Source organism: Myiozetetes cayanensis, unplaced genomic scaffold (assembly GCF_022539395.1).
Source record: "Myiozetetes cayanensis isolate MyiCay16 unplaced genomic scaffold, myiCay2020 scf21, whole genome shotgun sequence".
Lineage (NCBI taxonomy): Eukaryota > Metazoa > Chordata > Aves > Passeriformes > Tyrannidae > Myiozetetes > Myiozetetes cayanensis.
The window spans coordinates 2,753,492-2,822,965 of NW_026087423.1; the positions used below are offsets into that span (position 1 = coordinate 2,753,492).

General features: G+C 51.7%; 1 protein-coding gene and 1 long non-coding RNA gene across 5 annotated transcripts; both read left to right on the forward strand.

Moving 5' to 3' along the window:
- Positions 1–21,964: 21,964 nt before the first annotated feature.
- On the forward strand, positions 21,965–36,140 carry TBX3 (T-box transcription factor 3). 4 transcript variants are annotated; one of them, XM_050318263.1, is made up of 8 exons: positions 21,965–22,033; positions 25,201–25,645; positions 27,474–27,741; positions 29,044–29,190; positions 31,361–31,437; positions 32,733–32,890; positions 34,145–34,848; positions 35,555–36,140. In XM_050318263.1, the coding sequence occupies exons 2-8, from the start codon at positions 25,251–25,253 to the stop codon at positions 35,999–36,001; spliced, it is 2,196 nt and encodes a 731-aa protein (XP_050174220.1). In that variant the 5' UTR covers positions 21,965–22,033; positions 25,201–25,250; the 3' UTR covers positions 36,002–36,140. The 4 variants fall into 4 exon arrangements, with proteins under 4 accessions (XP_050174220.1, XP_050174221.1, XP_050174219.1 ...); XM_050318264.1 differs by lacking the exon at positions 21,965–22,033 and adding an exon at positions 23,690–23,708; XM_050318262.1 differs by lacking the exon at positions 21,965–22,033 and adding an exon at positions 23,806–24,598.
- A 4,669-nt stretch (positions 36,141–40,809) lies between these two features.
- LOC126641652 (uncharacterized) lies at positions 40,810–44,122 on the forward strand. The gene is made up of 3 exons (XR_007629284.1): positions 40,810–41,018; positions 42,473–42,754; positions 43,110–44,122. It is a non-coding gene; the product is annotated as an uncharacterized LOC126641652 (long non-coding RNA).
- The last annotated feature ends 25,352 nt before the right edge of the window (positions 44,123–69,474 follow it).

Sequence of the window (69,474 nt, forward strand, 5' to 3'; positions counted from 1 at the left end):
GGCAGGAGAACGACAACATGGAATTGCTACTTTAAAAAGCCAGTCAGAGATAAGCTTTGCTGCTTTTCCTTCGTTGGTTATACAAGCCCTACTTAGGGAAAAAAATAAAAACAACATTGGAGACAGACTTGAAACAACTGCTCTCTGCTGGAAGAGCGTGTGTGTGAGATATGGAGTAGATTACAGCCCGACATGGCACGTAAAAACACTCTTTCCTTTTAACACCTTTATTGCGAGTTTTAAAGGGCAATCAAAATAAGTTCTTGGCTGTTTGCTTCTATGCTATAAAAGGACACTCATACCTGTGAAATCTTATGACCTACAAATAGTGAAAATGGTGTAATTTTTTGCGTCACTGACCTTTTGAGTGAGGCCACATGAATAAAACGAAAGCCAAGTGCTGGAGATGCGTTTGTACAACAGGAGGATGGTGGGGACAGTGCTGGTTTCCACCAGAGTGAGTGGGGGGGGGAAAAAAAGGCATTGTGAGCATTTGCTTAAGGAAAATTAATCCTGTCCCGAGGTAGCACTGTTTCTCTGAAGTCAGTGGAATGATGCCAGCGTGCGTTGGGCCTCGGAGAAATGCACAATCCCGCTTGGAGGAAGGCACCTGTGCGTGGTCTTAGATCCTTCCCTGCCTCTCAGATCTCCATCCCAAGGTTTTCTTTACTGCTTTTTCTCTGGGAGGTCTGGATAGGTGGATTTACATCTGAGAGCTTAGAAAGGATGGGTATTTAGAAAAAAAAGAAATGTCCCCAATAACCTTAACTCCAGGCAGGAGGGAAGGGGAGTGAGATTTCCCTCCCTGCAACCTCTGCTCCCTTTGGTATTATTTTTATTTCTGCTGCTTGTTGTTTTGTTGGTTTTTTGGGGTTTGGGGTTTTTTTTCTTTTTTTCCCGAGTCAAACTCAATGAAAGTCTGAGAATGAAGTCAAACAAGTGAATTTTGTGGCCTTGCCTACACAAGGTCATGAGATTTTGCAAGAGCCCAGGGCCTGGAATGCCCTGAGCTCTCAACGGCAGCGCCGCGCTTTGACTCCTCGGTCACGCTGTGGCTGGGGAAGGTGGTTTTCTGTAAGCAGGGCTCCTACAGGTACCTGGCCTGTATGTGGTGTTTGGAAAAAGGTGCTGGAGCAGTGGTAGCACTGGTTCAGCCGGGTGGAGTCTGACTCCATCCCTCTGTCTGGAAACGAAGCAAATGCCTCTGCCCCCACTATCAGCTCTGTGCATCATATGATTCATGCTCGAGGAGTCCCAGAATTACAGCTGTAAGGCACGTTGTGTTTGGGCTCACTAAAATCATTCTGTCATAAAAAGGGTGGCGTTGTGGGCGCACTGGGGAGGGAAAAAAAAAATACAGAAGGAGTCACAAAGGCAAGGCAGGCAACCAGCCATCTTGTGCAATCAATATTCCTGCAACTGTTTCCTTACACAGAGTCCAATTCTCTTAAAATGCCAAGCACCTTGCTCAGGGCAGCTGCCTTGCTCTTCCCTGGGGGCACAGGGAGGGCACGGACCCACTGTGAGCCACATCCAGCCTTTCCCTGCTCTCAGCATGCCTAAAATGTATCAATTTTCATTTGTTTCCAAATTATCCTGGCATGACTTGATTAAAGGCTGGTTGAAATGTACCATGCAATCTGGTTCATCTCCACTCTACTGTTCTTTTTCCTTTTTTTTTTCCTGTGGATAACGAGGGGCTGGACTCGGGGTGAAGGATCTTTTCCAAGCCTGTGTCTCAGAGCGGAGCTGCCCAGGTGGGGGGCAACGAGTACGTGGAAATCATCCCAGGTAGTTGATGTTTTCCTGTGTTTGGAAAGTGAGAAAAGGAAGAGGAATTTAACCATCATCTCTTCTACACCTGTTTTGGTCAAAGGTGCCACAGCAACCCTTTGTTTGTTCCCATGCCACACGTGGCACGTGCCGAAGTGCAGCATCTGCTCACAGCACACGGGAGAATCATTTCAGTGCCAGGCTGCTGCCAAGGAAATCCCCATCCTCACTCCTTGCACAGCACCCTTCAGCTCTGTGAGGCTCCTTGCACAAGCTGCAGGCTGAGGGGCTCCCTGAGCGCGATGGGAGCAGGTCCTGAGAGGCAGCTGGTGGCAGAACCGCTCTTCTCTCATCCCTTTCCAACTGGATTTGGGAAAAGTCCGGTTTAGGCTGATACCCAGCTGCTGCTCAGCTCTATTTCAGCTGCTGCTCTTCTGTATGATCCTCCTGTTTTTTGCAAGCACTCCCACCTAGGCTCGACTTAACTAAATAATTTCTAGTTGCCGGCGAAGCACGAGGCTTCCTTTCTCCCATGGGTGTTTCTGAGCCGATGGGTCACAGCCCATGCAAGCTCAGGAAAAAAACAGCCAGTGAAGGGGAGGGAGGAGTGAGGGGGAGGGAATCGCTGAAAACTTTATTGCAATCGAAAGCCAAAAAAATCCTGCTCCTCCGCTTTCCTGGTGCCAGGTATTCTCTGCCGGCGCACTCTCGGAATGTCTGCCCGCCGAGGGAGTGTGGGGACGGAGAGGTGTCGCTGAAACGCTTCTGGTTTTACTTTTATGGGGAATGAATGGGCATAATAACAGGGTTTTGGTGTTGTTTTGTGTTGGCTTTTTTTTTTTTTCCCCTCCCCTGAAGCGATCAAAAAAAAAAAAAAAAGAGCAATGAGTTGCTCTAGATCAGGCTCTTCTCTGCAGCTCAGGATCAGCGTTGTTAGTGTGCTTCTGTTTATTATTCTACCAGGTCTAATTGCTATTAGTCATAAAGCCATACTACAGTTAACCACTCTCCAAATTCATCCTGGGGACACCTCTCCTAAATTATTTCCATGCTGGTCATTTGCCATTTATTTCCTTCTCCTCTGTTTTCTGTCTCAACAAGTTTTTAATCTATGACAGCACTTTATCTCCCAACCCCATGATTATAAAATTTCCTTCAGAGACTCTACTGAAGGGCTTTATCAAAAGCCCTTTGAACCTCTCCATAAATTAGAATCTCTGTTCTCCTTTTCCTACTATTTTGTTAACTCTTTCAGGGGTTCAGTGGGATAAGGAAGGTTTAATTCACCTTTACTAGGACCGGATTCCCATCTCTTCTCCTTTACTCAAGGCAAATTTAAATCACTGTTTTGGCGTTATTTTCTCTTTTTATCAGCCCTCTCTCTCCTTGCCCAACACATCCAGATCCCTGCTTGGGGCCACATGTTGGTGCTCTCCTAACTGGAGTATGGCCTTGACTGAGCTCCCATATCCCCTCTACTCAGCCTGGCACTAATGATTGATAATGTGGAGCAGATCCTGCTGATGCTCAGTGAGGAACAGTGCTCATTTACTCCAGCCCACGTGTGGCACCCTCGTTTTTCTGCCGGCAACAGACACTTTATTCTCACAAGTATTTGGCATTCTCAGATAATCTTCTCTTGATATTTCTCCATTTGCTGCTCTTTGGCTGTGGCCTGGCCTCTCATTTTGATAGGAGGTGGCCCTTGCTCCCTGCTGTTATGAGCAGATCAAAGGGGTAGGTAGGAGCAACTTTGTCTGAAGGACAGAGTGTCAGACTGGCACTCTGGAGCCTTGGATTATTTTTCCCTGCCTCTATTCTTGACCAGATAAGTAACCCAGGGTGAGTCAGTTCAATTCTCCTTAACCCTCCCATTTTCCCTCCCACACTCTTTCTGTCTCTGCAGCTTAGCTTTTAATATATCTAGTGCAGGAAATTGTCTCTCGCTGTGTGTTTGCACAGTGCCTGTTGCAATGAGATCCTGCAGGAAAAATCATAAGTCAACTTGGAAATCTTTTACTTGAATATCTGAACCTCCTTTCCCTCTTTGATGGATTCTTTCCTGTAACTTATTCTCTGGCTGCATGTGGGTAATACACAATTATTCCTTTTTCTTCGGACAGTTGCTAGGAAAAGGAGATTTAAGTGGCTTTGCCCTTCCCCTCAATTCCCTTTCCCTGGTACCTTTTAACTACAAATGGTGGTTTCGGTCAAAGTTGACTAAAAGTTTCATAAAAGTTTTGTGAAAATAGACAGCAGTGGGATAGAGGAGGAGACCATTACTGATCCCCACTAAAGCAGTGGGTATTAGAGCAGACACTCACTTCTGGGTAGAGGCCTGGGAATCTGCACTAGGAGCAGCTGCTTAGTGCCCAGAGCAGGTGATAAAGCATCACTGGTGTCCTTGTGTTAGTGGACACTGGATAAACTGCTCGACAGAGAGTCCCCACCCCTTGTGCACAACCCTGGGGGACAAAGGAGGGATGAGTTCTTACCTGAGCCTCAGTGTGCCTTAATTAAAATGGGAAATCAACCACGGGTCCTGATTCAGATCTGGTGCTCGTGGCCCTACGTGCTGCTTGTGACAGAGGTGTCTCCTGGCAAGCCCAGGCACTGAGCCTCCTGTGAGGCTGTTTGCAAATACCTCCCCTTTGCCCACACACTGAGCTCTGGGGCAGAAGAGGGGGAAGATATTGCCTGCTTTCCTATTTTCCCCTCTAGATATCTCTTCAATAAAAATACAGAAAGGTTGAGATTTGGTGGCTCATTAATAGCACACCCTGTTATCAGCTGAGTGTAACAAACCGCCAGTTTTGGATGCCCTGGTTTCTTCCGAGTGGGTGGTTTGGAAGATGATGGAGTTGGCTTTCTGGAGCGCTGCAAAATCCTTCCTCTGAATATCTGGCTGCTCAGCAGCCCTGAATACTGAAGCCTTCAGGGCATTTTTGAGCTGGGAGTGTGGAAAACGAGGAATCCTGAATGAACAGACTCGTGAAAATTAGAGGTTTCTCTCTGCTGTGCCTCAGTTTACTCATAAGTAAATTGGGCAAAGTAATCCTTGGGCTTTCGCCCCAGGGGCCCCCGAGTCAAAATTCTTCAAAGTCCTTGAAGGCATTTGAATGAAAGACTCTGGACCTGATAATTACAGAGTGCTGTGCTTGCATGAGGCTATGAGATAGGGAAACCTGTGCCAGGCAGGGTTTGGAGAAGAAAATCATCATCGCCCTGCCAAACCCTCCGAGGGGAGAAGGGAAGATTTACTGTTGTGAGCGTCAAAATCGGCTGTTGTCGTTTAAGGCCATTGCAAATGGATTTGTGGCAAGACTGTATTTGCACAAACCCGGCTACCAGGTGGAAAGAGCAGCCTGGCCAGGGTGAGGCTGGTGGTGGTGGTGGTGGTGGTGGCATTTGCATAGGAGCAGGTTAAGAGGCAGTGCCTGCCTGGCCAAAGTCAGCTCAGCCCTCCCAACTCAGCCAAGCTCTACTCATTTCCCTAAGCTGAATTTTTGGCTTCTTTCCTTGAAAAACAACATCTCAGAGAGAGAGAGAGAGAGAGAGAGAGAGAGAGGGAGAAAGGAGGTCAGCTGTGTCAGAGGATGTTTTGCCTGTCTCCCTTAGGACTCGGTTATGGATTTAACACGAGATTTCCTTAAAGCCCTGGGAAAAAAGCAGGCTTCAAATTGTAGGTCAGAGCTGTGATTCACCCCTTGGTTTCTGCTTTGCTTTGAGAGGGAGGAGAAGCAGTTTGGGTCAGTTCTGCCCTGTGCAGGGGCATGTCCAAGCTGTGCTGACTCCAAAGTGGTCGTGGGATGCAGGAAGGAAGCGGGGAGCAGGGCTCTCCTGCCCATGCCGCTGTGTCCCAGTCCTCTTGCCCTTGCTGAGGAGAGAGATGTGGCCCTCAGAGGTTGATTTTCATCCACTGTGCTCTGTCTGGTACTGCAGAGAGGCTAGAAAGGAGAATATAGGGTGTCTGCTACTGTCACTGATGTTCCTGTTTAAAGGTATAAACACGCCTCGGGTCTTCCTTTCCTTGACTACAGGAGAAGGTACAGGACCCCTCCCGGCTCATTGTGCTGACACCTCTTTTCGAGGTGCCATTCAGGAGCTTTCTGCATCAAGGGAGATGTCAGCACAAGATGATAAATGATGAGGTGCCGGCGTTATTGCTAAGGGGCCATTAAAAACGAGACACCTTTGAATTCACAGGGTAATAACAGGCACGGGGTATGGGTTATTGGTCTCTTTTTCAGCAGAGAAATGATAAATGTTCCTGTGGAAAGAAGTGCCACACCCCTTCAAACAAGTCACCCTTCCCTCTCCCATCAAAATTCCTGGGTCAAAGGAAAGGATTTAATTTCACTGCTAACACTCAGCCAGCACAAATATGTGCGAGGTGCGAAAGCCACCTGTTCTTGGTGCAAACCTGGTAGGGAGATGTGCAAAAAGTGAAGGCTTCAAGGCAATTTGGCTGTCACTCATCTTTTCAGGAACTTTGGAGGGGGTGGGGGTGTGGGTGTGTGTGTGGAGGTGAGTGTGTGTCTGTGTGTGTAAAACTAAGAAAACTCTCACTTGTGGTGAAAAGTGCAAACAACTTCTTTCACCATTTCTCTTCTTAAAAAAAAAAAAAAAAAAAGAGTTGCCTCACTGCAAAAAAAATTAAAAAAAAAATAAGGGAACTAAAAAATATTGGTCAATATTTTTTTGCCTGACTACTTGCAAGGGGATGATTGTGGCCCTTGGAAATCCCACTGCTGATGACTTGGCTCAATGTTAATCTCCAGGTCTTTTGATCTTTATACATTTAGGGCTTGACCTGAAGTCTGGAGAAATTAATGGGAAACTTTCTCTCTCTCTCAGTGGGTATTCGCTTAGGGACTGATTAATTGATTTTTAGCTTTGTTGACTGTGCCTATATCATGGACTCAAAGTACACCATGAAAGTTTAATGAAATATTAAAATAGGATATTTGTTGACAAGAGTGACCCTGTGTGTCATGCAAGAAAAACTGCACGTTCGGAAGTGTCTTCTGAATGCCCTCAACTCCCTCCAAAGCTGACGTTTCCCAACCATGTGCTCCATCTTCAGGACTCCTGTGGGTGGACAAACCATCTGACCGTGGCAGGTCTTGAGCAGGCTTAGAAAACGTCTGGGGTTTCTGAGCACACCCTTTTCCATGCCTGGAAATTATGGGAAATTAAGCCTGGGCTTAACACATCCAGTCTTCCCAGACGTGGCCATTGAATATATGCAGATTGGCTGCGTCTCCCAGAGCTGCAGCAAACCCAGCGCTTCTGGGATGCCCTGGGATGTGTCGTGTACGTTGGGTGGAAGTGGGAAGGAAATCCAGCGTGTTTGGGATCTGACAGGGCAACACGCATTCCCATCTGGGAAATCCTTGATGGGCACAAAGGGGATCTCCACCAGGAGATCACCACGTCCAGGCTTTGGTAAATGGAGGTGAGAAGTGGCCTCTCACCGAGCAAAGCCAGCTGTCAGCACTCTCCCCTTTGCAACCTCCTCCTGGAACAAACTCCAGCAGCTCCAGTGATCCCAGCACGCGGGAGGAGAAGTGTTTTTTTCTGAGAGGCAGGGTCAGGTCATTTAAAGCAATGGGGATGAGACCTTGAACTGGACTTTGTGGTTGATCTGAGATCACCAAACACACATGGTGTGCCTGAAATTCCGGACACAGTGGCTGAGTAAGTGCCTCTGTGGAGAGATGCACTAAGGTGCATCCAGGTGCATGGTCATGCACCTGGATTGATGCCTCCCTTTAAATGTCATCCCATCAACTCCAAAGTGGCTGGAAAAGAGACAATTCAAAACAGTATTGAGTTCCATCCTCTTCCCCCTGCCAATCCCAAAGAACATCTCTGTCTCTTAAAGAGCCATTTGCTCTACAGAGCAGTCATGTACAGATTCATCTGCATATTCACACTGCAGAGGAGAAAACGGAAACCAGGGGTTTTTTTTAAGTTTCCAGAGGATATTCTTGGCCTCATCACTTCCTGTAACGTCTTCATTGGCAGAATCATCCCGGTACACCTCAGCCTCCAAAAGGGAATGCAGCAGGGAGAGGCGCCCCTGCTCCTTCCAGGCTGTAAAAGGTTTAACTCCTCCCCCCATCCCCCGTTACTCCTTTGGGATATCTTCGTCCATCTTCACTGGGATGAGTTTTACCACAAACGATATTATCTCATGATTACTAAGCAGTAATGGTGTGTATCATAGGTGAAATGGTGAGTTATTAATCTTAATTATCCCAGGGAAGGCACTCTGAAGTTGCGCAGCCTATTTTTCTGGCCAGAGACTCAAAACTTAGCTATTAAGAGGAGGCAAGCTGTGAAATCTCTCTCCAGGCATCTGAAGAAGCCTCTAGAGCTTTTTAGAAGTGCCGAACCTTTAGATGTTCCCAAAGATTTTAGAGGAATCTCGAGTGCTTGCCCCTGGCTAAAACCCCATTCCAGGGCTTAGGGCTGTCGCCATGAGCAGAGGGACCTGTTTGCAAATCCCCAGGCTTGCCTCATTTGGGACAGGTTCTCTACACTTTCCTAGCCCCAGGGAGGCAAGAGTCCTCCTCTGAGGCATTCCCAGTCTTTTCTGTTGAAACTATTTGACTTTGTGTAATTGGGAAATCATCGCTGCAATGAGCCTAAGAATAGACATGGGGTGATGAGAAACCTTCTCTGGGTTGGTTTTTCTGTAAGAATATGTGGCTTTGGCTTCCTTGCCCATTGCAGGAAGAGGATTCCAGCTGGAGATCCCCAGAAGAGTGTGGCACCTTAAAAACTTCGGGTGAAAATGCTCAGAGCAGCTTAGGACCTGATGTTTCTTCTGTGCATGAGGTCCCGTGTGTGCACTCCGTGTCTGAGCACTTTGCTGACCAGGAGCTCTCTCCTGGGAATGTGGTGGGCATGTGGGATCCCTCAGGAGACCTCAGTTATGTGCTGCCATGTCATGGTGTGGCTTTTATATTTGTCTCTTTGGCTATAACTTTAGGCACCCATGCTGGAGGAGGGCATCCCAAGGTCCTGTTAGGTGGTGTTTTTGTGAGGTCGGGTGATGAGATGTTGGGCTGCGCTGCCTGCTCACAGGATGGTTTGGGCTGGGGGCTACTGAAACTCATTCCATCCCCTCCCTACAGAGTGGCTGGGACCCTCAGCAACACCCCCCCCCTTCCTATGCCCTCAGGCAGAATGGCTCAGCCAGCCCTTCATCCAGGGGTGCTGAATGCAGGGCTGAGTGGTCGTGGCTCCACCAGACGCCACACTTGAGAGCTGGCTTTGAGGAGGGCTTTCAGCAGGCACTAGGAGGTGGCAACAGGCCCTTGGGTTGGGAGATGGGGAATGCGGCCTTTGTCCTCTCCACAGATGAAGATGGCAGCCAGGTCCAACCAGATTCCAGAGGCATCTGGACAACCTCTGTCATCGAGGTGGGATGTTTAGAGGGGGGTGGAGACAGGACATAAGGGGGGTTATCTCCTCTCTGCCTTCTTGTCTGGGAGGGGACAGCTGAGAATTGGAGGAGGCTGTGGTGGGAGGCTGTAGTGTGGTGGTCACAGGCCTTGGGCACCCTGCACAACCAAGGAGGTGCCAAGGAGGGGCTCCATGGGGTCAGCTGTGACATTTGTCTTCCTGGGGCAGGGGGTGGCTCGGGCGAGCCTGTCAGTCGGGTCCATCTGTCTGTGCTTCACGTCGTGCCACAGGAAAAAAGGGGAAAGGGCGTTGGAAGCAGGAGGGGTGAGGGGTGGGGGTACAGAGAGAAGAAGCAACAAAAAAGCCGAGTGAACCTGCTGACTGCCCCAGACTATGCGGCACCACTGGTCATTTCTGCAGGCTATAGGGGTTGTCAGAGTAAGCTGTAAGGACAGGTGTAAATCTGTCCTGTCATTCCACCCTTCCAGCATCTTCTCACCTGAAGGGCTCCTATTTATTGCAGAGAGCAAGCAAATAAACCCAGCCATCGCTTTGACTCGCAAAGGGCATGAAAAGACACCCCGTGCCGCCGGTTAACCTCAGTCCTCTGCCTTTCCCCTCCCGTGCGGAGCTTTTACAGCCAACCTGAAAGTAACCCCCCCCTCCAGCTGTTTGTTAAAGCAAAGCAAATAAGGGCCATTACAGCTCAGACCAAAATCCACTTGTTTGCAGTCTGATTTTTAACTGTCATTCCAGCAGAGAGAGGGTGGGGGGGGGGGCGGCTGGAGGCTGGCCCCAGCCCAGGGCAAGAGGGGCCATTTGTCTGCCAGGAGGAGAGGGGTTTCGGCAGCTTCCAGGGCACTCTGGGGCAGGCGGGGGGGATGCTGTGGGCCTCTCTGAATCAGGGGAACATCTGCAGAACGACCCTAAAGTGTGTGTCGGGTGGGGACGTGACCTCTGGCTGCGGTTTCGCTGCTCAGCCAGGCAAGGCGGGTCCCTTCTCCCAACTGTTTCCCCTCCTTCTCTTCTTCCCTTTTGCAAATTGTGCCGGTTTGATTTTTGTCCTCAAACCTGGAGCGAGGATTCCTCTCCCTCTTTAAGAAGCCATCCGCAGCGTCGGGCTCCCCATGGTTTTCATTAAGAAGGGCATGGTGTGTTTCCCATCAAGAACAACTTTAATCTTGACTGAGTTCTGAAAGCTAAAGGTTTGCAGTTTTCTTCGGCCACCTTTGATTATTACTTCTTCTTGTTTTCCAACTCAATATTATAGATCCCCTCTCCTGGCTGAAGTCCTTAATGGCCCGGTCCATTCCCACTCCCCCAAGTACCCATTCTGTAGATGTAGCAAACTCTAATTAATTATAACTTATCTCATGACTTGTCAGCATCACATGTTTGATCCTGTTTAGAAACCATATTCCCAGGGGACGGAAAGACTCGGGAGTAGGTTGATGCTACTCAACAGTGATTTAATGGACGCATTAATGCCGAGACAGATAACTGTGTAGCCATGTTAAGTAATACATCAAGAATCTTTCCAGAGAGGCAACTTTACAGGTCACTGCAGAACTGCTAACTGATATTAACCCGCTTCGCATTGTGCTGTGCGTATGGGCGCTGGGAGTTCACACACTTTCTTTTGTTTGTGGTTTTTTTCGAGCAGCCTCTTCCCATTCCCCCCTGGAAGCGATGGAGATATTAGACGCCTAATGACAATGTTTCACACGCGGGGGTGGGGTGAGGAGGACAACAGGCTCGTTAGCGGGGTTGATTTTAAGCACACCCAATTACTGGCCCGGAGGAGGCCGGGGCAGAGGCTGCTGCCCGGCCGCGGGGATGCTCCGTGCTCTGCTGGGCTGTCACCAGCCCCGCGGACACCGCCGGGGGCTCCGCGCCGCCCCGCGCGGGAGGTGAAGGCAGCTCCCGGCCAAACCCGGGATGCGCTCCTTTTCCAAAGCTTCCTTTCCCAAAACGCCAGCGGCTTTCGCCTTCCTCCCTGCCCCTATTCCGGGAGGGACGCCCTCGCAGCCTTCGGGGAGCTGTAACATCCCTTTTGCTCGGGATAGGGGAATGCCAGGGACTTGCGCCGGCGGCCCTGGAGGCCCGGGAGGTGGCCGGGAGAGCGGTAGCAGCGCCCGGGAGCCTGCCCCGACCCCGGCGGGCAGTTCGCGTCCCGGGCCTGTCCTTGCTCAGCCCCGGAGGAGGGATGCGGCGTTCCCGGAGGACGGGGATCGCCCTGACTACAGCGGCGGGGTGCAGCGGATTTTACCGGCGGCCAAGGTCCGTCTGTTCGTCCCTCGGGCTCTCACAGTCCCACGCGGGATGGTGGGGTACCTGGACGCGCGCTCCTCCCATAACCATCTCCTCCCGGTCCGCCACAGCCTGGTTCTCCGGCCCCGTCCCGCTCGGTTACACGGACCGACCCCCCAGCAGATCTCTCCAGAGACCCGTCACCCCCTCACAGGGGTCTCTTCTCCACCTGGGAGCCCGCAAAGCGGCTCGGGGGGGGACACCCACACCCAGCTGACAGTTCCCGTGGACTGAGGGCTCCCCCTTTCTGCTCCCCTCACTCCATCCCGGCTCCGCTCCAGCCCCGGGAAGAACTGGGGGACCCCGGAGTGCGGCTGCCCCGCCGGAACCCCCGTGCTCGGGACATCGGCACGGCGGGAGTAACATTTGCCTTCACTGCTGAAGATTTTGCTCCTGTGAAGGCTCTCCTCCCGCGGCTGGAGGGAAGGTGCTGCCGGATCTCTCGCTCGTTCCCATCCCTCTTCCCTTCTCCCTGCCAGCCGGACCCTTCAGGGCAGGCGCAGGGAGGAGTATGCCTGGGAATTCACCTTGCTGAGAGCGAAGGGAAACTCCCTTCCGCAGCCCGGGGACACCCTGGCAGGGCTCCGCCGGTCTGGGGCCGCGGGGCTCCGCCGCCTGCCCGGCGGGGCGGCCCGGAGGACCGGGAAACCAGCGGGTGGCAAGCCGTGCCTTCCTTGAGGAAAGCAGGCCGGGAAGAGGGAGAAGCCAGCCAGGCTGTCGGCAGGACGGGCGGGGAGCGGCGTCCAGGCGGCTCCGCGGGTGGGCAGCGGGGACCGCCCCGTCCAGCGCCGCGGGGAAAACTCCCTCCGGACACGGGCCCGGCTCTTTCCTGGCTCTGTAGGGAAAGGCAGGAGCCGACGGACCGCGGAGACCCAGCCCTTCAAACGAGAGGACGGGCCAAGCCCCACGTGCCCGGCTGGGGACCCGTTGCGGGCAGCCCCGGCTCCGGCATCTCTGGGGGTTCCGTCGCCGCCCGGGCTCCGGGATCTTTGGGGGTTCCGCCGTCGCCTCCCAGCTCGTGGGACGGTTTCACCCACTGGGAAAAGGGGGTTTCTTATGGTTTTTTGTTTGGTTTTTTTTTTCTCTCGGGCCGTTTGCAAGGAGGAGGGAAGGGAAGGTAGTGCGGTTTGCCCAGGTTGTGAGGGGAGGATTGTGTGCCACTGTTGATTAAACGCTCTCCCCGAAAGATGGTATCCGACATGAGATAATGAGGCTCTGTGACCGGCCCCAGGTTCCCTTTAAGTTTTCCCATGGACTCGAGCTGTCGCCAGTTCACAAAACGACAGTGTAAGACAGCACCACGCTACTCAGATCCAATTTACGGCGCACAAAAGCTGATCCCCAAATCCCCACTAACAAACCGGGACCCGCAGACAATTCCGATAATGTTTAGTTTTTATTCATTTCTCGACTAATTAACTGGAATCCCACCTCCTCTTCCCCCCTCTTGACAGTGCCCAATTAATCCGCAATGTATGTCAAAGGTCTGGAACCCACTGTAAACTCCTAAACCTTTGCAAAGATTTGTGTGTCTCTATATTGATCTGATTAGGACCGGGATGCTTTTTCCTCCCTATTACTGCGTGAAAAATAAAACTGTCGCGGGTTTGGGTTGGTTTTATTATTGTCCCCAAAGCTTTACTTTCCCCGACTCTAATAGGATTTCTCCAAGGTGCTTTCAAACCTCCCTACGTGTCCATGAAAAGGCTTAGATTTTTTTTTTTTTTTCCTAGCAGTGGCTCCAAAGGGAATCAAGCGAAATAAAGTTATCTGCGAGACAGGAGTGGAGCGTGTGTGTGCGCGGCGGGAGGGTGTGTGTGGGGGTGTTAGACTAAATTTGGATTCGCTGTAAATCGGCTCGCCTTGGAAAATAAACAGGAGTGGGGAGGGATAAGAGTAGGGAAAACTTTTTTCTTTCTTTTTTTTTTTTTTTCTTTTTCGAGAAACCTTTTCTTTTGGTCAGTAGCTGGGTTGGTGGAGGGCTGGGAGCGCTGCTCCCCGCCGGAGCAGAGCGATCCCCGCCGGCCGGGGCTGCCGCCCGCCCCGCTCCGCTGTCGCTGGGGCTGGGGCAGCTCGTTTCTAATCTTCGGAGGGAGCGAATATAAAAGAGGAATTTATTAGCTTTCAGGCCATCAGAGGAATAAACATTGATTTTATTGACCTAATTATGGGCCAAATGACTCCTTCCATCGATCACGTAAAATACTTCATTTGGAGAAAACCAGGCGCAGGCGCCCGGAGGCGGGGAGGAGAGCGGGTGGATGTGCTGCGAGAGGGGAAGAAAAGCAAAAGCTCGAAAATGTATGGAGGGGTTTTAATGCAGTTAACGTGCCCGTCGCGCTGGAGCTCAAGCCCCGTCTCCCAGACGTTACAGTGCGGATGTTTTGCAAACTAAAGCTTTTATGTCGAATTCCAATCCGGCCAGTCAATTTGGCTAAAACAGCATTAAACAAATGGACAGCGGTTTATTTATATTCCCCGCACACACACTGTATTTTATAGACAGAAAAGAATTACTTGAAATGTATTTTACAAGCACAGGACAACACGTCGTTTCAGCCCGAGAGCAGCGATTTCTCGTAATTAGAGTAAGCTCGACACTAATAAAGAAGTAAACAGGCTCTTTTTTATGCTTAAACCCAGCTACTGTCCTCAGCGCTTTGCTGCGCGGTGGGATTGTGGTTTGATGGTAGGAGCGGGCGGTGGGCGCACCTGCCCTGGAAAGGGTGCAGCGAGGGGCGACTGGTGCCTCTCCTGGTCTGACCAGGACGAGCAGGGCTCGTGAAACGCGATTTTAAAATTAGGGGTTTTGTTGGCCGGTGGGTGACAGCGAGACGTGACTTCGGATTTATTTGCTTGAGGGTTTTATTTTTTGGTGGGAGGGGTGGTGGTCACTGTGTTTCGGGAGAGGAGGCAGTGATGGATGAGAGATGCTTTTGGCAGGGTATTTGCTCCCTTCTTATGTCACCTGAAATATTAGATCTCATACACCTTCACCCAGCTTTCAGTGTAAGAGGAGGGATGGTGGATATTTTTAGTCCAGCTGTTTTGAAGACCGGATCTTTCCCTTCCCGGCCCCTAAATTCGGCTTAGCGCTTCTCTCGCCCCGCCGCGTTATTCCGCCCTCCTGGCGAGCTTCGCAGCTCACCGCCTGGATCTGAACTTCCCCCATCCCCTTCTCCCCGCTTTCCCACCACCCACCCCTGGGACAGGTTATCCTGTGTCACCCGCAGGTCCCTGGCGGAGGAGCAGGGATGCTCTGGCCGTGGCACGCATTGTCTCTCAGCCCATAAACGCCTGGCTGTCACTTCCAATAGCTCTTCTGTCGCGATCCGTTAAGATGAGCGGTGCCACTGCTCCAGCCGCTGCCCCACTGCGGGCGCCCGACCCCCTCCGCCGGGCAGAACCGGGGCTGGGGGCGCGCCGGGCCGGGTCGGGCCGGGCCGAGGGAGCCGGGCCGCCCAGGTGAGCCCCGCTCCGGCAGGTGGGAGCCGCTGGCCGCGGCGCCATCCCGTGGCCGGAGCCCACGGAGCGTTCCGCGGGGCGAGCCCGGCCCTCCGCGGGTGCCGCCGCCGGGGACCCCCGCGCCCCCTCCCCGCCCGCGCTGGCAGCGCGGAGTTCACCCGGCGTTTACCCCCTCCCTCCCTCTCTCTTTCTCCTTCTCATTAAGATACGGTTTTATGCAGAACATCTGTAAGGGAAGGCAAAATAAATGACAACGCTTTTACACCACTTCCTACTTAAGTTCTCTTTTTATGTGGCTGCTCTGGATTTTCCGACGCTTTGTACTGCTCGAATCTTGTTTGGATGTTTGTACATGTAATACTCTGCCCACTCCAGCTCTTGGGATGGGCTTGTCTTGTATGTTCTTTCTCTTTTCCCCCCTCTTCCACCCCCGTCCCGGCGTGCAGAGGGTTTCACAATCTGTTCTGCTCACTTCGCTGTCGGGGGACGAGCAGCAAGATTTGTGCTGCCTCTGCAGTGTGAGCCAGGACAGGGGCAAAGGCTCCACAAGTGGCGGGCATTAATCACACCTTGTCTTTGCAGAAGGTGAGCTCCAGGCACTGTGCACCCACTTACTCGCTCTTAAGATCCCCCCTTCTCCTCCCAGCCCGTCGCCTTCCTGTCTCCACTGAACAGCATTTTTCCTTGACCCGGGATCTGGACAATTGTCCTAATGGTATTTAAAGAAAACAGGGATTAAACATTCATTAATGCTTTTCTCCCTTATTTGGACTGCAACATCAGAAAGTTGAGTGCCCCGCGCGCGGAGTGTGTGTCAAGCCTCACTCTAAGGAGGAAAAAGCTGTTTGAGGGGGGTGGCTCCCGCGGACCCCGAGGTGATTTGGGCTCCCGAATGCCCTGAACTTGGCGAACAGGGAATCACTTTCCCGGGTGCATTTGCGCTCCCAACCCCGTAAGAACTGGTACCAAAATGAGGAGGATGTGTCTGTGCTCTACGGGAGCGCATTTCCTTTCTCATCCCGAGCATCAGAAGTGATGCCTCTGCTCCCCGTCTATTTTGTCCTACCCCATCTCCCGCGTAACTGGAATTATTTCCTCCCGCCGCCGCTTTTCCGAGATCGCTCGTGAGCGTTTTAGCTTCCCCTTAAGCCCATGCCATTAAAGAAGCGGCTGCAGCAACAGGTGAGCAGCGATTTTTCAGGGGTAGGAGGTGGCGGCCGGTGGCCCCGGGGGGGCTGCAGGCACCGAGCCGCCCAGGCGCGCATCGACCGCGGGGAAGGATGCTCCGCGCCGCGGAGCCCGGCGCCGGGGCGGGCCCGATGGCTCCCCAGCAAAATCTCCTGCGGGAAAGAATAAAAACAAACCTAAACCTTTTCCCTCTAACCCCAGTTCCAGCAAGGGGAAGGATCCGCTCCGGGAAGCGGAGCGAGAGCCGCACAAATACTGTTTACACCTGCGACACGGAGCTGGCTGTATTCTGCTCCGCTCGGCTTTAATTGGAAATCTTTTCCGTCTGCCCCAACTCCCGGATCATCTGGGTTTAATAAATTTTCACAACACTCCTGCTGCTCCAGAGAAACGCTGTGGCAGAAGTCGGCTCTGCCCGTGTTTCTGAATCCCAGCAGAACAGTAATTACCGTAGGAGCAAGAGTGGCCTGGGACTTGGTTTTGGTCCAGGGGAAAGGGTGGAGAGACGAAACATGGCCATGGAGTGGGGGCTGTAAGGCTCAGAGATGTATATACACACACATACACATGTACAGAAAAGCAGGGAGCAAGTGCAAGATCGAAAGCAGAGCCCGTCTTTGCTGCAGCCACGTGTGCCATTAAAAGCAAATAATTCAAAGTACTTTTAAACTATAAAAGCATGGGATCTTTTCCCTTCTGTTACTTTTTTTTGGGGGGTGGGAAGAGTGGGGAGAGGATACAGATCCCGTCTCTCCTTCTCGGATGACCTCGAAGGACCGGTTTTTTCACTTTCCCATGTGTGCGCATTTGCGCTTTCCGGAAATCAATCTAAAACTTTGTTCAAAATACTAAACTAAAATAAAACAGCGCTGCAAAACCTCCCACGCCCTAGAGACAGAGAGGAGCCCCTGATTTATTTTTCTGCCTTTTTTTTTTAATTATTATTATTTATTTCCATCTTGTCGTGCTCCCCACGGAAATGATCTCCAGAGGGTTTTCGCCGGATCGTGTGTGGATGTGCTAGCGTGTAGAAGGAGCTTGTTGGTGAAGAGCAGCGGGCAGTGCCTCCACAGGGCAGGGGGTGGAGGGTGGGCTGCCCGAAGACCCCCGGGGCAGGGGTGAGGCTCTGGGCTACCGGTCCCCGGCCGGCTCAGCCCCCGCGGGATGGTGTCACCTGGCAGTACGGAGAGTTGGGAAGCGGTGGGGAAGAAAGAGAGGACTTTCTCCCTCCACTCCCACTGTCTGGAGTGCCTCTCAGAGGGAGCCCGCAGCCCCTTGCCATGCAATGTCGCGTGGTAGTTTTAGGCTGACCGGAGCGGTCAAGTCCTTTCAGTGAAACTTTGCCGCTACCCAAAAGTTTCCCAAAGCTGAGCTGGCACATTTCGGCTGCCTTTTGCAGTCTCCCCTTGAAGGGAGGGAGGTGAAGCCCTTCCCTCGCCCTTCGCAGGCAGATGCCAAGGGTCAAACATACAGAGAAGCTGCAGGAGAGGGGGGAAAAATAGTTCCCAGCCCCTTTCCCCCCCCCGAACTTCCTAACTGGGGCATGGAAAAAAATTAAAACTCTTCCCTCTTTTCCCCAAAAATCGGTGAGGTTTGTTACATTTCTTTCTTTGCGCCGGGGATAAATTAGGAATTATCCTCCTCACGCGAGGAGGAAGGAGTAAAATGAAGGTATCGGGGACATGGTCATGCTGCGGGTGCCCCACCGCTGTGCCCAGAGCTCCTCTGCTGACCAGATGCGTCGAGAACATCCACTTTTAGCAGTTGTTTCGGTCCTGCAGCCCATGGCGAGAGGGAGGGAGCGGTGCCGGGCGCGGGGTTCCACCGCCCGCAGGGACGTGGCTCTGCCCCGGCCCGGGCGCTCGGGGTCGGGGGAATTCGCTTGGGCACGTCAGGGGCTCGGGGCTGGCAGGAGTTTGTCCGCTGCCTCCTCTTCTCTTTCATGTATCCCCTGCCTTGGGGTGTGCGTGTGGGGGTTATAGCTCTTTAATTGAAACCTAGTAAGGAAAATAGTAATGGATACCAGGCTCCGATGGAGAATACGTGTCCGCGGCTGCATGATGAGTGTTAGTTCAGCAGACTTTAAGAAGCCGATTCTTCTTCCCTGTCATTTCTCTATTGACAGCAGCCCCTATTAGATTTACCATGTCCTTTTGCAACAGCTGTTCCTCCCCCCGCTCTCGCCCGGGCCGAGGTATCAATCGATGACCGGGTGACTTGGTGGCATCTTGAAGAAAGCGGGAGCTAAGTGTGTGTGAGTGGGTGCCGGAGGCTCTGGGATCCCCTCTTTGCTCTGCTTCGATCCCGGCGTCTGCTGCATGCCCGGTGGGGCTCAGCACCCCTCGGGATCCAGCCCTGCTCCGAGCCCCGGGGGATGCTGCGCCCGCCCCTCGGGGCCGGGGGTGCAGAGCAGACGCCCGGGGCGCATGTGGAGATGGGAAAGGCTCCGGTTCTGGGTTGTTAAAGAACACGGCTGATGGTCAAAGAAGATAAAATCGGTTTCTTTGCCGGGTGCTCTCGAGTGCCTTGTTCTACTGGGTCTGCGGGAAGGCGAGAAGGGGGGGGCAATGCCCCATCTGGAGAGCTGGAGGGCTGCTGCGGGAGGAACCGGCCCTTCTCGGCCCTCTTGTTGTGTTGTGTGTGTGTGTTTAAATAATTGAATAAACGTATCCACTCCTTCCCTCTTTCTCCCTCGCACGCAGACACACAAAGACAGCATTGAAAAGATAGATCTGTTTGACTATAGGAAACGACAATTAGTGCGACTTCCTGAGAGGCAAACTGTATGTATGGCCCGGGTATTTAAAAAAAAAAAAAAAGAAAAAAACCCATACACACAACCCTTATCCAAATAGTGAACTTTATTTACAATTTCTGCTTGGCCAACGGTGGTGGAGGCAGGAGGATGGGTGCAGAGAGAGCGAGGAAGGGAGCAGGGCTTTCATTTCGCCTCTGCCAGCAACACACTGGTGAGAGGAGCAAGCCCAGGAGGGCGGAAAGGGCCGCCGGGACTGTGCGTGCAGTGGGTGTTTGTGGCAAGGAGGAACTGAATGTTGCAAAAATGGCTCTGAAAAGGTAAAAGGGAAGTGAGCTGAGGAGAGAAGAGGTCCGGCCCAAAACCTTGCTGTGCCCTGACATGCCCTGGTCGGTGAGGCCGGGCCTGGCTGGTGGCAGAAAGGAGAGCTGCAGCAGCAGGCACCTCTGGGTGCTCCTTTATTTTCTTTTCTAGTCCGTGGCAAAGTGGAGGCAACTGGAGAGTGTCAGAGCAGCTGGGGACAGGGACAAGGTGAACACAGGTCTTGTGGGGAGGCGAGGAACCTGAGCAATCTGAGCACTAGTGATGTTTGTCATCATAATCCCAGAGCCCTGATGATGGTTGGGCTCCCACCAGAGCCAGAACCTTGCAGGATCTGGGACCAGGCCCTGGGGTTTCAGGAGGCATGAGGAGTTGATGGGCTGTTCCCAGCAGAGGCAGGGAAGGGTTGCTCGCTGTCGGTGTGGTGGTGACCCCATGCTGGGGGACAGCGCTGCCTGACCCCACGGTGGCTCTGGCACAGTCAGTGCTGCACTGCTCCCACCAGGCTGGGCCACGAGCAGCCTTTCCCAGAGGATTGCATCCTGGTGAGGGGTGGAGGAGGAGAAACCTCTCTAACTGCTGCTTTCCTCTTTCTTCCCCACTGGTCCAACAAGGCACATGTAACACTGTCTCTGGGCTGCCCCCAGCCCTGCAAAGCCCTGTTGGCTCCCCTGTTGGGAGGGGACCTGATCCCCCTGTTTCCCCCCCTCTACTTCTGTTCAGAGAGATGGGAACAGCCCCTTTGATTGTGGTGGGACACGATGGGGTCAAGCCTGCCCAGAGACAGACATGTTTTTTTTCTCTTCTTGCTATTTTTAATGCCTCACAACGCTTTTTTGGATGCTGGCAGGTTATTTTTCAAAGTTTTGGGGCCAGACTTTCCATGAAATCCCACTGGCAATTGGAAGAAGGGCTCTGCCAAAGGGAAAGGCAAAGAGGTGCTGCAGTGATTACCCCCCCCCCCGCCTCCCCCTAGCAGTTTATATAATACAAGTATATAGACTTGCTCCCTGAGGGACCTGGTTCATTCCACTTGTGGCCTGCAGTGCCACTCTTGGTTGGAGCTGTGTCAACATGGCCCCCGTTTGCTGACACCTTTTGTGGGGCTGGGGAAGGGCCTGCACAGGGCCGGGAAGAGGTTTCCCTGGGAAGAAGCGTGTAATTGCCGCTCACCAGACACCCCCCGCGCTCCAGCCGGTATTTACTGCAAACCTGCCAAAGTAAACCAGCCCCGCTGCCTTTTATTTCGGATAAACACAGCGCGGCCACGGTGGGGTGTTGCCTTCCGAAGGGCTGGAGACAGGAGTGGAGGCTGTGTCGCCGGGGGAAAGGGAGGGAGGAGGGCGATGAGTCCTGCAGGGTGCGGAGCTGCCGGCAGGCAGGATGGGTCTGGGCCCCCTGGGGATGCTTGGAAGCGGCAGCCCGATAAGGAAACGCATAGATAGGATGCAAAACCCCACTTAGGTTATGCACGTTGGCCCTGCTCGCCGTGCAGCAGGAGGGCTTGTTCTTTCCTGTAGAGCACCCACGAGCACCCAGCCACAAGCAGGGGATGTGAGGGACACCCCGGGTTTTGCTGTCAGAGCAGGGATTTGCCGTGTGCCCCGGGGCACGGATCCCTCCCGGTGGCACACACCCACACAGCATCTCCACGCAGGCACACAGAGGCCGTGCAGCTCACACACCAGCCCTCCACGCACGCACACACGCCTCGGAGCTGCTCCCGCAGGCCTGGGAGAGGACGTGTGGGCCCGAAAGCTGGGCTGCTTTTATTTTCCTCTTGCCTCCTTCCTCCCAGCTGGCTCTTGAGGCCACCGGGAGAGAGCCAGAGCCTCTCTCCTCCCACACCTCCAACACATACGCACGGGGCAGGCTCGCTGCAGCCCCGAGCTCTCGTGCAAACGCCAAAAGTTGCTTAGGAGGGTGAAATCCGAGGAAGCAAGGCTCTCCCAGCCGCTCAACCACCAAGGGGTCTGAACTGAACTAGGGAAAACCTAGTGAGGTGCTGGCGATGGTGGAGCGGAGAAGAGTTGGGGAAGGTGGGAGCCGCTCCCCCCGGCCCTGGCCTTTAGCTCTTGTGCTCCGAGATTAGACAGCCCTGGCCTGGCCGCTCTCCGGGGAGACAGCGGAGACCTTTCATGCCTCTTTGAAGAGCCAAGATAGTGTCGGCCTTGGTGCAAGCCCAGGCTGCAGACGGGCCCGAGAGGCGCGGGGGCAGCCGGCTATCTCACCGCGCTATCACCCTGCCTCCCCCTCGCCACCAGCCCCATTCCCACCTCCACCCGGCTCCCGGCACTTCGCCGTCGGTCACCCTGGTCTCCTTTTTTTTCTTTTTTTTTTTTTTTTTTTTTTTTTTCCCCTTACCCCACTTCCAACCCTTCGCCTTGCCATTCATTTCTGCGGGCTACTTTATTTATTTATTTATTTATTCATGCGCCTCGCTTATTTATTTATTTCTGGCAAAGAGGCGGCTAACAAGTAGCTGGAAGCACTGGCCAATATTTAACTAAGATGGCTGGCCATCAGGTCCCTTTTGTTTGCTTGCAAATTAATCATCCAGCGCGCAGTCGGCGCCAGGGTAGATTTATCACACACAGAAGGGGGAATGAGGCGGCCGAAGGGAGACAAAGACTGTTCGCACCTTCCCGCTTTTGATCTTAGATTAGTGCCGCCTCCCTTCATAATACGAGTCTCCGGGGGGCTTCGTCGGGGAGGTCACTCGGAACTGGCGGAAGTTTGCACGCCATTAGGCAGACGCTGGAATTGGAAATCATAAGCGGCGAAACGCTTTATTTCGCTCCGCGGGTGGGTGCGGAGCGCGGTGCAAGGTGCGGGGCGGGCGCGGAGGGCGGCGGCGACCCCGGTGGGTGCCGCGGGGCCGAGGGCGAGCTCCGGCGGGGCGGGCGCGGGGCCCGGGGCGCGGCGGGGCCGGGGGTGGCTGCGCTCGTCCCGCGGGAGCCCGCGGGCACCTCCCGGTCCCCCGCGGGAGAGCGGCGGCCCGCTCGGGGTAAATCGCAGCAAACTTCTTGGAGCCGCCGGGCGTTTGTTGTGGGCGCTGCTAAAGGGGAAGGCATAAGGGTTTGGGGGTTCCCACCGCGGCGGGAGCCCGAGAACCGGTTCCGAGCAGAGGCTGGAAAGACTCGCTCTCTTCCGTCGATAAGCAGCTGCACAGCGCAGCCGAGCGCTGCGCGGGTAGCCAGGCTCCTGGCTCCGTGAAACACATCAGACTTCCCCCCCCCCCATCCTCTTTGAACGCATTACTCCCGCTTCCTTTCCTCCCTCCTCCTCTTTTCACCCCCACCCCCGACCAAAGGGGAGATATTTTGGTGAATGCAAAGCGATCCTAGACGCTGGTTACTACAGGGACTTCACCAAGCTGGCGCCAAGCGCTCTTAACCATGTGCGTCAAAAATGCAATGTTAGAAGAGCTAATCACTTTAGAGGTTCCGCTCCCATCTGCGCGCAGCCAGCGCCGAGGCCCCGCGCTCCCCCGCTCCGCTCCCGGAGGATTATCCTCCCCTCTTTAAAGCGGGGTTGGGGGCGTCAGGAGATTCCCCCCACTCCCCAGGGGAGAGTAATGATTCGGCACCTCCCAGCGGTGGGATATCCCCCCTGACACACCCGCGGGCGCTCCGTGCCCTGCATGCCCGCGGCTCCCACGACACGCACAGCCGCAAGCCCCCTTTTGCTTCCCTATACTGTCACCCCCCCAACAAGGAATATGTCTCCCCAGAAACTTCCCAGGAGGATCCTGCCCAGCTCCGTGGGGTAGGATCAGACCCACGCGTGACGCTCTCCCCGGGGGGATGGGGTGTCTCTGGCTCCACGCGAGCCCGGGCACGGGGGTAACCCGGGGCTGGGCCCCCCCGCCCGGCGCTGCCCCGGCCCGGGCGCAGGGAACGCCGCACTTCCCGTCTCCTCCCCGCGCACCTCGTGGAAGAGGAGGGGTGTGGGAGCGTAACCCTCTCGGCGCCAGTGCCAGCCGAGTGGCCTTAATCCTCAGAGCCAGAGAAAGAAAAAAAAAAGGGAATAACAAATAAATAAAAATCCCATTTTCCAGCCGTCGCCGTCGCCCCTCTTCCCTCCCAAGCCCCCGCCGTGATCTGCAGCCGCCGGGTCCGGGGCTGAGCCGCCAGCGGCCGCTGCCCGCCCGCCGCAGCCTCCAGCCGCCCACCACAACAATAATAAAGGGCGGCCGCGGCCGCTGGAGCCGCCGGAGCCCAGCCCCGAACCGGAGGGAGACCCGCAGATCCACCCCCCGGGCCGCCTCTCCCCCTCCCGGGGGTCACCCCCAGATTTGCGGGGGGGAAGGAAAGCGCCCGGCTGCCGGCCTGGAGGGGTCGTTTAAAGAAAGCGACTTTCCCGGTGGAGGGGAGGGGGGTGGAAAACGGAGCGGGGGAGCGGCAGGGAGGGTGACACCAAGCCGGCGGCTGCGGGGATGGATGGGCGTGCGGGGCGGCGGGGCCCGCGGCCTCCCGAGGTGGGTCCGGGGCGGGGGGGACACCCGCAGTACCCCCCGTTACGATACCAGCGGCGTTTGGGGAGGGGGGAGGGCTCGCAGGTTCGGACCCCAGCACCACGCGTGGAGCTTTCCCCCCCGGTCCCGGCGCTTTGGAAGCTCCTACCGGGGAAGAGCGGGCGGGCAGCGCCCGGGAGGCCGGGGGGCGAGGCGGCCCCCAGCACCCCCCTAGAGGCGGGCGCTGCCGGCCCCTTCCCTCCTCCCTCCCTGCTCCCTCCCCTCTGATCATGTTGACATATTCACACGGCCCGGAGTACTAGTGATGCTTTGCTGCAGCGTTACAGTTTCCGACACCTTCTTTTTATAACTCGGCGCTGTCCCCCTCCACCCGAGCTGTCAGAACCCCGCCTATGGAGCCTCACAATTGGTCCGAAAGCGTCAAAGAGCCAATCAAGGCGGCTCCAGCTCCCCTGTAACCCACAACACATCCCTACGATCGGGTGCACGCAGAGCACAGACTCACAGGGAATTCTCAGAGCCGAGAGGCTCCTTCTCCCTCTCTCTCTCTTTCTCTTTTTCTCTCTTTCTCCCTCCCCCTTTTTTTCCTTTCTCTTTCCCTCTCTCTTTCTCCCTTTCTCTTTTGCAGAGACAAGAGTATAATTCTGCCAGATTTTTTTTTTTTTTTTTTTTATTTTTTAAGGCAGAGCGAAAGAGAAGGGGGGGAATTTTAAAGAAAAAGGAAAAAAAAAAAAAGGAGGAGGGTGAAAGAAAGAAGAGATCCTGATGGGAATCAGGGCACCCTGACCAGCTTCTGCTTGGAGAGGGGGAAAGGCGAGGCGGAAACGAGATTTCCCTACAAGTTTTTTGCTGCTGAAGGTTGCTCAGGAGCCTTCCTCGGCCGGCGAAGGGGGGTGGGTTTGTTTGCTTCTTTCTGCTTTCCCTCGTTTCCCAGCCTCTGCTCTGCAGCCTGACCGTACGGAGGAAAGGTGGAGGGGTGGGGGGGAGGGAGGGCAGAGCCAGCCGCCCAAAAAGAAAACCCAGCTTCGAGCCGTCACCCTCCGCCACGGAAGGAGAGAAGGGGGACTGGGACTAAGAGAAAAAAAGAAGAAGAAGAAAAAAAAGGATCTCGGCTTGTCCAGCCCTTCTGCGGCAACAGGAGCAGACAGCGAACCCGGTGGATTTTTTTTTTTTTCTCCCTTCTTCGGCGTTCCTTTTCCAGCGCAAGGACTCCCACTCAGGAAAAAAAACCGACCGACTGAAAAGCAAAACAAAATCTCAGCGACCGAACACGAAAAAAATCAAGACTAATAATGAACAATCCTGTTAATCCGCTGTCCCGAGGGCTGGGGATGTGCCCTGGCTCGGGAAGTTGTAGGCTGTAGAAGTTCTGCCTCTCCCCCATGTACTGTGCTGTCTAGAGCTTCTTTATCCCACCCTATTTTTATTTTTTATTTTTTGTGCTTTATTGCTGTTATTGTTATCTTAATTTTTCTTCTTCGTGATGTGCTGTTAGAAACCACTCCGGGACTACTCCAGCAGTAGGAAGACCGAGGAGTGGAGTGGATGAATTTACCGATGAGAGATCCAGTAATCCCTGGGACAAGCATGGCTTATCATCCTTTTTTACCGCACCGGGCACCGGACTTTGCCATGAGCGCTGTGTTGGGACATCAGCCTCCCTTCTTCCCGGCTCTGGCTTTGCCTCCCAACGGGGCGGCCGCCCTTTCCCTTCCCGGGGCTCTGGCTAAACCCATCATGGATCAGTTAGTGGGGGCTGCAGAGACTGGTATCCCCTTTTCTTCCCTGGGTCACCAGGCAGCAGCTCATCTGAGGCCTTTAAAAACTCTGGAGCCAGAAGAAGAGGTGGAAGACGATCCGAAAGTGCATCTGGAAGCTAAAGAGCTTTGGGAGCAGTTCCATAAAAGAGGCACGGAGATGGTGATTACCAAATCGGGAAGGTAGGTCTGGGTCGGGGGTTCGTGCCTCTTTTCCTCCCCCTCTCCCCCACCCCTCAGTCTCTGCACCCCACCAGGCTGCTCCAGAGCAAGGCTTTCTCTGCGGGCGGCTTTCTCCGTAAATCTCCTTTCACCTGGGATTATTGAAAGTTTTAGGCAGCTGAAGTTCCGAGCCCATCTGGGGCACCACGCTGCAGGGAAAAGCCCAGCCACGAACCGGCCCTGCTCAGCGTGTGCGTGTGCAGGGGGCGAGAGGGGTCCCTTCATGGTTCAGTAGCTTAATACTTTCTGGAGAAGACTGGGAGCAGGAAGAAAATAATTTGGGGTTGGAAAAGGGGGCTGGCCTGGTTTCAGCCTCGCTACGCGCAGTTTTTTCTTCCGTAAGGAAGAGAAAGGGGAATAAAGGAAAAATCCTTTGGAGCGGCGTGTGGCTGCTGGTAGGGCAGGAGCTGCAGGAGGGCAGATAGGCTCGGTAGATCAGCTTGTGGCTCTCTCAGTGCAGGGATTTAGGCGGCGTTTGTGCTGACTAATTATATCTGGAAATGCACAAAAAGGTGACAGAACTCCCCAGCGGTCCTGCAGCCGCTGCTGGAGTGGCAGGGAAGGGTTTGCAGCTCCTCGTTGCCTGTCCCTGTATTTATATAACCTTCACGTGGGAATGAATGAATACACACGGCGCGTCCACGCTCGGCATTTCTGCTTTTTATAGGTTTACCCGTCTGAAATCCCTCTCTATATTCGCTACTCATTGACATCTGGGTTCTTTTACAACTCTGCCTATTGCTGTGATGACACATAGGGTGAAAACCCCCTTCGCGCCCGGGTGTTTTTCCAAGGGGCTCTCTGAGAAACCTCCCCAGCTCTCCGCGTGTGATTTGCCAGGAGAATTACTCGAGGAAGCCAGTCCTGAAAAGTCTTCTTAGATGGCCTTCAGCTGCCTTGCAGGAGCTTCACCTACTTGCAAAGCACCGGTTGCAGGCTACAGGCTCGGGGGAAGGGAAATAAACGCAAGCCCTAAAAGCAGTAAGGAGAGAAAAAAAAAAAATCCCCTCACCCATTTTACTGCCTTCCCGAAGTTTTCTCTGTTAATTGTGGTCAAAAGTTTTTGCGTGAAAGCCTCGGCCAGTATTAAGGGCTCTTACATGTTGCAAAGTCATGTGTTTCCTTTTAAGTTGAGATTTGCTGAATGCCAACCGCTCGATATAATAAACAGCAAATTTGTGGTATCCTGTTGCAGTTTGGAGCCGGACTTGGGAGCGGAGGGGAGCGGGGTTTGCAGGGAGCCCTCGGCACACGGGGGGATCTCTGGCAGACTGGAGCATGGGGAGAGCCCCGGCAGCCACCCTACCCTCGCTGGGGCTTTTTTTTCTCCTCTGCAAAGTGAAAAACTCCCCTCCGTGCTCTTCATCGTGTGACTGGGTTATAATAATGCAGAATATTTATTTTATCGGGGTGCGATCTGTTCCCATGTCTTTGTTTAGCAGGCGAAAGGGAAACTAATGAGAGATCAGAGAGCCCCAAATGGGCCTTTGCTGTTTAGGAATGGCAGAGGTAGGCGCCTGGTGATTTCTAGGGAACGCGTACCTCTCCCATCCAGGGACCATTTTCTCCTAAAACTTTTAAGCGTTTGAGAAGCCTTTCCATTGGGGCCGGGGGGGCGGAGAGGCCTTTTTGCTGGACACACAGTTACTTTTCTACTTTTGAGGGCTGAAGCAATTGCTTGGTAGACACACTACCGAAATTCAGAAGCTTATTTAAACGCCGTAATTAATTTTATTTTCAACATGTCTTTTCTTTCTTCCCCCCCCCACCTCCCTCTCTCTGCCCATAGGAGAATGTTTCCTCCATTTAAAGTGAGATGCACTGGACTGGATAAAAAGGCCAAGTACATTTTATTGATGGATATTGTGGCGGCTGATGATTGTAGGTACAAATTCCATAATTCCCGGTGGATGGTAGCCGGCAAAGCTGACCCTGAAATGCCAAAGAGAATGTACATCCACCCGGACAGCCCGGCCACCGGCGAACAATGGATGTCCAAAGTCGTCACCTTTCACAAGCTGAAGCTCACTAACAACATCTCTGACAAGCACGGATTTGTGAGTGCCTTTTACACCTTCCTTTGCTCCCCCCTCTCCCACTTTCCCTCCCTCACCACCCGGCCGGAGCAGGGGGTCCCAGCGCGGGGGGGTTTCACCCGGAGCACGGCGACTGCTCGGCCGGGCCGTACCCACTGCCCCGCTGGCAGTTCCCGCGGGCTCCCGAAATGCGGGGAAAACAGGGAATAAATACCCCTCCACACACACGGGGACGAGCATCTTTCCGGTTTATGATAGTCCTTGATTTTTTCCCCCCTGCTGCGGTCAGGATTAAACGCTGGAGTTTACTCTGTAACCTCTCCGTGCCACTCAGCGTTAACTTTAGAGATATATTTCCAGCGTAGAGCAACTCGATATTTCTCGGAGCTGCGGTGACTTTATATATCTATATATATTTTTAATAAAGTCGATCACACTTTTTAAGCGTAGGAAAACGATATGCATATGTGTATAAAGGGCTTAAAGGCCTAAGTACGCAAACGTTTAAATCTATATTAATCTGGATAATGTAAAGCAAGCCGGAGTGAAAATAAACAGGGACCAAAAGCAGAGGTCAAGTTGGCCATTCATGTCTATCCACTCCTTTACATTTACCGGGTGTGCAGAGATAAAAACTTACCCTAAGAGTGAAATCAAACAAACCTGCTGATAAGTGCTCTGACGATCCTTGCCATTTCTTTCTGTTCCTGGGAAAGCCTCGGCCTCGGAGCCGGGGCTTGCTGGTGCTGGCCGCGGCCGGGGGATCTCTAATGTGCCGAAGATTGCATTTGCTGCCTGTGATTTGATTAGACGATACATTTTTGCCTTTCGCAGAAGGCCTTAAGTGAATTGGGGCACGCAATTAGACCGAGCCGAGGCTCTCATGGTGGTGTTGCTATTGTAGCTGCTGCTGCTTCTTTACTTGATTTTATTTCTGGTGGTTTTTTTTTTCCTTTTTTGTGTTTTTTTTTACACTTTGAAATCAAAAAACATTGCGGCCGGAGCCCAACACCTTCTCCCAAACATCTCTGACGGGATTTCCCCCCCCTTCCTCCTTCCCTCCGAGAGGTCCAGCGAGAGCCTAACTCCGGCGAGCTGGAGCTGTCAGTACTTTTAGTTGGATGCTGCAAGAGGTGTGCGTGTGTTTGGAGTGTGCTCGGCGGGGAGGAGGAGTGAGGGGAGGAAGGAGAGGGAAGGCAAATTAGGAGGAGAAAGTGCCGATGGCTGGGGGAAGTGCGAGGCGGGGGTGCTGCTCCTGCTGACCGTTTTCTTTCCCCCTCTCCTGCCCTCTCTGCTGCGGCCGCTTCCCCCCTCACTCCCCAGACCATTTTAAACTCCATGCACAAGTACCAGCCCCGGTTCCACATTGTCCGAGCCAACGATATCCTCAAGCTTCCCTACAGCACGTTCAGGACCTACGTTTTCCCGGAGACTGAATTCATCGCAGTGACCGCATACCAGAATGATAAGGTAAGGAGATTAAGAGAGGATTTGTTTTACGTGTTTTGGCTTTTAAGAGAACTTTTACTCTGCACTCTTCCCTTAAAAATCACGAAGCCCATCCCGTTCTTCTCTGTCTCCCCTCCTCATCTTTCCCTCCAAAACCTCCTTGATCCAGCTTCGCAAGGCGCCGGGGCAGGGGGTCGGGCACTCTCCTAATACCGACCTCGGGAAAGGCAATTAAAAGCGAGGACTGGGAGTGGGGTGGGGGGGAGCATGCTTAGGGTTCTTTTTACCATTTTCTTTTCCCGGTATCGCTCCCCGGTATGGGGAAAGGGATGGGGTGGGGATCGCTGCTCTCAGTGTGGATTTAATCTAAGACGCATCAGGGAAAAAAAAAATAAGAAAGACTCGGCTCCGTGTGTCGAAAGAGAGAAGGGGAGAGCAGCGGGGCTGAGATTTTGTAATTCTTCCTGGCCTTTGTGCTGTTTTAGCTCCTTTAACAGCAATTGGCAATAAGGCTGAAGCACACGTCTGGTTCCTATTATTACTATATTATGATATATTTTTTTTGCATCCTGCAGTGTTTTATTATTTTTTGTGGTGCAGAAATATGCTCTGATCAGAGAGGGGTATCTCGCTTGAATTTAGCTGGAAGGTCTGAATGAGCCCGGGTGAGAAAGTTTTGCAGCGCTGCAGACGCTGCCTTTCCATTTCTGCTGGTTTATTGTCACTTGCGACGAAGGTGGTATATTTGGGAGAGTGGCAAACGGCGAATTTACGATAATTAAGTCAAGTGGAAGGAAGCGAAGGAGCCAGAAAAGAGGCTTTGATTTTTGTTTTTGTTTTGTTTTTTTTTTCTTCTATAAATTATTACTTTGAGTTCGTGTGCTTTAAGTGTGGAAGGTCTGGATGTGCAGCGCCCGCTCGCTGCAGCTTCCTCGTGTCTCTCTTTCTGCCCCTCACACCCTTCACCAGTAAAAATCAAGGGCCGAAGAGGAGGGGTCTGCACCTTTCTGTCCTCGGTTTCTAAAAAGCCACTTGCCCCTCGGAGCTGGGGCTGTTTCCCTCTCTTTCTGCGGCCGGGCGCTTGCAAGGAAACCGAAAGAAAATGAGTGTACAGAGAGTAGACTTTGCTTTGGGACTTATCAGCAGGGCTGGTCGCCCCGGTCTATCAGCTGAGGCCAGCTTGGTTGAAGGACAGAAATGAGCATATTTGTCTGATTGCCATGAAATCGGCTGGAAAGCGGCGTGCGGGAGCGGCGGGGAGCCCTGGGCTGGGCGCGGGGGGAGCAGAAAGCACGGTCGGGAGCACCTGGATTAAAAGTCCCGCTGGTTTTTAGCAGTGGGTTTTTCCTGCTCTTTCCTCATCCCGTGTGTGCGGCGAGGGGGCGGCTCGGGAGCCGGGGCTGGTCCTGCCCGCACTCGGACGCAGGCGGGGTTTCCTTTTCGTGGTCCTCCTCTACTCCTAAACTGAGGGTTCCTGCGCTTCCAGTCCGGTCCAAGACCGGGAATGGAGCGGCGGGGAGGCGGAATCTCCGTTCCCATCGCCCGCATCCCGTTACAGCGACGGGAGCCCCCGGCCAGGCTCTGAATCCGCCTCCGCGCATCGCATGGGCGGAGGGACTTACGGGATGCCCCGCAAGCCCCATCGCTCCAAGCAGCCGTTCCCTGCCATAACCCGAATCCCGAGGAAACTCAAACCAGAAAACTTCCACCCACCCCCCAAAAAATACGAACTGGTTCCTGGCACCCCCGGCGCCCCAACACACACACACACGCAGAGCATAATGCGATTATATAAAGTATTTTATTATAGCGAGGGGGTGGGTATGATTCCTTTGCGGTTTAATTATGGCATTTAAAGAGTTTTAAGCACAGGCATAACTTGGATGGATCGCATTGCACGGCTCAATTAATTCCGATGTGGTGGCAGCAACACGGGGCTCTTTCATTGCCACCACAGCCCGGGTCACTGGCCAGCCCGGCGGGGGATTGGGGGCAAACTGCCTCCAAATGACCCGGGAAAACGTGGAGATCCCCCCAAAACGGGGACCTTTGCCCCCTGCCCTGTCCTGCTCCCGGCGGGATCCTGCCAGCACTAGGGGAACTGGGAAGAGGGAGTTTTGCTGTTGTTTTTTAACGTAAAAATGCCCTTATTCTGCCCTCTGCCTATTTTTTTTTTCTCTCCATCCTCTAGATCACTCAATTAAAAATTGACAACAACCCCTTTGCCAAAGGTTTTCGGGACACCGGGAATGGAAGGAGGGAGAAAAGGTGAGTCTGGCTCGATTATATACAGGCACCTCGTTTGGTTTTCATGTGTAAAGCTCAGAACACGAGCAGAGGTCAAAATCACCTCGACTTGCCTCCAAACCACACTTCAACCCGCCAAAATCCATAAGGATCTTGGCGCTAATAACACCAAATGGATTGCATGGGAATTCTTTCCTGCTTTCCACATTTATTTTTCACATTGCAGGGGATGACTGGCCAAAGGGAATGCAGTACATTAAGCAAATATCTCAGGAAAAAGAAGTTTCCCTTAAAAATCTGTGAGGGAATGTTCCAGTGTAGTTTGACTCTGGGACTGGAGAAGAGGGAGAAGTGAGGGCTGAGCGCTGGTTGAATCTCCTCTGACATTTTTCAGAGGATAGTATCGAAAAGACTAAAATGTGGAGGAGGAACATATAAATAAACTGCTCTGACAGAGGTATCCCGTTAATATGGAAGTAATAATGACAGAAAATTCTTTATTTTTTCCAAAAGCAGCAGGACAGAATTTGTGCCCCAGGTAGATGGACAGAACTCGTTATAATGGGACTGAAGATTTTTATTTTTAATATCAGAAGAAAATACAAGGAGAAAATAGAGAAAAGGACTTTTTTTTTTTCCTTTGATGAGGGATATGTCTGTTTTGTTTTGTTACAGCAGACAGGATATTTTAGCCATTTGCACTGGGGCTTAGATAACGAACAAATCTGTTCCTCTTTTTTTTTTTTTTTTAAAAAAAAAAAGAAAAGAACGGGGGATGGATGTGATGTAAAACAAGAGGCCTTTCTCCCTGCCCAGCACTGAGCCCAGCACACACACACAGACATGCACACGCCAGCTCCTCTTGTCCGTCAGTGTGAAAATAAAGCCAACGCTGGAGCCACAGGACGGAAATGATTTCTAATTTCTTTCTAAATATAAATAGATTTTTACTCCGGGTTAATTGTTGGTGAAAAGATTACATAAAGTGCCTAACAAAATAACCACTTCCTAGCAATCTTAGCAACCATTAAGATGGCTCATATCTCTGGAACATCCTCGCCTTTTAAAAGCTAATCTCCAGGGAATGCTTCCCTCTCCCCTCCGCCCCTTGTCTTTAATATCTGCCCTCACCGCTTCCAAGAAATCTCCTCTCATTAGCAGCCAAGCCCTGCCTGCCAGAAACGAGCTCTGCTCCTCGAGGGGACCATGGCTCTTAATTCCCCTGTCCCACTCATCCCCAAATAGGAGCTCAAGAAGGGGTGGGGGAGGAGGGGGGTGCCGGGGTGCACTCTGCCAGCGGGTTCGTGTGCCCGTAGGAAGCAGCTGACCCTGCAGTCCATGCGGGTGTATGACGAGAGGCAGAAGAAGGAGAATCCCACCTCGGACGAGTCCTCCAACGAGCAGACGGCCTTCAAGTGCTTTGCCCAGTCCTCCTGTCCTGCCGTGCCTGCCGTTGGCACCTCCAGCCTCAAAGGTGAGAGCTGTGGCCCCTGGACCCCACCCAGGAGAGCCTGCTCTGTGGGTTGACACATCCCAGCTTCTACCACTGCCCTCTGGCACCGGCCTGTCTTCCTTCCTTCCCACTTGCTTCCTCTTCTTTTCTTGTCTTTTTCTCTCTTTGTACTCTTCTGTCTCTTCCCTCTCTTTATCTCTTTAGTTTGTTGCTTCCTCTCTTCTTTCCCTTACTCTCCTTCTTGCTTTCATTCTCTTTCCCTCTCCTTTGTCGTCTTCCCTCATTCCTTCTCTGTCTTCCTCACTCTCCTTCTCCCTCTCCCCCCAGCCTCTCTCTCCCCTTGCTGCACATTCATCCCTCCCCTCCTCGGTTCAGAAAGGAGCCAGCTCCGAGTCAAGGGAGCAAAGACAGACCACGGGGCAAAAGTTCAAAACTGGAGTCACTCCATTAATATTCCTTTCTGAATCTGTTATTAGAGGAAGGATCTTTCCCCTGGATACAGTCCCGAACTTTGTTATAGAAAAGTCACCCTGGGTTTCTCTCCGTGCAGGGTTGGGAGCTGTCTGCAGCTCTCTCACATGTATTAATCCATCCAGGGGCGGGAGGGGGTGCAGGGGAGGAGGAAACAACCTCTTTTTTGTAGTTGCTCTACTCGTTTTTTTAAAGGGCTGCCGAGCTGAGGGGAGGGGAGCTGGGAGGGGACCCAAAAAGCAAACCAGAGCTTCGCACCTGGGGCGCTGAAATTAGGAGATGAAGTGCAGAGGAATCCACTGGAGCCGTGCAAGCGTTTGGGGAGAAGGAGAAAGGGGGGTCCAAGGGGTGAGGAAGGCGAGTGGGAGGTCGGTTTCTCTCTGCGTTTTCTAAGTTTGCCCACTGAAAGGGATGAAAACTTCGTAGGAGGCGCATCCCTAAGGCCCTTCAGCCCAGCCGCTGTTGTCCCACCGCTGGTGGGGGGTCCCTGGTGAGGGTCCCTGGGGGCTCCGGGCAGCCCGGGGAGCAGATCCGCTGGCCCTGGGCCCACCCGACTGGAGGGTCGCTCCTCCGGGCCGTTGCTTTGTTTCGCAGCCAATTTTGCTGCGTTGTGTACAACTCGGGCTGGCTCGTCCTGGCGGGAGGTGGGAGCCGGGGGCTGTATTTATTTATATGTTTTTTAAAAAGTATTTCCATACAAACCTCTGGCCGGCCAGGAAGCGTCTCTACCCTCTCTGGCAGCCCAATGGGGATTTCGGGATGTGCAGTGCCGGATCCCAGCCCCGGGCCCCCTTTGTCTTGCAGATCTCTGCCCCAGCGAGGGAGACAGCGATGCAGACAGCAAAGACGATCCCTTGCTAGAAGGCAACGAGTCGGGCAAAATCAGCACGACCACCGCCGGCACCCCAGCGCCGGCCAGCTCCGCTGCCACCGCGGGGGAAGACCCCCGGGAGAAGGGCGGCAGCCCCTCCAAAAGCCACTTCTTCCCCGGGGACTCGGCGGGGAGTAGGAGCCGAGAGAGGACTGAAAAAGCCCCTCCGGACTCCAGGCACAGCCCGGCTGCGATCTCTTCCAGCACCCGGGGTGGAAGCCTGAGCGGCGAGGAACTGAAAAGCCCCCTCAGGGATGGCCCCAAAGTAGATGAGAACCGGCTGCTGGGGAAAGAGCCCTTCGCCCCCCTGACGGTCCAGACCGATAGCACGGCCCACCTGAGCCAGGGACACTTGCAGAACCTCGGCTTCCCCCCTGCCCTGGCCGGACAGCAGTTCTTCAACCCGCTAGGGAACGGGCACCCGCTGCTGCTGCACCCCGGGCAGTTCGCCATGGGGGGGGCTTTCTCCGGCATGGCCGCGGGGATGGGGCCCCTCCTCGCCACCGTCTCCGGGGCATCCGCCGGGGTCTCGGGACTGGACAACACGGTCATGGCCACGGCGGCGGCCCAGGGACTCTCGGGAGCATCGGCGGCTGCTTTGCCTTTCCATCTGCAGCAGCACGTCCTGGCTTCGCAGGTACCGCAGCCTCCCCCCGCCGCCCCCCGGAGCAGGAGGGTTTCAATGCCGGGGGAATAGAGGGACAGCGGGCACCTCCTCTAACTCCCCCGCTGCGGTGTCCCCTCCACTACCTCTCTCTGCAGGGGCAGTCACAGGGTTTGGCGGAAAGTCGGAGGAGGGAAAGTCGGGAGGGGGTGGAGGGTAGCCCAGATCGATTTCCCGGAGCTCTCCCACTCTCCCCGCTGTCGTGCCACTCCTGTGCTCCCTCTGACACGGTGCCGGGGCCAGGCCTCTGCAGCCGGGGGTGAAGCTCTGCGGCGTGGGGCTCGTTGGAGCCTGCGGAGCGGAGCCACCGTCGGGGGAGCTGCCCTGCGGGACGCGGGGGGGGGCTACACCTGCGGGCACAGGGCACTTGCCCCAGAGAAAGAGAATCTCGCAGTGAGGAGGATAAATACCACGGCCCCCGCTGGGCCACGACCCTCGCAGCGGGAGGGAGGCGGGCGGGGTGGGCGCCGTGCAGGGCAGATCATGGCCAGGGTCTGCCCCGTTGGGTCCTCGTGGTTTTGGCCTCGGCACTGGGAGGATGGGTCTCCATCCCCTCCCGCGGGCAGCAGCAGCTTGGCCGCTGTCAGCTCCCCACTGACGTGGGGGTGCCGCGAAGCATCTCCGGGAGTGGGTGTGCAGGCCGGTAACCCTTTCCCTTCTCTCTCTTCCCCTCCCGCAGGGCCTGGCCATGTCTCCCTTCGGAAGCCTCTTCCCCTACCCCTACACCTACATGGCGGCGGCGGCCGCCGCCTCCAGCGCCGCCTCCAGTTCGGTGCACCGGCACCCCTTCCTGAGCGCCGTGCGGCCGCGGCTCCGCTACAGCCCCTACCCGCTGCCCGTGCCCCTCTCCGACGGCAGCAGCCTCCTCACCACTGCCCTGCCCGGCCTGGCCGCCGGCTCGGGCGAGGGCAAGGCGGGGGGGCTGAGCGCCAGCCCCGGCTCCGTGCCCCTGGACTCCGCCTCGGACCTCACCAGCCGCTCCTCCACCCTCTCCTCCGGCTCCGTCTCCCTCTCCCCCAAACTGGGCGCAGACAAGGAGGCGGCCACCAGCGAACTGCAAAACATCCAGCGCCTCGTCAGTGGGCTCGACCCCAAGCAGGACAGATCCCGCAGCGGCTCCCCGTAACCCCCCCGGCCCCCGGGAGCTCATTTCAAATCAGTCTCGCAGTGCACTTTGTTTGAAAGAAACCACATCCTCCACCCCGCGAGTGTTTGTTGTTTTGGGTTTTTTTTTTTACCCCCTCCTTATTTTGTTGGGTTTTTTAAAATTTCTCTCTCTTTTTTTTTTTTTTTTTTTTTTTTTTTTAATGTAAAATCCCGCGGTTTATTGACAGAAAGGTATCTGGTGGAGCAGAGGGGAAGAAGGGTCGGGGATGGGGGAGCAGAGCCAAGCTGGGAGTGCTGGATCGGAGCCGAGGCACCGGTGGGGTTTGTGGCATCCTTTCTTTTTTTTTTTTTTTTTTTTTTTTTTAACTGTGTAGAAAGAAAAACCAAAACACCCATGAAAAAAAAAAAAGGAAAGAAAGGAAAAAAATACCTAAAAGAAAAAAAAAAAACACACAAAAAAAATCAAACATTAATAAAAATTGAGAAGTGATTTTTTTTTTCTTTCCGAAAGAAAAGTGTGTAAGTAACTCGCATATTGGTTCTTCAACAGTTGTTTCTTGGGCGGGTTGTTAACGACAACCCCCTTAGTCGATATTAAGGGAAGCTGTGTGTTTAAAATATTATTGTGATGTTTGAGAGCCAGTTGGTGGCTTTTTTTTTTTTTTTGTGCATGTTCCATAGTAGTCTGCTTTTCTTTTGGGGGGCGGGGGGAGTATTTTTTTATTTCTGTGGGGTTTTGTTGTTTATTTTCAATGCTCGTTTCAAATCCCAGGGAAAAAATTATTAAAGTAATAAAAACAAAAATAAGACTTTCGTCCCTCTACCTTAAACATCCTCCCTGTAGCAAAAAAAAAAAAAGAAGTGTAGTTGGAAAGAAAAAAAAAAGTGAATTTATTTTATCTAAAATTCTCTGTAGCTTGACTGTAGGTTTATCACAGCTTTCCCTCTTTAATTGTATATGCAATAACAAGGTTTAAACATACTGAGAAGAAGAAAAGAACGGACACTATTATTAAAACAAAGTATTTATGTAATTATTTGATAACTCTTGTAAATACGTGGAATATGAATACTCGAAATTAAACTTTAATTTATTGACATTGTACATATCTCTGTAAATATGACTGCAGCTGTCTTCTTTTTTTTTTTTCTTTCTGTTTTTATTTTTAGTCGTTTTCATTTCAAGTTTGTAATTCCTTTAAACATACACCCCGACCCAGAGGAGAAATCCCCCCATTTCTGAGGGCTCACTTTTTAAATCGGAGCTCAGCCCAGAAAAACCTGACCTGGTCCTTTTGTGAAGGAGCCGAATGCAAAAAAAAAAAAAAAAGCAACCAAAAAAACCCAAACCACAAACAACAAAGCAGAAAGAAACCAGATTAATCGAAGACCTTAAAAAAAATTAAAAGAGGTAAAAGAAAAAGCAGCGTGCCATGGTAGCTTTTAATCCTCAGTTTCTTCAGTGTTCAAAGCACTACTTGTCGTATAAAATGTCAACAAGAAGATAATAATACACATTAAAACGCGACAACAGGCTTCTCCAGTGGCTTGAGAGAAAAGCAAACAAACAAAAAAGGTGAAGATTCTAGGATTTATCTTTACTTTGTTATTATTTCTCCCTCTTTCCTCGGTATGTCAGAAAACAACCCTGCGATGGAGTTTTACTACTGTGCTTATTGTTGTCTTTGTTTGAGTGAGTGCATATTTTCTTGGGTTGAAAGTCAGGTGCTCGGAGCTGGTTCAAAGAAAAAAAAATGAAGGTATATTTTGTGTTATATAAATGTTGAGAAGTTCTTGCTATTTTTTTTTCTGTAATTTTTTTTTTCCCTTTTAAAAGTCACTGAAGTTTCAATAAATTTTTATTGAAATGTCTTGGTCGTACTGTGAAATGCCTTCACCCCAACCCTCCCCAAAGTGCCTGGGAGGACGGAGGGGTTGAAAGATATGTATCCCTCCCCTCTTCTGCAGTTCTCCTCCACCCCCCACCTTCCCCTTCCCAATATTAAGATATTTCTCCTGGAAGGAGCTAGTACGAACCAGTCGGGATGGTGTCGTTGGAATTGTTGCGGGGGAAGGGGGGGGAAGGACGAGTTTTAAGCAAGCTGTTTAATGTACCTTTTCCGTCTTTATCCCTCTCTCTTTTAAAGTCGATCCAGAGGCTACTAAAGTCACCTCTTTTAATGGAGCAATATTAAGTGGCGTTTGAAAAGTTAATGAGAAAGGCTCAGCTATGCTTTTATCTGTCATAAATTAATAACGCAAAAGTGAAGAATTAGAGAATAGATCAGTTAAATTTTAATGCAGAGCCCTCCTTCAAAGTTTCCAGGTAAAGTGCTCAGGAGTTGATGGTGTTGCTGGGCTCGTTTTCTCTCCTGTCCGAGCGGAGGATTTGGCTTTTCCATTAGATATCACCTGGAAATACATTATTTTTTTCTTTAAATTTATTCCCTCCCCCCTCTACTTGAATCGCCTCTTCTCGCCCTTAGGCTCATGATATATTGAGATTAAGCCAGAAAATGGCTGAAACGGGGACAGACATCCAGGCTTCGGGCTGGACCAGTGGCCTGGGAGGTCACTGAGAGGAGAACTAAGGAGAACTGGCAGCCACTGCCTGTACCTTTGCCAGTCCATGAGCACATCATTTAGCAGAACATATATATTTCTTGTTAATGATATTTTTTTTTCCCCCCCATCCCTTCAACAGTTAGTGGCCCGTATATTGGAAAGTGATTCATCCTCCGCCAGTAATAAATATTATAAGGATGTACTTCCAGCCTGTATCCTGTTTTATGCTCTGCCTGCCCCTCGGCCCGCGGCCCCCGGCTCCTGCGCCGGCGAGATAAAGGGAGGAGAAAGTGGCGATAAAGCTTTTTTTCCCCCCGATTTTTTAATTAAAAAATCCCCCCGCGACCATCACACTGTTCAGGTCCCCCTTGGTGGGGCAACGGGACCCTTCCCATTTCAACTTGGGGGTCGGGGTGTATTTTAAATCCACGCTGCTTGCGGTTTGGGCTGCGCAGGATTTTTTTTCTCTCCCTCTTTCCCCACCCTGGGATGGCCCAAGGTGATGGCTGCTGGAAATGTCACTTGAGCTGATGCTCCCCTCAGCCGGCCCGGGAGAGGGGGGGCTTTTAGGGATAGAGGTGGCGTCGGGTCTGGCAAAAGAAACGAAAAAAGTCCACGCGAAGAAGGAGGCAGCGGCTGCAGCAGCCAGCCCCGAAGGCTGCAGCCCCAAAGGCCCGTTTCCACACACGGATCCTCCACACGGGTGGGAGCTGGAGCCGCTCTGGGAGGGGGAATCCGGCCCGGGGTGAGCAGAGCTCTGCCAGCCCCTCCGGGAGGCTCAACCATCCCTGCTCCGGCGCTCAACTCTCTCCTCCGCTCTGAGCCCCGGCCTCAGCGGCAGCGCGGAGACACCTTTACAAGACAGACCCCCGCAGCCCCTTCACTCCCGTCTATTTGGCTTCAGGAATGACGGGGGGAACCTTTATTTTTTCCCTCGCCGCAGCTGCTGATCACCCAAATCGCTCTTAGAGGGGGAGGACTGTTAAGGTCTGTGTGTGGAGGGGAAAAATGTCCTAGTTGGCGGCTAAAGTTGCTGTTGATATTCAGAGGAAAGCAACACACACTCATACACACCCCCTCCCTCCTCGTCTCGCTTTCCTGCCTGCCCAGGAGCCCGGTAGCCGCTCCACAGGCCAGGCGGGCACCGGCAGCCCCGGGGCGCCGCAAAACCCGAGCTCACGGTTTATCCTTTGCAAGGCTGAGGGTGCAGCGTGATTGATTTAAACGCCCCTCTTTCCACGGGCCTAACGCTGACCTCCCCCTCTGCCGTGCCCTTGCAAGAAATCCGTGTACCGCAGGTGTAACTCTGACTTGCAAATGGCTTTATCTCTTGTGTATCTTATTTGTATATAGTAACGTTAATGAGTAACTCTTGTGGCGCTTGTGGATGGAGGTAAACAGCGAGCAATCTCTCTGGATTATCCTGTCTATTACTCACCTGGCGCCTGTCTTGATATCCTCAATGGTTTTATGGCTGATGCAGGCGACCCGGCGCTGGGTGGGGGGTGGCCGGCGGCGGGGGGGGCTCCGGCGGGGCGCCGGCGCCATCTCTCGGGCAGCCTGAGCAGCGCCGAGAGACCCCCGGAGGGACCCACGGCCCGTGGGAGGGGGGCACAGCACCCACCGAGGTGGGGGGGAGCTCGGGGGGTGGTGGGGAGCGACAACATCGCGACCCCCCCCCCCATCCCACCCCGACCCCCGGCCGGGCGGCGCGGCAGAGCTCCCCGCAGGCTTCCCTTGGAGCTGAGATGGGTTTTACCCACGGGAGTTTTTAGCCCCGAGTCCAAAGTCTCTGGGAAAGCGGTGCTCGGGCCCCACCGTCGGGATGTTGGGGGTAAAGGACGACACACGTCCCGGAGCCGCAGCGACCCGCGGTGGGGGGCACAGCGACAGCGACACCCCGTCGGGGCGGGCACCCGCCGTCGCCAGAGCACTCGGCCCACGCTCCGCTATTAGTTAATTATTGATTGATTACAAGTGAAAATTTATGACCCTCTTCCCCCCCACACCCCCCGCAGCCTCCCGGCCCCTCGCACGCACACACGCTCCTGCCCTCTGCAAACACTCCGGGGGAGGCGGGAGGCGTGTTGTTGTTTTTGGCCTTGACAGCTTCCAGGAATATGAAATATTTAAGCCCTTCGGTCGATCTCCCGTACCCTGGACGCCCTTTTTTTTTTTTTTTTTTCTTTTTTTTTTTTCTCATTCCCCCCTTTCATGTCCCGGCTCGGAGGGGTCCCGCGGCCGCCGGGCCCCCTCTCCGCACACAGCCGGCGTGCGGGCTCGGAGCACGCCAGGCCTCGCAGATCAAAGGGACCTCTCCGGCCTCCGCACAAGGGAGAGGGAAGGGGGAAAAAAAAAAAAAAGGTTGATTTCTTTAACGATTGTTCGTAAAAAGTCTTGGAAGCGGGGACCATCCCGTCTCCTCCTTCGCCTCGGGCTGCAGGATTGCACCGGGAAACGATTTTGGAAAGGTAGAAAGAGGGCTTGGGAGAAAGGAGAAAAAAAAAAAGTTTTAAAAAAATTTTAAAAATATAGAGGAGTTGCTTGAAATTTAGCAGCCGTGTGTCTGCAGGAACGCACACGCCGTCCCGGGTGGGAGCTCGAGTGGCAGCCCTGGGTGGGCAGCGGGGTGTGGGCGGCGCTCAGACGTGTGCCCCCCAAAATGGGGCGAACCCCAAGCCCCTCAGTGTGTCCGTGTGTGCGCGGGGGGCGGAGGGAGGGCGAGCCCCACAAGTTTCTGCAGGTCCTGCTGCGGGGGGGGATCCAGGGTAGGGGGTCCTGCACCTTGGTGACCGCAGCGCTCTACCCTGTCCGGGTCTGAGAGACGGACAGGCGGAGGGATGGACGGACGGACGGGTCGGTTGTTTGTTGTCTCGGGAGGGTAAACGGTCTGATGTGGCGATTGCCTCGGGGCGCTGGCGCTTGGCACGGCGGAGGCGAGCAGCCGTGGCACCCTGTGGAGACCGCCCTGCTGCCCCCCCTGTCCCTGTCACCCCGGTCCCTGTCACCACGGCCCGGAGGGGCAGCCGGCCGGGCGGATCCGTGCTGGAGGCGCCGGGACGGCGGGGTTGGGATCAGTTTATGGGGGAAGCGGACCGGGAAAAACCTCCCTCCTTCAGCACCCTACAGCCGCTCCTTGCAGGGAAACTCCCGTCCACGGGGGCACCCCCCGAGCCTTCATCCTCTTACACACAGTACAGGCACATTCCGGGACATTCCAGCCCCAGCATCACATTATCCCCCTGACCCGCCGACCTCTCCCGCAGCTGGCCCCGCATCCATCTCCCTCTGCACCTGAAGCCTTTTGGCTGCTTGTGGGGAGCAAAAGCCAGCGGCTCCCAGGGAACCAGCTCCGCAGGGCGATGCCTGGGGATGGTTTAGGGGTTTTGTTGTTGTTGTTGTTTGGTGGTGTTTTTTTCCCAGTCAGCCCCAAACTTCCCACGTGCTTCTCCCCAAAGCCCGCATTATTAGGGAATAATTAAGGCGTGTAAAAACACGGCGAGGCGAAGCCCTTTAGCTTGAAGTGGCCGTTCAAGGCGCTGGTGGAGCTCCTGGCCTCAGTTTCTCGCCCCGAGGCGAACAGGGTGAGCTGAACCGAGGTCGGGCTGAGACTCCGGGGTTTCTGCGGGACTCTGGACCTGCGCTTTCCTCATCTGCTACCGTTCCTTGGAAACACAACTCGCAGCCGCCTCGCAGACACCACCTTTGGGTTTTCTCTTTTCTAATCCACCTTTTTTTTCTTTTTTTTTTTTTTTTTTTTTTTTTTTTAATTATTTGATTATTCTGGAGTAAACATGTAATCATTATTTTTAAACACTCTCAGCCGAAACAGTGTTCGACCTCTAGCGCAGGTAATCGCGGCCATAATTCCTGCTGAATTTCACCTTGGTCTCGCTAAACTCAGCTTCCCTCTCATTCTCCCCAGTTAAGACCTTCCTAGACATGGCATTGGAAAAAAAGCCCAAACCAACACCAAGCGGGCTGGGCTGTGTGAAGCCGACTCGACGCCACGGACATCCCGGCTCCCTCCCCTCCCGAAGGCAGCCCCCCTCTGTCTCCGGCTTCTCTCCTTTCCGAGGTCCTTTCAAGCTTTATTTCATTTCAAGCCGCCAAAGCGGCACTGACAGAATAAAGTTATCAAGGAAATAAGCTCGACAGAAAAAGCCAGTGGTGCTTTTCCCCCCCGGACCTGCTCCTTGCAGTGGAGGTACGAGCGGAGCGGCTCCGGGGAAGGGGGGAACTGGCCGAGGATGGGGAGGGGAGTCCGGCTTGGGGCATCCCATCGGCTGGACTGACGGGTGGGTTTTCTTGGGGCAGGAGGAGGAGGCGGCAGGAGGGAGTTGGAGGGATTTGCTCCAAGCTTTTGTGCCAGACGGGGAGGCTTTTATCTTGTCCCTCTGAAGGAAAGGGGATCCCTGCCACCGCGCTGCCGGATCACGCTCCTTCGGGAATGTGCCACCGTGATCTTCTGGCAGGATTATTTCCCTTTTGCCTCGAAACATTTCCTACGTGCTCTCGCATTTATTTTTCACAGGTTTCTTGAAAATATTTTTTTTTTCCAGATTTTCCTTGCTGTCGATCCGTGGCCTTCCCCGCGGATTTTCGAAGAGCGCTTTTAAAATCCTCCGTTCTCCTGAGTCCTTTTTTCAGCGGGTTTTCATTTCTCCCGTCTCCGATCTAAAAAGCAAGCAGAAAAAAATCTCGAACCTTAAATACAAATACAAACCAGGTCAGGAGGCCCCCCCGCTCCGCTTGCTGGAGGGGGTGGGGGTAGGGGCTACCCCTAGGAAAAGTGAAAAGCTTGTTTTAATGGGCGGTCATTGCTAAATCTCACCTTAGGGCCAAAACGACTCGCGACCCATTGCCCTCCTTACGATGTATTTATTTGTCTCAGTGGCACCAGCCGTCAGTCATTAGTGGGGGGGTTAACCCCGAGAGCCGCCCCACGGTGGTGGCGGTGGTCTTGTGGCTTTTTGGTTTGTTTTAAATACGATTTCTCAGCAGGAACCTCTCCAGAAGAGGAGGAATAACCTGTCCCTAGAGGGCTGCTCGGTGGAACACGGGGGGAACACGCGTGGAAGCGCAGCGAGCGACGACCCCTCCGAAAACACTTTGGTCTGAGCAAGCGGGATTCGGTTTGCACCCCGAAGGGTTCGCTCTCAGGAAAAGCGGCGCTTGGGCCGGCAGAGATGTTATTTAATGAATAACGACGCTTTCCAGTATTAACAATAACGGAGGCGAAAACAAATGCAGAAGCCCGAGTGCCGGAGGAGCCAGCGGAGCCCGCGGGCAGCCGAGCGAGCAGTCGCCGTCCCCGGGACCCCGAGTGCAGCCGGGCAGCAGCTCCGGACCCCCGCACGGCCGCGGCTGTGCTCGCATGCACGCAGGTCTGTGGTTACAGTCACTCCACGAGCTCCAGAGCCGCTCCGTAGCTGTATATCCTTTTATTTAGATACAGCTTTCTCTTCACGTAAAGTGTATGAAGTGCTAAGAACCTTTATATAGATTTCAAATATTTATGTAGTTCAGATACGCGTGTGTGCGTGTCTGTCGTTATATAAAGACGGTGCAAAGAGATGCGGCTGTGAGCGCATTATTTCAATCCGCACAAGACGTGTGTGCTGTGGGACACCGGGCACGGTGCGTCCCCGTCCCTCTGCCCGCACGCATCCCCTCCGGCCCCCGGCTCTCCCAGGCTCTGTCCCGCCTGGCCGAGTGCATCCCGGCTGGGACCAGGGGTAGATTTTGGATCTGTGGCTCGGTTAGCTTTGTAATATTTTCATTATCGCATATTCCAGGTAAATTCACCTCCACAAACAGCATTTCGCCGAGCAGTCCCGGGCTCTCCCGCCAGCGCCGGGGCAGCTTTGGGGGTCCCTGACCATCGCCCTTCCAGGAGGGGGAAGCATGTAGGAGCCTTCCTAGGACTTGTGTTCACACCTCTTTCACAGCTGGCTCTGGTTTGTTCCCTCTGCCAAATATGTAACCAGCGGTGGAGAAGAGAGATAAACCATGAATTTCATCCTCCTTTTCCCCCCAACTCGACATCCCGCGGCTCTAAACTTCTGCTGTCAAGAGGATGGACCGACGGTGCGGGAGTGCTTGGTCTGGCTGGCACCGGGCAGGGAGGGAGGGATGGATGTACGGACGGATGGATGGACAAATTGAGAGTGGGGGTGGGTGGTGTCGTGTGTGGCCTCCATTCTCGTTCCACGGCTCATGCTGTCCTGAAACAGGGAAATAATGAAATTAGGGACTCATGAAATCACGGCAGCAGGCAGGACATGGATGCCCGGTGCCAGCAGCCCCCACGTTTAGAAGGAGAGGAGGGTGCCTTGTTGCTGGGGGTATCCCCCGCGGACGGGGCTGCTGAAGCCGGGGCCGCTCCCGGGGCCGTGCCGGTGCCAGGGTTGTTCCCGGGGCCGGGACCGCTCTCTCCCGGGGCCCGGTGTCGCCGTCAGCCGCTCCTGGAGTGCCACCTGGTGGGAGCAGCCCGGCAGCACGGGCAGGACTCGGCTCCAAGGGTCCCCGCAGCCCCCCGGGAATCTTGCCCCCAAGGCTGACAGGGGGAGAGGGTCAGCGGCAAGGGGGGTGTGTGTGGGGTGCCTGGGCATGAGGGATGCAGAGGATGCCAGTAGCAGCATCCAAAATGAAAAGACACGAATTGAAAGTGTTTGTTTTTCAGAGTCAGAAAAAGAAGAATCTCCTGGAAAACCCTGCGAGCCCCTCTCCTTCTGCTCACCTGTAAGGCTGAGAGCATCTGTGCGAGGCTGCCATCAGCACCCCCAGGATGGCTCCTGGGGATTTCCACGCACTCCCCAGAGAACCCTAGTGCTGGGCATTCATAGGGAAGCAGCACTGGGCCTGGCATTTTTGTAGGAAACCTCCCAGAGTTTTACAGGGGTGTGTGTGTAGCTGTGCTCTGAGACCAGACGGGCCCTTAAAATGAGCTGTCACCCTCCTGGCTGCACCTGAGGGCTGGTTTGTGTGGCACAAGGCCCCCTGGCTTTGTCTCCTTGGGTTTTTGTTGCCTTCCCTCACATATCTACACACACAGCTATTTTGCTTCCGTGTTTTTGTCCCTACTCACGTGTCAAGCTCACTGCTCGCTCACTCACTCACAGATCCAAATGTGGGCAAGCACAATAATCTGTTTACATCTTGTTTTGGAGTTTTATTCATGCTCCTCCAATTTGTCTTACACTTCCACACAACACAACTATCCTTCATAAGCAGTTTGTTATAACCTTGTTATAGTTCTGCTCTCTGTCTCTTGCCTCATTACAAAACAATTCTGCATCAGAAAACTGCCATTTCACATGAAACACTTCTCTCTGGGCCAGAGATTGACTTGCTCTGGTGAAACAGAGGGGCACTAAAATGTGAGAACAAGGATGTAAAAGCAGGAAGACATGCATCAAACTTCAGGGGAAACAATGGGAACGATACTGATTGCCTTTTAATGTGCAGTGATCACACAATGGGGAAGAAAGCCTTCCCAGAAAAAAAAATAAAATAAGACACTCACCCCACTTTAGAAGCTGGGAGCAGAAAAGTGTAACTTTGGGGCTAACTCAGAGGGGACCTTATCCCATGGCTTCTGTAGGGAAGTGGCTTTCCAGATCTAGCAGAGCTTCCAAATGAAGTGCTGTCCTACTTTCTGGCTGTCTCTACAGGGTGATGAGAAATGCCCATTGTCTCTGCCCAGGCTGGTGCGTGCTCTCATTAAGGCCTTTGAATTGTGTGTGTGCATGTCGGCGTCAGAGCTGTTTGGCAGGGAGGGGCGGGCAGGGTTTCTGTGGAAGGTAATTCCCTGGTCCCAGTGGTCTCAGAGGTTTTGAATGATTTTTAAACTCTTGGAGCCTCAGTGCCTCCAGGAGTGGTGGGTAGGCAAGATGGTGGCGGGTGGGATGGTGGTCCTGTGGCTGCATCACAAATGTTTAATGAAGCTGTGCGAACAGAGCTCTGGGGGAATCCGCAACTGCAAGGGCAGAGCCTTCCCTGGGAGTAGCAGCACTGATTTGAGGTGTGTCAAAGTAACCCCACTTTGCTCCTTGGGTGTTGGGTTCTGATCTGAATTGACAGGGGTTAGGCAATTCAGAAAACAGCCATCCCTGCCTTCCCCTAATGACATCTCAAGTCCAAATCACTTCATTTTCAGGGAGGATGGTGTAACACACAAGAAAAAGTGTCAGGAAACATGAAGGCACAGCTGTTCTTTCCACTTGGGTAGCTGCAATCGGTTTGAATAATGGATATTTTGTTCAGCTCCTTTGATGGGAACTTTGAGTCTCCAGCTCCTCACTAAGAGGAGACACGCTGATTTATCATTTATTTATTGGATTATAACCCTGTTTTACGGGTAATCAATTGCTGCTTTTTCAGCTTCCTCTTAAATCACATCACCCTGGTGCAATCAGGGGGTGAGACCACTCCAAGTGCACAGAGGTTTCCCTTCGAAAAATACTTCCATTAGATTTTTAGGTGTTAATGTGGGCAACTGATGGAGGAAACAACAGGCAGGGTCTGATTTGTCCCTGTACTCTGGTGTTGGGCGAGGACCCTCGTGGGGGACGGGAGGATGTGTGATGGAAGGTGACATTTTTGAACCTGCTTTGTGGCTTGGGGACCTCGGTGCTTTCCCCAGCTCTCCTTTGAACACTGTGCACATGGGGCTCGCTCTGCTCTCTTGCACTGAAATGTGCTGTGACAGAAATAACACCCATTTGGGGGCTAAACCCTATTTCTCATAGAAAAATAGAAGGGGACACGCACTCTGAAATGTCAGACAGCAGGAGCTGTGAAGGCTGCCCTTTACTCCTGGGGTATCACTTGAACACCCCTCCAGATATCTCCCTGCCTTTGAGCGGGACCTGACATGTCTCCAGTTGTGTGTCCACACAAAATTTAGTCTCAGGGCCTTGCACAGCAGCGTGGACAGCTCTGCAAGGCCATTGGGTGCCTTCCTGGCATGGGGCAACCCCTCCTGGTGCAGGCCTCAGGCTATGCCCAGGTGCAAACCCTTACCCAGCAGGAGCAACTGGGACCAGCTGTGGTCAATAGAGAGAAAATTAAGGTGTGAACTTGCTGTAGGGAGGAAGAAGGGCCTGAGTCTTTATAAACTTGATTCAGGCTAGGTGTAAGTTTTTTTTCTACGATGCTGCAACGTCTGAAGGAGCTGTGAGAGGCTGTCTGGGAGAGGGCCTGAGATGGAGAGCTTTGGACTCGCTCGGGAGGTAGGAGCTGTGTGAGAAGCGATGGGGATGTGGGGTAGGCACAATGATGGAAATGGTTCCTTGCTACCCTTAAGAGCTGTGGAGTGGGTGTTGTGCTGTTTTAGATGTGCCTTCCCTGTAACTCGAAGGGCTCCAAGGACTTGGTAGTTCTGGTTACTGCTTCTTTGGGGACTGGTGTGATGAGCAGACACAGAAGCAACATGATTTACATGGAACTGAAGGATGGGGGAGAAAGCTGCTCTGTGCAAATCTGAAATTGGTGCGTGTGAAAGTCTGGGAAGGGCTTGTAGAGGTTCCCTGTGGTGCTGCTTCTTCTCCTCCCTGGTCCTTCAGCTGATGCTGGGTCTGCTGCCCTCCACCCGTGGCTGCAAGTTCCAGGAGGGAAAAGAGTTCAGTAGAGGAGTCTGGGGTTTTCCGTGGTGTCTGTGCAGATATCTGGCTTGTTTCATGCTTTGCTGAGGCTCTTCCAGACTTTCCCTTGCTTGTCTGTGGGACTCAAGCTAGAGCTAAGCAAGCCCAACCTGGCTTTTGATCCCTGGGTGCCAATGTGTCCCCACAGAGAGTTTGTATCCAATCTGCACCTAAAAGCGGATGTGAAAGGGTTTGAGTTATGCATGGGGTCCTGTCTTATCAGTCTCTGTGCTCTTTGATTTTTGGAGTTCCTTGGCTGGAGAACAAAGGAGGCAGCCTGGGTATGGGGAGGATGTTGAAACTCGGGGATGAGCGTGGCAAAGATTCTGCTCCAGAATCAGGAGTATAGCTGGAAGGGAAGGAACTTGATAAACTAGTGACATGCTGCCTCTGGCTGGCCTGGCAGCCTTTTATCCTCCTGCATTCATCTGCCAGCCTGGCTGGTCCGTTCGACACCTGCTTTCTTATGTGAGAAGTCCCCAAACTACCCACGGTGTTTCTTATTTTTAAGGACCTCAGTCAGGTACAGCATCAATGTGTAATTTTCCATTCTTGGCAAGGCACACCCCAGGAAATCTGGGCCAGCCATCTGCTGGTAATGATTGTCACTTGGGGCTGTGGGTGCTCTGGGGCAAGTACAGCCAGTAACCAGCATGCAGGAATATGGTAGGAGTTGTGGGGGGAGCTTCTGTGTGTTACTCAACTCTCTGGTCGTGCTCAGTCTGAAATGGAGTAGAAATAAATACTGGTTTTTAGAAATTATCCCTAGAGAAATGTGATCTTCTGGCTTTTTAAGCAACTTGTACTTTGTCTAAAGATTTAACTTAGGAGACAAAAAAAAGGCCGGAAGGGTGTGGAGGGCAAGACTGGGTGGAATCACCTGATTTTCTGATGTATGTTTGTGTTAATCCTACCTGTCCCCTAATGCAGCCTGCTGAGTATTGTTTGCTTCTCAGTGGGTGAGTTTTCCTGTACCCAGCTTGGCCAGCCAGGTACCCTCTCCATGATGGGAAGTTTAACTGCAAAATGGGTTGGGAGCTGAGTCAGTGACTTGCACTGTGCTTGAGTGGAGGTTTGAATCAAGGCCTCCAGAGCTGGAGTGAAACCTGGGCTGCTCAGTTTTGGTTCTCACTGTACTGGTTATTGGTGTGCTCCAAAGCCTCAGTTTCCACCATCTTGTGTAAAACTGAGCAAAATGTGGAGAAATAACCCCAAGTCCTTCTCCTGGATTTGCCAAATGAGGCTCTGGATGAGTAACACCTGTTTCTGTTGGTTTCACTGAAAATAAGGCTTATTCCTGCAATATTTCTGAAATCCAGCTTGTCCTAAAGATGCAAAGGCTTGGAGCTGGGTTTGGCTGTGTAATGGACATCCTCCTCACCATCTGGGACTGATAGGTCATCAGTAAGTCAGCAGGAGGCCAGCATTTGTACAGTGGGTTGGCAACAGTTGTGTGTGTCCTTTTGCAAGGAAAATAGGCTCCTAACACGAAGATAGCAGGTATTATGTTTCTAGTCTTTATGGAATTTATGCAGATATAGACTGTTGGGAACATAACCCAGCCTAGAAGGTTGTGGTGTTCACTCCTGTATAAAACATCTTACTTGATGATGAAATCATGAAATGAAAAATTAATCCGGTGCAGTAGCTTTTCTGGAAAATAAATATTTCCTCAAGGATCAAGTATCTGGTATTGTCTTGTGGCAAGGATGAGCACGTTCTTCAGGCAGGTGACAAAAGGCACAGAAGTATCTACAGCTTTGAAGACTGCCATGGCAAATCAGACCCACCAGAACCAGTCAGAGAAGTGGGGGGTTGTGTGTCCTGTAGTCTTGAGAACCAGTCAGGACGGATCTCTGGAAGATCATCAGTCTCAAACAGGAGCACCTGAGTGATGCTGGGAAACCCATAACACTGAAAGTCAGAACAGAACAACCTGATGCCTTAGCGGAAGCCTCTTTTTGGGTTAAGAAACATGCTATGATCATAAATATCGTAAAGAGAGGAGAAAAGGGAGTACGTGCTGCCCTTGGTCTGTCAGAGGAAGGGTTGGGTGCTGGTGAGGCAGCTGGGAAACTGCTGCCGGAGGAGGTGGCTGTGCTGGGGATCCTGCTTTGTGCTCGGATGCAGAAGGATGCACATCAGGCTCCCATAGAGCCCTGTTTGCATAAACCCCCGGTGAACGCGCTGGCGTTTTAAGGAACTATATGGAAATATACCACTAGATGGCCCCAGGAAGAAGGCGGATCAGGCTGCGGGGCCCGAGGGAGCGAGGGGAGGGCAGCAGCCTCCAGCAGGCACCTGGGCACCCGCCGCAGGGCTCGGCTCCCGCTCCGGGGAAGGGCTGGGGTAGCACAGTCCAACCGCTGAGACACCGCTGGTGGGAAAGAACAAAGTGTGGGCAGCACTCAGAGCTCCCACACGGCCTTATCTTAGCACCTTCTGTTGGACTTTGTGCCATGGGAGTGTGCTCCGGGGAGCACACAGGTGTGGTGCCTTCCCGGGGGAATGGGGTGAGCTGCCTGCTCTGTTGTCGTGTCCTGCAGGAGTGGTGGGAGCTGCCTGTCCTAGTCTCATGTCCCATAGGAGTAGCATGAGCTGCCTGTCCTATTGTTGTGCCCTACAGGAATGGTGTGAACTGCCTGTACTAATGTGGTACCCCATAGGATCGGTGGGAGCTGCCTGTCCTAATGTGACCCTTCGGAACAGTGGGAGCTGCTTTTCCTGTCGTTGTGCCCTATAGGATTGGTGAGATCTGCCTGTCCTACTGTGTCCCATAGGAATGGCATGAGCTGCCCGTTCTAGTGCCGTGTCTCATGTCCCGTAGGAATGCTGGGAGCTGCCTTGGTGTCATGTCCTGTCTCAGCACCCATCAGTGAACTGGGTGGCAGCCCAGCAAAGCTGGCACGTACTGGTGACTCCACAGCCTGCACAGAGTGTCTGAGTGCTGCAGTCCTTATTGGGTCAGAACTGTCCAGATCTCTTGGCTAACCCACAAGCAGCACCCTCCATCTACAACAACCACCCCAGCAGCTATTCCCAAAGTAATATGTTATGGCCAATGACCCATCCAACCCTGTGATGAGCAAATCCCGGGGGTCTGCCACCCTGGATGGTGGGACCTGGATTTAGAGCTGCTCTTCAGGGGACTGTCTTCTATCTGGGACGCAGAAGCAGGTGCTTTTCCTTTTTACCACAGTGCAAGGGAGCCTTAACTTTAGAAGGGGACATCAAGGGTTTGAGGTCAGGTTGGATGGGACTTGGAGCAACCTGGTTTAGTGGCAAGGGTGTGTAAGTAGATGGTCTTTAAGGTCCCTTCCAACCCAAACCATCCTATGATTCCAAGTGTCACGTTGTGGTTAGTGTTGCTACTCTAAATTGGAAGTAGGAACGCAGTCCTGATACAGAGGTAGCTCTAGTTAATCTGGAAGGAAAGGTGGTAGCTGTGCTCAGTTTCAAGGGAGCACAGAGCTGTATTCCATGATTAGGAGGGGGGTGTAGAGCCTGTAATGTGCTTCTGGCCCGCACTTCAAACCTCTGGGAGCCAGGAGGGATGAGAGGCTGTGGAGTTAGAGCAGAGCAGCACTTCTGTCTGGTGTGCTGATGAGCTCCTGTGGAGGATTTAATGAATGGAGCTCCTCTGATGGATGAGATAGGAAAAACTGCTAACCTGGGGAGGTGTAAAACAGTGCTGGGCCGTGCCACAGAGTGAGCCTGGCCTGGTGGTCCTGCAGGAGGACGTGGCTGCTGCACCAGCCAGTTCAGGAGGGGAAGCACAGACAGGGAAGGAGCTGACTGGAGCTGCCACCAAGTCAGCTTTGTGGGACGTGCTGGCACGAAAGTCTGCGCTGAAATGAGCTCTCAGAGGCTTTGCAGTGCCGGGGGCAGGTGTGAGCTCTGCCAGGGAGGGCTGCAGGGCAGGCTCCCCGCGGGGCTGCCGGGGCTGCTTCCCTGCCTCGCACCTCGCCGCCAGCCGGGGAAGTACCTGCTCTCCTGCAGACAGGGAAGCTGTGTCCCTCTTCCCTCTGATATGGAATTCTTGCGGGGCCTGAGGCGAGCAGCGCTGCTCTTCCAAGCCAAGCTTTGCTCCCGAGGCAAACTGGGACGGGTCCAAGGGTTTGTCTGGTTTCCTTTCTAGGTTTCCTGCCCTGTTTAGTGGGATTAATAACACCCAAGGGTGTCAGAGTTGATTATTCATCAGGCTTCAAGCCCTCTGAAAAAAAATGCTGTGCCATCTATTGTTTGAATTTATAAGACATTGCTGCCTCCTCTCTCCCAGGCGAGTGACTGATGTCAAAGGACTGAGGTCCCTTCTATGGCTTTGCTTTTTGAAGGGCATGAGCTGTGGCCCTCAAAAGACCCCAAGACCTGTCTGTCACGCCTGCTGATGCCAATTGGACTTGATGGTGCACAGGAGGGAATCACAGCACTCTCAGGAGCAGTTTGATTTAGGAAGTGGTCAAAGAGAAAAGATGAGACTCCTCCACAAGACCCTCTGATTTAGGGAACACCCAACCTTCCGCTGGAAACCTCAGGACAAGCTGCAGTTTTGTACATGGCCATTGGCTGTCAGGACAGAGCTCAGTTTTTTGGGGTGAGAAGTGCAGATTTCCACCCCTGTATTTGAACTGGTACAACTGAACTCACACAGTTTGGGACATTTTATCCAGATTCGAGCTATGGGACAAATATCCTTTTTCGGTCTTGATATAACCAGCTTGAGCTGAAATAACACCTGCTAGGAAAACAGTCTCTGGTTAGCCAGGTATAAATCCAGTTAAGCATGGCTCAGAAAGGGATTGACAAGCCTGAACCACCTTGTTTCTCTAGTCAGAAACTTTTTCCCTGAAAAGCTTCATCTTCTCCCTGCCTGTTCCTAAATACCGATTCAGAACCTTTGTTTTCCTCCCAGCCCTGTTTCTAGAAAGCATCCTGAAAAACAACTGTTTGCTGAATAAATTCCTACTGACAGATAAACTGAAACCTGCTATTGAGCCCTTTTGGGCTGGGTATTCCAAGACGCTCTGATGTGTCAGATTTTGTTTCTTTTCTGTCTGGGAGGTTTAGTTCCAGCTGAACCATAGCAAGGACCTGCTGAGTCAGTCGGTCTGTCTCACTGCTGCTGTGTTGGATGGGAAGTGCAATGCACTGCCTGACACCTGCTGATGAACTCAGCCAGGGTTTTTTACCTGTGGGAGGAGGAAATTCTGGAAGGGGAAATGCAGAAGGGAGCAGGAATGACTCCCGAGCATTTGGAGTCGAGCTGAACCTGTTCTGTGGGGTGCAGGTCCTGCTGAAGCACTTGAACACTTGCTCCAATCACTAATTTTGTGGGATTAGGCAAGGGAACCTATCAACACATCCCTGAGGATTTCACTCCCAGACTTGCTGGGTTTATTAGGTGGCAGTGGTGGTAGGTTGGGATCCCTTGTGATCTAGGCACTGGGGGAGGATGTGTGCTAGGAGTTCATCCAGCCAACTGCAGGTGCATCTTGAGGCTTTTGGTGTCTTGAATTTCAGGCCTTTTAGCAATGTGGGGAATTTGGGAATGTTTTGTGGTGTTCCTGGTGGATGCAGGCGGAGGAAGTGGGTATTCAGAGAGAATAGCATGGACAGCTGTGCCTGGAGGAAATGGAGGCAGTTGCCTCAAATGGCTCATTTAATCCTTATATTCTGTGTCATTCCCACACTACAGTACCAGCACGATGGCAACAGTGTCCAGGGTCCAAGTCCTTACTGTCATAGAGTCATGGAATGGGTTGGGTTGGAAGGAATCTTAAAGCTCTCCTAGTTCCCCCCCCCTGCCATGGGCAGGGACGCCTTCCACTAGCCCAGGTTGCTCCAAGCCCTGTCCAGCCTGGCCTTGGACACTTGCAGGGATGGGGCAGCCACAGCTTCTCTGAGCAACCTGTGCCAAGGCCTCATTAAGACTCTCTTTCTGATATCCAATCTAACTCTGCCCTCTGTCAGTTTGAACCCTTCCCCCTTTATCCCATCACTCCAGGCCCTTGTAAAAAGTCATGGGAGCCCTTAGAAATATCACAGCAAAATGGGGAGGAAACTTCTGCGATCATAGAAAGAAGCCCTCTAACTACTGCCAGGCCCCTCCTGCATGGTTTGTGCATGGTGCTGGGTTCCTGCTTTGGCTCAGCAGGGTGGGAAGGTCTGGGGCAGGAGAGGAACAGGCTGTGCTGGCCCCGTGCCGTGCCTGGGCTGGAGGCAGGAATGCTGATCTCTGCCAGCAACACTGTCGGTGCCGTGGTTTCCTAAGCAGAGCTGTTCCCAGGCAGGGGTGGCATTGGCTTTGCCTCTTCTGGAGCAGCTTTGGAAGAAAGCTGGTTACTTCCCATCCTCTGTTTGACTGCTGGGGGGTAGCCTTGCCCAGGGGGGATCCCAACTGATGGGTCCCACCCATCTCTTTGCCAATGGCTGAGGGTGGGATGCAACCTCCATGTAGTGCATCCCTGCGCTCCCAAACTGCAGCAGGGGGCTCAGGGTAGGGGAGAAGTGGGTCTTTCTTGCCCCTTCTCTCCTGAAATGGGTGTGGGAGGCTGGTCCATGAGCCAGCTGTAAATCAGTATGCACGAGGAAGGCAATTTTTTTGCAAGTGAAACCTGCCCTCACCAAGCCCTGGGGGAGGGAGGGAGGAGAACTGCAAGTGTCAAGGTGAGACGGAAGAGCAACAGAACGAGATTTAATTTCCTTCCCAATAATTTTCTCAAGCTGTATAAACTTTCCTTATTTAAAATAAATACTCCCTGAAAACACATTCTGTGTCAGTGGCCCTGTGAAAACACCCCCAGTCACAACCTGTGCCTGTCCCTTGCTTGCAGCCTCAGCCAAAAGCCAGCAGTTTTACATTTTGCTCTATTAACTGGAGCTGTAAATTTCCTTGTGCAAAGTCTCCCAGGCTGTGGAATGAATTTAAGTAAACAGGGTGTACAATAATAGACTTGTGTTAGGGCAGGTTTTTCAAGTGGCCTGTAACTTTTTGGAGTGAGTTCGTCTAAATCTTTGCCTGTTATGGTGGAGAGTGGGTGAGCTTGTCCAGAAGGTGGAGGAAGTCAGGGAAAAGACCTGGCTGGTAACAATCTCTGGCTCCTATCTGTGGTCCAGAGAAGGGCATCCAGTGTTTGATAAGCAAAGAAATCAGGTGAGAGAATATCTTACCTGGCCCACGGTAGGGGGGTTGGAATGAGATGATCTTTAAGGTCCCTTCCAACCCAAACTTTCCTGTGATTCTATTATTCTATTATGTTTTTTGTTTCAAGACCTCCATAGTTATTTTGTTCAGTGACAGCATCTCTGTGAGATGTTTATAAGGAATCAGAGGGATTTTTTTTGGTGTTGGTTTGGTGTTTTTTTCCCTTGACCTACAATATGCTGAATGCCCACTCTAAAATCAGTTTTGTTTGCTTTGGTGACCATAGGATTAGTTCCTTCTCAGTTATTCTACAGTTTCCCTAGTTATTCTCTGTAGGGTAAAACACAAGAGGAGTTTCTCCTGTACGTGTGATGGAAACCAATAGTCTGTTTCAGGTTTGTGGGCATCATTGCTCTGAGACTCCTGAAATTCTGCCTGCTCGGTGCACAGATGTGCTGGATCCATTTCTGCCTCATATTGCCAAGGACTCTGAAGGGGTTCTGGGGATGTTACGAGGTGTTCATGTTTCCTGCTGGTGCAGGAAATCATCTCTACTGTGAATGAAACCTACTTACCTCAGATGGTTGTTCGATTTTCAGGTAAAAGCAGCTTCCAGGTGAGGCTGCAAGTGAGGAAAGACTGACCCCACTTTGCAAGCTAAGCAGTTTTCCTACCTGATGCTTCTGCAGTAGATTACGCCTTTTTTTCCCCCATGAACTTGCAGTTGAAATGCACATCTGGTTGGTGTCTTTAAGTCATCTTGTAAAGGGAACTTGATCAGTAGATAAAGAGGAAAGGAACTTCTGGCTTGTAGGCAGCCCTTTGCTGGGGAAAAAAAAAAAAAAAAAAAAGAGAGAAGAAGAAGGTTGTAAGGAATAATTTGGCATAAAAGCCCACAAAGAGATGTTTCTTTTGGCTGCCCTGGGTTTGAAGATGTTGTCTGGTTATCTAACCTTTCACCAGCTGGCTCTTGTAAAACTGCAGGCAAAGTGGTTCTGACTTCTGCTAAGCTGTGTGGGGGGAAAAAAAGCAAGAAAACATCTTTAAGGTCCTTATCCAGAACTCAGTAAAACCAGTGAAAAACCTCTGAGTCCAGGGGGTATTGGATCCTTTCCAAAGGGTAGAAAATGCTGGAGAAAGGTTGAGCCCAGCTTGTGTTAGATCTAGAAGCCAAGGGAAATTCTCTGCTCCTGGGAATGGAAAAAAGTCTTGGCAAAGCCTGGATCTCACTGCTGGAGCAAGTGATGGTCCCAAAATAGTAGAAATTTACGGGATAGAAGGAGGATAAAGCCTTTTGTACTGGGGCACCTGAGCAGCTCATGAACTGGGAATGTCCTCTTGATCTTTTTGTGCTTTATTGGATAAAAGGAGAGTGGGCATGGCTCCTGCTGCTCATGCAGAGTGATCCTGCACCAAAGCTCAGCTCGGGTGCTTTTGTGGCATCTCACCACAGGAGATGTTGAGTCTCGCTCCTGTGGCACTGAGGGTCCTGGACCTGCAGTGGAACTGGCAGCATGAGAACAGCTTTGCCCAGCTAAATGTGTAAAGGCTTTTAGGTCCAACAGAGTGTTTGCTTTGGCTTTCAGGAGCGTGGAGATACCAAGGATGGAGAGCTGCCAGTTGGCTGATCACCAGCCACTGACTCATACTGTGAAAGTGGAGTCCCCATTTTTTTCTCCCCCCACTTCTTGACAAACTTTATAACTGGCTTTTTTTTTTTTTCTTTTTGAGAGGAGGAGGGAATTCTCATGGTTTTAAGCAAATCACAACTGACTCAGCCTAAGCCCAAGGGTGGAATGGCGAAGGCTTGATGGATTAAGTGTCCTGGAACAACTGGCTACACAGCTCTTTCTTGTTTTCTGGCTGTGAGGATCATCCTTTTGATCAGATTCTTTTCCCTACCGCTTTCCGGGTTGTAAATCCAGATTAGTCATGGCAGGGTGGCAAACAATTAATATGGAATAGGAGGTTAAGCCCTGGGAGTGCGAGGGGTGGTCTCTGGGGAGTGAATACACCCTGGTGGCCAGGTGGGGAAGTGAGGACACCGGGAAGCCACATGAATTTGCTGTTTGGAAGGGTTGAGAGCCTGAGACTCCTACAGCAATCCATATTTGTGTAACCTGCTCTGAGAGGCGTCTCTAGCTGCCCTGCTACTGATGCCCTGCTCGACTGTCTGACTTCCAAGGTCCTGTCTTGCTGTAAGACTCAGACTTATGTCCTGTAGACAGAGGAGGAAGCCGTAATTTGGCCATTTACCATCTCTCCTGTATGTCTGAGCTTTGTTTCCTGTCTGTGGTCATCGTTACCCTCAGGATCCACTGGGTAACTGGTCTTTGAGAGCTGCTGCTCATCTCTTGGGTGCTGATGATCCCTAGTGGAAGTGAACTTTCTTGCTTCTCTGGTCACCCAAAGGTCCAGCAAACTGGGTGGGGGGTTTACAGACCTCTGAAACTGGAAGAAAACACTGAGTGACTTAGAATCACAGAATAATCACGGTTGGAATAGACTTTGAAGACCATCAAGTCCAACTGTCAACCCAGTACTACCACTGTAACCCTTACTTGTCAGGTCTTTGGGGACCCAACCAAATTAATTGCCAGGAGAAGGCAAAGTCTTTTGAAAAGCAAGGGACAGAGTTTCCTGATTCCAGTCTGTGTGCTGAGGGAGGAGCAGTGGTGTGCATAGGAGTGCCACAACTCTGGCTTGTCATTCACTGAAATCCCTCACCACCTGCCATAGCTGAGTCAGACCAAAAGGCTTGTGTTAAAGGCCAGTTTGGGTTATACTTCCCCAAACAGCTTTTATTGTGGCTCCAAATGCGACTCCCACCACAGAATGATCTGTGTCCAAAGATGGTGACTTGGTAACAGAGGAGATGGCCATACAGAGATGTGAATGCCATGTCCAAGCCTCAAAATGTTATTTTAAGGCAATACTTTAAAGCAGTAAACTTCCAACAGAATCTATTTGCAAAGGTGCAGCTCACTGGAGACAGCAAGGGATACCGTGTGAATTTTGCAGATTTATTTGCAATAAACTGATTTGCCTGATTAAGGCAGCTTATGAGCACAGCTGCTGTTTGGTGCACAGCTTTTGACATCAGTAGCGTTGTAGCAGGGGTGAAATTGGCCTTGCCTGTATTGTTGCCAGTTGCAAGAATTTATCATCCACCTGTGCTCTGATTTACGTGTGTGTAAATCCCAAGTAGCTCCATTAACATCAATAAAGCTGCTCGGAGAGATCTCTATCTGAATTGCTTGCTGAAGGTTGCTCCTGTTGCTGCTAGCTATGCAGGTGCAGGGATGTGGTTGGGTTCAGCTGGGAAACATGATGCCATCCAAGTGTGTGTCTAGCATGCAAACAAGAAAATGCTGAGCTGAAACCGCAGCGCTCATTTAAAGAGGGAACGCTGTCAGGCTTTGCAGAGAAGGTTTCTCTTTGGCATCTTAAAATATTTGAACGGGCAGGAATTTCTGAAGAAAACGTTGCCCTGGGAATATTTCCCTGGGAGGGGAAGAAAACGCCCTGCTCCTCTGTGGGGGACAAAGGGGGATGGGCTGGTTCCAGATCAGTTTTGGTGACAAAGTTGGGATGAAAACAGGCGTTGTTTCTGTTCATCATTTACCTCCTCCACCTTCGCTGTACCTGTACATTCAATACCTGCATGCAAGGACAAAGAATAGTAACTTGCTTTTTTTGCAAGTGTTTATTTTCTGGGCTTTTTTACACAAATTGTGGAAGCTAGCAACAGAGGGAGCAGCGTTAAGGACATGGGGTGGAGCAGTGCCATCTTGCACGGTATCTTGTCTGTATTTTGAGTCAGTTGTCCTGTTGTGGCAGCAGCAGAAATAAAAAGGCACCTGGAAAAAAAGCTGTCCCAGGGAAATGAGATAGTTTAGCCCTTGGAGAAGCTGTCCTGGACTGGTGGCTGCCAGCCCGAAGCATTTGGGGCTGACAGCTCTTCTGAACTGCTCATGATGTTACCAGAGACTCTCATAGATGTGTTATCTGTACAATTTCTGAACTTCTCTGACCCAACTGTGACAGTGAGCTCCTGCCGAGGAGATTTTGGGATTTTTCGGTTAATTTGACAGCTTTATGGATTAAGGTGCAAACCAATATCAATTTTGATTGGGTTTTGCAGTGTGGAAAGCAGCTTTGTCGACTGGAATTTCTCCCAGTTAGCAGAAACATAAGGATTGGAAATAGTGTTCAAGGTGGTTTATTTTTGGAAGCATGTGTTCATCTTTTGGGGGCCTCTATCACTTAGCTGGTAGTTGATAGGTGCAGGAAAAGAAGAAAATAGGACCACTGGCAAGTTTGTTATGGGTTGTTTTTATAGATTAAGATAGCTGTCTCTGTGAAGTGAAAAATTAGGTCTCTTTTAAGGAAAAGACTTGGAACATCCCACTGTTTTCCATTCCTGGATGCTGCATGGTCTCAGCTGGTGACAGGAGGGAGATTCCAGGCTCAGACTCTGGGGACACTGAGCATTTCTGTAGGTTTAGGTACTCATGATCACCTCTGCTGTGTTTGTGCACAACCACTGTGTCCCACAGGTCTTCCTGTTAGCCAAATCCTTGTTATATTCAGACACCAAAAAAATGATCAATATTAGGGGGGATGTTTTTAGCCCCTGTTTTGTCTTGATGTTAACATGTCTTCTCTGAGCTGGAAGCAACACAAGAAAAAAGGTAAAGCCAAATCCTTAACCCCTAAACCATGGACCTCTCCATTCCCTTCATCCCATAGAACACTGCAATCCTGTCTTCAGCAGGAGCAAAGCGTGTGCTTTCAGGTTGGAACCTTTGGAGCTGGTGGATCTTTGTTACGAAGAAGTGTCAGTAAATGTCAGTTTGGATCTGATACAGGGCCCCTGAAGCAACTGGTGCAGTAGTTGCAGTTCAGGTGTCTCATGTGCCTATTTTTCATGGAACAGGTTTCCCACCCGGGCTGTGTCTCCCATGGCAGACCGTAGCTGTAGGTCTCCATTGGGAATTCTGGCTGTTTTTCCCACAGGCTAATGCAAAGCACCACAGGGGATGGGAAGTGGGCAGGAGTCTGTCATGCAGAGGGAAGCAGATGCCTTGCCTTGCATCTACACCTGGAATGGCTTTTTTGGTAGTAATGCCTTTTTGCCAATATTACCTTTTCTCTTGATTTCCTTTCACTTGGGGGGGAATATGCTGCAGACAGCTTTTCTTGGGGATAGAGGGTGGAGTGGCTCTCGTAGCAATGCCACCTGTACACTGGTGTGAAGAAGGAGACCATTAAAATGAAGAATTCCTTTCCAGCCTTAGTGCTCTTGTGGGTGTATGCAGGCTTTCTAAAAATAGGCTCCTTGCACTGAGCGAAAATGGGATGCCCCAGGCATTTGACTCCGTGCAGCTCCCCTCCTTCTTTCCCTGCTTTTGAAGTTGAATGCTTATGGATGTTTTTTAGCTTATCATAAACCCATCACAACTGGCAGTGCTCCACTGTTCCAGGGCTGAGGGTTTTCTTTCTCAGCCTCCACCCAGGCATGTACCTCTCGGGAAGAGATCACGTGAAACCCTCTGCTTGCCGTAAAGAGGAGGTTGTCACTTCTCCCTGCCTCAAAGATCGTGCTTAGCATGTATTTCACTGAGAAAATTTCCCACCTTCTGAAGGACCTCAGACACCGGCTGTGCCCTTGATCTCGGCAGTTCCTGTGACAGACTAGTTCTTGTGGCCTTTAGTCTCTGCACTGAACCCTTGAGCTTGTCCTAAGGGGCTGGATCAGCCTGTGGAGAGGATGGTATTTGCAGGAGTCCTTCTGTTTTGAGTGTTTCTCTCCCAGAGATCACAGGGAGAGGAAAACTCGCTGTTGATACCTGCAGAGATGGAAGCATGGAATAGTTTGAGTTGGAAGGGACCCTAAAGATCAGCTGGTTGCAACAGCCCTACCACAGGCAGGGGCACATTCTGTCAGACTTCCACTACATTTAAGAGACACTTTCCATTAGATTTAAGGAGCTGCTGCACCATCAGCAGCAAGATCAACTGGAGGTGTCCCATACCAACCTTGCTGTCTGTGAGGCTCTTTAGGGGCCAGATCTGGCTGGGAACAACCTGGCAGAAGGAAAGGACACTTAGAAAACGCTGTTTGGTCCATAGCATGGCTCTGGGAATGTGAGGCTGATGCAGAAGCTGCGAGGCACTGTGAGGTGGGTGCTGATACAGCTGCGGTTCCCAGCAGGAAGACGTAGATAGAACTGGGTGACTTCAACAGATCTATGCTGAAATATCCGAGTTGGATGTGCATGTGAGCACTGAAAGACTAACCACAGACTGCTGGAGGCTGGGAAAACACAGTGGGAAAGATGTGTGGGCCCTGTTGCACCTGCCTGGTGTGGCTGCAGTCAGGATGCTGCTCTCACCTAAGGCCTGACTGCTACAGCTGGGCTTAGGGGGGGGCTGTGTCACAAGCTGTATTTCAAGGAGCTGAAGAAACTGGTTTCTGCACAGCTGTGGGATGCCACCTGGCTTGTAGCTGAGGCCTGAAGAGGTGTTCAGCCTCCCAGCTGGTGCTGTGTGTGGCTCCATGGGTGGAAGTTGTGTGCAGAAGCTGAGACATGTGGGCTGACCACAGCTGCAACGATCAGTTGGGAATGGTTGTGCTCTTCCCACTGTTTGCCCACCAATTCCAACCTGGTGCCTGAGGTCTTGGTCAGCAGCTCTGACTCAGTCCTCATTTGTGTGATGAGCAGACAGAAAAGCCCCCCAGGTAGGCAGTGTGATTGTGGTGGTGCCTTTGGAAGTGAATCTTGCTGAACAGGCCAAGTGGATGATGAGCTGCTTCTCCACCTTGCACCCCAGCACAGGTTGACTCAGTCATAGGTTCTGGATAAAAGGTCCCTTCCCTGCAGAGGGGAATGGGATTCACACATTTGACATCCTGGTTCAAGTGTTCACGCTTGAGGCTGCCAGTCTCTGTACACAGAGGGGTTCAAGGGATCTCCTCTGCATCCTTTTTAGCAGGTTTCTGCCGTGGGAGCCTTTGAGGAGGAGGAGAGATGGGCAAGAGAAGTGTGGAGAAGTATGGAAGGTGGTTTGAGTACTTGTTTATCAGTGAAAGGTGCTTTGTCTCCTCCTTGAATCCAGTTGAAGGCTCTCGGATTTGAGAGACTAGGTTAATTCAAAACTGGCTTTGGTTTCCTCTTAGTGAAAAGGAAAAGCAGTGGAGCAAGTAAACTATTCATTTTAGGAAGAATTCTACAGGATTTCCTAAAAAATCTTCCAGAGAGGAAGAGAGTAGAATGTGTGGGGATGGAGTTAATGCAGAGTCAGTGCACAGGGTATGACCCTTCTGGAGGGCCAGTATTCCACTCAGGTATCCCACAGGGAAGGGGACATCCCTGCAGTGTCACACCACAGCAGCCTGCTCCATCCTACAGATATATTCGAGGAAAAACTCAGCTAGAGAGTGTGTGCAGGTGGAGATAAACCCAAATCCAGCTGAATTTCAGTGCTTTGTGACATCCATTTGCTCCAGGTGTGTATCCATGGATTTTAACAGGCTTGGACAACCATTCCAGGCCCTGTTACCGTGTCTGTGCCCTGTGTGGCTGTAGAGGTGGGTGATGTCCATGGTGTGAGATTCCTTTGGTGTTCAGGGGAGAGGTGATGACTGGCTTTCCAGGGGTGTCATCACTGTTACTTCTTGAGGAGACAGTTTAATTCCCAAATCTGCTTTGAAAACAGTTTGTCTCCCTAAGAGCATTGCTCCCTGGGTCAGGCTCCCTGATAACATCAGTGTCTGTGCTGAGGGAGGAATGTATTTTGGTGGATGGTGCATTGCAAACAAGACAGATAAATAACAGCAATCCATGTAGACAGAGGTAATTAAAGTGACAGCCCCACTGACAAATAGCTGAGTAAATGGATGGGGCGATTTGCTAATGAAATGAGTATAAACGGATATATGGACGTGCAGGATGGGGGAAATGACAGAAATATGAATTTGGCTTATTCCCAACAGGCACTCTCAGGGCTGCTGTGTAATGATTTAGTCAAACAAGGCTTTGTGTCCTAAATCACGAAGTTGTTGCAGATTGCAAAGACTTTTTTTCCCTGTGGCTAGATGCAGGATTGATCTGTAACTGGGGTAGGAGTGCAAATTCCTGCCTCTCCGAGCAGAAAGAGGCAAAACAAGACAGCTAATCCCAGTACTGTGCCAGTGACTACAGGTTAAAGAGCAGATTACCTTCAAGGCAAGGAGATATGCAAGTAATTTAAAGAAAATTGTAGTGAATCTGTCTCCTGGTGCTTCAGTCCTGTATATAATGATGGTGAAAGGTGCAGGAATGTTTGGAAGGGTTCGAGGTGAGATGAAGTAAAAGTGAGAAGAGGAGGGTCCAGGATGTCCTAATGGCCAAGTTATGCTCCCTGAAAGTCCCCAGATGGTTCTGAAGTGGACAGGTTGTCCTAAATGTGGTGTAACCACTTATTTAAGGCTGGGAATCTGATGTGTATCAGCCTCTCTCTAGACCATGAATAAGAGAAGCTTAAGCTGCTTTGTATCTGAGACCAGTGCAAGGATGGCTTATCTCACTCTTAGACAATTAGGAGTTTCAGATCTTCAGTTATACACAGTTTGGCCGATAACCAGCCTACTTATATTAGTTTTTTGGTTATTTGCTGGAAAACACAGGATTTTTTTGGGCAATATTGGTCACCTTTGGACCAGAATCTGAATAGCCAGCTCACGACCTTACTAGCCATCAACACAACACTTGTCAAAGATAAGTATCAGTCTATTAGTTGCTGTATGCTTATCTTATTCAAGCCATATAATGCTATACAAAGTCATCCCTACCTTTGCAGCCTCTTAATGCCCTACATGTCTATAGCCAGCTGACTGTACCTACAGCAGTCTTGCACATGCAGCTATTTTGGGGAGAAAAATGGGGGGAAAAAAAATCAGAGTTGTGGAGCTGGGAGTGATTTCTCTGACTTAATGGAGCAGGCACACAGTGCTGTGTGCTGAACAGCACTTCATGTGCTCAGGGTGGGGAAAAATGATCCTTTAATATGAAAATGATGTGATGCACCGTGTGCTATTTCTGGAAAAGAAGCGTGTTTGGAGGGTACACATTAATCTTCATTAAATTAGTGTCCTGGAAATTGGGGTGAACGGAGGTGCAGAGGGGAGGTGCTGGGAGTGGGAGGAGATGTGGCAGAGCAGAGTGTAGCTCTGGCTCCAGAGCACACGTACCCTGCTCCTTTGTGCAGCTCACAGCCTTAAAATTGTTGCTTGTTGGGACTTGAACTTGAGTTTTATGAAGGGGGTAAGATGGAGGAGGCAGGAGAAGTAGGCAAGATAACTTCCCTGGAGGCAGCATTTCTTCTTAGAGGCTGCTTTGCTTTGTGTGCTCTTCCCTCCTCAAGATTAATTAATTTGCAGTGGCGGGGAGGCTTTTGAAGGCTGTGTAATGCCACAATCCCACATGTCCCTTTGTGTCCTGCAGGAAAGGCAGATAAAACAAATAATACGGCAAATTACTCTGAAGATGGAGACCTGCCTCCCAACCTGGGTGGTTGTTTGCATTTCCAGAGAGGGAAATAGCAGGTGTAAAGCACCTTCCCCTTGATGCAGAGCTTTCAAACCCTTGCTCCTGGTGTGGAGCTGGGCTGTGTTGGGCACTGTGGGCAGCCTTGGACGGGGTCCACAGTGCCAGGATTCCCTTCCCAGCTGTGTTTGAGCCAAGCCCTGGTTCTGATGGCACCTTGGCTGCTCCATGCTCTTGCCTGGCACGTGAGCAGCAAGTCCTAAATGCTGCCATTTGCTTTAGAATATTTTGAAGTCATTCTTAGCTGAACTAGGTGTGTTTCGTGGCAGCATGTTTTACCTCTGTATTTTGGGGCAAGTTTCTCTGGAGAGCTCACAGCCCTGGTTAATGGTGCAGGACTTGCCTGTTGTGGCAGACTCTTGTCCCTAGGAGGGAAAAATGAAGCAAGTGAGTGTCTTTCACCTTCCTCTGAGAAGTTTTACTTGCCTTGTCTACATGCTCCTTGCACTGAGGAGAAATCAGGTGCTATAATTTCCCCAGGCCAGGAGCTCCTCTGGCTTCCACTCAGCCTCTGCAGGACACAGTCCCTCTTCTTGTGTGTCTCGGCCCAGATGACATCCCTCATCTGAGACTTTTTGTATTAATTGACAAAAGCTTAGAAGCACTTTCCTTCACCAGTTTAAACTTTTCTCCATCCATTTTGCCCTCCTGGCTCCCATATGGACCAAAATCTGAGTGTTCAACACTCCAGACAGGCTATGTTTGAGGGACAAGGCAAGGTCATGGTTCATGATTTCTTCAGGATTTTGCAACACATCTTTCAGACGAAAGGAGTTGACAAAGCCCAGTTCTGGGTGCCTTAAAAATATTCCTCCCACATACTGTCTGTTTATCGTGATTTTACTCTCTCAAGATACTTTAAAGCTTTTGAGTTTCATGTTCAAACACAGAAACAAGTGGATGCTCTTGCTTGTCAGTCTCTAAAATGTCTGATATGTCTTGAAGCTGCAGGTAGAAACTAAAGCTGAAAGAGAATTTTTCAGCCCAGACCTTGTGTTGCTGACACTGAAAGGTAGGACATGTGTGGCTAAAACCAGCCTAAAACTCACTTTTCTCACAGGAGCTGGGGAACTCCTCACTGCATTATTGTAAAACAGCACCAGAAGGTTTGCTTTCTTCTTGGTGCCTTTCCCAAATTCCTGTTCGTGCTGAGCAAAGAACATGATTGGGGGTAGATGTATGTGCCACAAGTAATGTAAGGCTTGCTAACCAAGTCCAAGCCTGGAATTTAGGAGTCTAATCCTTACATGAGGTGCAGTGTAATAAACCACTCCAATTACAGAGCGGACTGGTGTGCACATGCTTCGTCCTGAACGCAGCTGGGATCTGCCCGCTGAGTTGGCACAGCTTTATTTTTTTATTCCAGAGTTCTGGTGGCAGCAGAAAAATCTGTGGGTTTTATTCAATTTGACCATAAAGCAAATATTAAGAAATCAAGGATGCAAATTTTACCTTCAGCGGTTCACTGTGCCCCTGAGATGGATCCGATGCAAATGGTCTCTTCTGGCCTCTTGGTCTTGTTAAATATCTTTCTCATGCTATTGCAGAGGGGAGGTTTTTGTGCCAGGCATAATAAAAATATAACCTGTGCCCCAAATCCTGGCGCTTTCATGTCAGAGCACAGTAAATGTTTGCAGAGTTTTGATGCCCAAATGCTGGTATTAAACTCCTGTCAGCTGTGCTTTGCAGGGAGGATGAAGTTATTTATCCCTCTTTCCTCTTACACAAGCTTGTTTAGGTGTAACCTGCTCCTGTAAAAAGGAGTTTCTCCCACTATAACACCTCTCTGCAGAGATCAAATTATGCAGTATATAGATTTTCACCCCTAGATCACATATATAATACTCTCTGGTGCTTTAGAATGTTTATAAGTCACTCTTAGCTGAAGTAGGTGTATTTCGTGGCAGTTTTGGTGCAAGTTTCTCTAGGGAGCTCACAGCCCTGGTTAATGGCGCAGAACTGGCCTGTTGTGGCAGACTCTTGTCCCTAAGAGGCATTGCAGGCCCATAAACAATAAACCTCCATCTTCATTCATGGGGTTTCCCATCGTATGGAAAGAGGAGGAAGGACTGAGGTGCAAAAACTGTATGGGGAATGTGGCTAAAGGTGGTGGAGAGGCCGTGAGCTGCTGCCTGTAGCTGGTAAATATGGGAGGAAATGGGTTGCCATGGTGATTCCTGTCAAAATACTCTTGCCGTTTCCCAGGCACTGCTGATGTGCTTGTTGGCTCTGTGGCACAGGCTTGTTTTGAGTCCTCAGTGGCACAGCCCCATCAGCCTGTTGGCTGCAGGTGTTGGGAGGTTTCACAGCTGCTCCCATAACACCCAGATCAGAGGAGAAAAGGGATCAGGCATGCAAATGACTGAGCGAGTCAGCAGCAAATTTAGTGTCTTGTTGCATTTTCCTTAGAGCTAAAGCAATTAGCTCAGGTGTGGAGCCTTGGGTCAGATTTAACTCCCTTCAGGATTGTTAAAGGTATATTTTGAAGGCTTTTTGCAAAAGCAGAGCTCAGGTGGCATCCCAGCATTCCTCCAGGCTTGTGTAGTCTTCCATGCTTGGATTGTGCTTGAGCTTGAAAGGAGCCCCTTCTCGGAGAGCTGGGTTAAACTATTCCCAGCATCGTCAGCACTGGAGCTGGAGGTGTGTGCGTGTGTTCCCTGTCAGTGACAGCTTGTTACTGGTTTATTGTCTGGAAATAGGGATGGGGAGCCGTGGTGGAATTGTCAGGGCTTAGCAAAAATCAATAGCTGTATTTTGCTTTTAGCAGAACCACCCATGAACCTGTGTGTAAGGCTGGTTTCGTTTCCAGAGGCGGACGCCGCGACGCTCCTTCACATGCTCTGTTGGCTCTGAAATGCCTTCCGTGTTGGGCAGCGAGCTCTGATGTGAGATAAAGTGGTTTTGCAGTGCTCCCTGCTGCTTCCCTGGGCTCCAGGGGAAGGCAAGGAGCTTAAACTGGTCATGTTCCACTTATCTCCAGCTGTTGAAACATCCTTTTCTGGGTGATGGGGAAACATACTGTTAAGACTTGAGGCCCCTGCTCTTTGCCAGGTATATCGTGTCCATTTATCTTTCATAAAATGTTTTTGAGTTTAATCTCGCAGTTCATCTTCATAACACCCATCACTCTGAAAAACAGCACCTAGTTATGGACTCAGTAGTAGGTGATGGAAAACAGAGGAGTGCTCTGCACCAAAGTGACTTCTAGAAGCTGGGGCTTATTGCTCCTATTTTGCAAATAAGCCGTTAATCATGAAATAAAAGCTTTGCACATAGCTAGTAGTCCCATGGAAATTCTGGGAGTGCTCTTCTGGGCTCCAGCCTCATTTGTGGTGCTCTTGGTTCTTTTGATATTTGTTGGCACTGTAAAATGCCTGGCAAGCTCACAAGAATTGACAGAACAGTCTTTAAGAAAATGTGGACCCAGGTGATACCTTCAGCCTGCTGAGTTATGTACTGGGGCAAAATGCAAAGGAGAAATCTCTGTGCCATGACAGAACTGGTTGTACTGTTACTGCTTTGAAGATATCTGCAAGATCTAGCTGGGGAGCTGGGGTGGGATGCATTGTCTAGGAACTCCATACACAGTTTGAGGAGCTGAGAGGATACAGTTTCTGACAAGATGCTGAAAGTGAGGATCCCTACTGTGTTAGGGAAAGATTAAGCTGTCACTGAGAACTCAAAACATTGAACTCCTGGTTCACTCTGTTGCTCTGGAAACCTCAAATCATATTTGAGGTGACAGCAGCACTAAATCTCAGTAAATGTGCCGTTTCATGTCAGGTTCATCCGTGGGAGGAGGTAAAGCTCCTTCAGCCTGCTCACCTTGTTGGTGGGATGCAGAGATCCTCGCTCTGCTTTCCTTTCCTCATATGTGAGGCACTTGCAGCTCATTTAGAGGAATCAGGAGATATAATTAGTGTTTATGAAACGCTTGGGGATTGTGTAAAACCAATCATAAAAAATAGAGGACCTGTGCCAGAGCGCTGACAGTATTTACACAACATCTGAAGGCTGCCTGTGTTGGACTTTATCATAAGGAAATATGTGCAGGTGCCAGAACTTAAGCAACTGTTAAATGCATCCTTCTGGCTCAGCACTGCCATCCATGAATCCTGTGGGAACACTCAGTCCTTGAAGCTTAAACATAATGTTCTGGCTGGTTATCATCCAAGGCTTTATGTAGGGGGGAGACCACCTCTCTGCTGCTTGTCTGGAAGAGGGATGATAGATCCTCAGGGAAGCAAAAATATTTGAGGATTGCAAAAGTGGTTTGAATTCATAGGGCTTTTTTTGCCTTGTTCTCAATTTTCTGCTCTTGGCTTTCCCTCCTCTTCTCTTGCACTGAAGAGTTGTAGGGGTGGGGAGGGTTTAAACCTTCCACTGGAATTAACTCAAGTGGCTTCCTTTCAGCATGAAGACGGTATCCTTCTCATTTCAGATGGCACCTCCAGCTATCTAGAAGGAGGCTGTGTCTTCCAAGTGTTTAAAGTCTAAAAATTGGCAATTACTACCTCCCTTTAAAAGCTGGAATTGAAGGAGTGCT

Excerpts from the sequence above, each read along its gene's own strand:
- TBX3 (XM_050318263.1), top strand. The coding sequence starts at position 25,251 with ATGAATTTACCGATGAGAGATCCAGTAATCCCTGGGACAAGCATGGCT. Across the intron at positions 25,646-27,473 it reads GTGATTACCAAATCGGGAAG|GAGAATGTTTCCTCCATTTA; the intron begins GTAGGTCTGGGT and ends CTCTGCCCATAG. Across the intron at positions 32,891-34,144 it reads TGGCACCTCCAGCCTCAAAG|ATCTCTGCCCCAGCGAGGGA; the intron begins GTGAGAGCTGTG and ends TTTGTCTTGCAG.